At 34.6% G+C, this 72,089-nt stretch overlaps 1 long non-coding RNA gene across 2 annotated transcripts; it reads right to left on the minus strand.

Moving 5' to 3' along the window:
• Positions 1 to 15,504: 15,504 nt before the first annotated feature.
• LOC104646841 (uncharacterized) lies at positions 15,505 to 45,741 on the minus strand. Of its 2 annotated transcripts, XR_002027577.3 has the most exons (4): positions 42,581 to 45,695; positions 35,527 to 35,591; positions 31,003 to 31,090; positions 15,505 to 15,702 (listed from the first exon to the last, which is right to left on the minus strand). It is a non-coding gene; the product is annotated as an uncharacterized lncRNA (long non-coding RNA). The 2 variants fall into 2 exon arrangements; XR_011220619.1 differs by lacking the exons at positions 15,505 to 15,702; positions 31,003 to 31,090; positions 35,527 to 35,591 and adding an exon at positions 41,514 to 41,863 and having other exon boundaries at positions 42,581 to 45,741.
• Between the last annotated feature and the right edge of the window lie 26,348 nt (positions 45,742 to 72,089).

The raw sequence follows: 72,089 nt of genomic DNA on the forward strand, positions 1-72,089 counted from the left end.
ATATGAAGTGTTGAACCTAACGGTAAGGTTATGAATATTTAAGTCGAAAGTCGTAATAGTATGCTTCAAGTAAAGGAATTATAGACTTAATGTTGGTTGGAAGGAACGACATCATATAAAACCATAAAAAAGTCATTATAAGCTTCTTGTCCCCATTGTAAGGTAGCCTTAGTGGACCTCCTTGGTAGGGTAAATTTGATTGGGTTATGAACCTGATATGGGACCCCTTTATATGAACCTTTAATGTAAATTACTCTATGAGAACAAAGGCTAGCACCGAGTGAGTATTGTAAGGGAAGTAGTTCTAGTTAATTAACTAGACCGGAGTACAAAGCACGCACTTCAGATTCCTTAACCATGTGCCTATATGGGATGTGTCCACGTGCTACCATTGGCAAGTAGAACAACCTCATCGGAGTAGGTTAGAACTCTGGATTCCATGTATCACTATCATGGTCTTGCCTATTCTCATCATATGGGATAACTACTAGCATTGGAGAAGTCATATGAAGTTTAGGTGTTGGTATGGGAAATTATCTAGAAATTGCACAATAGACTATGAAGGTATTCGTGAGAGTCCCTCGGTCTTGTCAAAGACCATTACTTGAATGTCCTTACGTTATCAATGAGTCTTAAATGATATAATCAATGATATGATTTAAGTTTATAAAGCATGTTAAATGAATAAGTACTTACCTAGAGTAGTTAAGGGTTGCTTAATTAACGTGTGAAGGGGGCATTTGTATGGTCACTTCGTATCTTACCTAGATAAGTCTTAAGAATGAATCTAGTTAGGGAAGATGTTCATTATGTGGACATGATCAAAGAAATGGGTTGTCATAAGGAATATTAGGTAGTCTTCAAGAGGTCGTCGTGGACATTATATTCTTGATTTATTTAAATAAGTATTTTGATAGCCTTCGTAAGGAAAATGTAATATTATACATGTTCATGTGTATGTGTCTTATTTGGGTGTATGTGTCTCATTATGAGTAGTCTTGAGGATCATTTAGGCTTACTTCGAGAGGGTGTATAGGTGGTCTCTCATGTGTTTGTTAAGTGAGTCTTATGATAGATTTACAGTGATAATTACATGCTAGAAGACAACTTAGGTGAAGGTAACTTACTTCACTGAAAAGTTGTTCTTATGATTATGTTATGATATTTAATTCAAAAATATTCATATTTCTAATAAATATTCGTTTTCATGATATTTATGGATAATATAGACTTAACACAATTGTTTGTACTAACTCCATACATTTTTTTTATCTCTAAAGGTGTAGTTTAAAGTGATAAGGATCGTGAAAGAAAGATTTGATTCTAGAGTCGTTCAACCAAAGTGAAGTATGTCTGCAATTGACACGAGGGCCTACATATATGTCTTTTATTTCAATGTATTGTAATAGGCTGAGTATTTCTATATGTTAAAGTATGGGTCGTACCCCAATGTATTCTCTTGTCTAATATTGAGGAGATTGAGACATAGTCTTTTCGATTATAACTAATGAAATATGTTATTAAACATATGTTAATGTTTTGCGAAAAGTTTTAATTCTGCACTACTTTTCACTATGTATATGCGATGAATGATACAGAAAGGGCTTGTAAAATACATCCAAAAGGTCAAGTACGTGTGTTGCAATCTGAGATTGACCCTAACTTCTAGGGTGTGGTATCGGGTCGTGAGAGGAATATAAGGCACCATGAGCCTCTCCAAAAATATTCTCCCTTAAATCATCTATATCCGACACACACAATCTATCTTAGTACCTAAGTACCCCATACTCCCCTTGGGAGAAAGACCCGTAAGATTTACTAAGAACTAATTCCTTCAACTCCATCAATGGAGGGCCAATATATTGCTTAGATTTCACCTCAACCACTAATGATAACTCAAAGTTATGATGAACCATGAAACCAACCTTTGATGTTTCTTCTAGTCAAACACCCAACCCGGCTAACCCATGTACCACATTTAAATTCGTTCGTATCATCAACAACATGAGTCAAACTACTCATAAACATTCAACTTAATGCACCCCCAACTTTATTACCTTACTTGGGGTAGTAAAGGACGCTCATATCATAATCCTTCAAAATCTCTAATTACCTTCTTTGACGTAGATTAAGGTTTTTATGAGTGAGCACATATCGGAGACTCTTGGGATCTGTTAACACATCTACATGAAATCATAGGTAATATTTGTAATTTTTCAAAGAAAACACTATGGTCGTTATTTCAAGGTAATAAGTTGGACAGTTCTTCTCATTAACCTCGAGTTTCCTAGAGGCATATGGTATCATCTTACCATGTTGTACAAGGACACAACCAAAAACTACTCAAGAAGAGTCACAATAAACCACAAACCCTTCGGTACCCTCCAACAAGGTCAAAACCGGGGCAGTGTTGAGTTTATCCTTCAATAACTGAAAACTATTTTCATATGATTAAGAGAATTCAAACTTGAACTTCTTTTGGGTCAAGACAATATGATATTTGATGGATGAAAATCCCTCAACAAATCTCCAATAAAACACGAGCAAACAGAAAAAAGCATCGGATGTCAATACAACTCAAAGGTCTAGGACAACTTTTGAATGCATCCATCTTTCTCATATCGACCTCTACACTTTCACTAGAGACAATATGACCAAGAAACACAACCGATCTCAACAAAAATTCACATTTTCTAAATTTAGAAAAGAGTTGGTTGTCGATGAGGACTTTGAAAAATATCCTCAAATGGTCCATACAATCATTCTCATTCTTTGAGCATATGCAGATGTAAATAAAGACAATTACAAACAAATCAAGATAACTTCTAAACTCGATCCATAAGTTCCATGAATGTTGTCGAGGAATTTTTTTAGACCAAAGGAAATGATTAAGAATTTAAAATGACGATATTTTGTAGGGAATGTTGTTTTCGGAATATCCAAACCTCTCACCCTATGTTGGTGATAACCCAACCTCAAGTCAATTTTTAAAAGTAACTGGCTTCTTGGAGTTGGTCAAACAAATCTTCAATCTTAAGGAGTGGATATTCATTATTCATAGTTACTTTTTCCAGTTGACGGTAGTCAATACACACATTATTTGTGACCCATCATTCTTTTTTGTAAATAATATTGCAACACCGCATGAAGATATACTTCGTTGAATAATACCCTTATCTATCAATTCCTTGAGTTGAGACTTTAATTCATTCAAATCAGTCATGGCCATCCGGTAAGGATGGATCGAAATAGGTTTGTATCCTGCATTACATTGATGCCAAAATCTATTTCTCGTTTGGTAGAAATTCAAGGTATGTTATTGGCAAAGACTTTTGTAAAGTTCTTCACAACGGGAACCGATTCTAATGGAGGAGTCTCGGACACAACATCCCTGACTCTCACAATATAGTAGAGAGATTCCTTCGAAATAAACACACAACATTAAATACATGAAATAATTATACCTTTTGGGTTTATTGGTTCCCCCTTCCATTTTACACCGAGTTCATTAGGAAATCGAGACATTGCTAATCGAGTTCTACAATCAATTGATGTAAAACAAGCATGTTGCCCATCCATCTCAAATATAACATAAATTCCAACATATGAAGTTATTAAATAAACCAATGTGACTCTGTTGGGAAATGATATGGGAAATCCCTTATATATTCTTTTAGCAACCACGGAATCACCTACCGGGTAGAAATCGAAAAGGGTTCATCTAAAACATCAGGAAGTATATAAAATTTCATAGCCACCAAAGGAGTTAATGAAGGTAAAGTGGCACTGGGATCGATAAATGCTTAAATATTTTATATAAAATACTTCAAACATACCGGTAATAAAATCTGGGAGAAGTCTCTTGATCACCTCAGGATTATAGAACATTGAAGCGGTTCTTCTTAAAAGCATCGAAATTTAGACAACTTTTTTGTGTTTTAAAATTTTCCATTCCTTGAGACTTTAACATAAAGTAGTCCCTCTTCATGTTAACAGTCCTACCATTACTTTAGAAATTACCCATGCCAACTAGACACTTGCCTTCATGTTTTCTACCACATTTAGTACAAATAGGATTCTCAACATAAGAACAACCACCTCTTACTTCTTGAGGCTTAGGTGTTGACACTTTACCTTTACTGACCCTTGGAGTCTTAGGTGGAACTTGGTTGGGGAACCTCTTCTTGAACTTTGGCTTATATTAAAGCATAAAAATAACATTTGAAGAATTTCCATCTTCGGCCCTTGTCCGCTTCAGCTCCCTACCAACTTGCTCAATCTTTTGCTCTTCAATTTGTTAGGCATGAACCATGAGATGGGTGATGTCCATGCAACAAATCAACATAGCCGACCTATATTCATTAACCACAAGGTGAGATATCCCCATAACATTGTTCATCTTAGTTGTAGAATCCACCACTATAGTGGGAGCATGATTGTATAGTTTAGTGAAATTGATGCTATAATCCTTCACGCTCATACCCACTTTAGGAAGATTGATAAATTCTTGCATTTTCCTCTACCTTAAAACCAAGGGGAAGAACATATCAAGGGAAGTCGTCCTGAATAATGCCCAACTAACTGAAAATTCTCTAATAGGCATGTCTTCCTTCTTTTATTTGTACAAAACTTGAGGCACATCCCTGAGTTTATAGACAAATAGTTACGTCTTGTATTAATAATAAAAACCAACATAATCTAGCCCCTTGACACTTCATCAATTAAACCTTGTGGGTTCTCTTAAACCTTTGAGCCAAATAAAGTAGGGGGATTCATCCTTGTGATATCCCTAATCCTTGAGGTGGTGGTGCTAGCACATGAGTTCACTTGCGCCCTAGTGTTCCTAGACACTTCGGTTGCCAACATTTGAGTCAAACTATGAATAGGCACCCTTATCTTAAAAATAGACATAGCCTCTTCCTCAATAGTAACTTGAGGGTTTTGATGAGCTTGAAGGGGTAACGCCTCATTCAAATTATCCTCATTGGGCCTCTTAGTATTGATCCTTCTTGTACTCATTTCCTATACGCACTAGAAAAGGATTAGAAGAAAGGACTAAATATAGTTAAGAATCTTACGCACGACTAATGATAGCAAAAGAGTTAAAGTTCCTAAGCATCTCATAGCCTGTCCTTCATAATTGTGGTGCTCTTTGTACTAATGAACAAGAGTATTCTCAACCTTATGCTCTAACATAATGTTTGTAATGACCCGAGAGCACCCCTAGTCGTTACCGGCATGTTTGACCTTCACTACTAGAAATTTAACCTATGGAAACATTTTTTCTTGCAACGGTTATAGAAGCATTTCCATAGATAGTCAGTGGACACGGTTCCACCCCTTGCTTATGATTATTGGGTCTATAAGAACACTTACCTAATGGAATTGTTGTGGTTGGACAAGAACTGTTGCGGTAGATGTATTTATTACAACAGTTACAACATTCATTGCTATAGTGGTCTCTATAACAACAATTTATTGGTAAAAGTATACGGCAACACTTTTCATTTATCCCCTTATTTTCCCACATTATTAGTAGGGTTTTTATATCTTTTGTATTCCATTTATTTTTCTATTTATCTTCATTTACCCAACGAGCAGCAAAGATCTTGTATCTAAGTTTTGATCTTATTCAAGCCATTTTTGGAGATAGCATAGATAAGTGTCTACTTAATCTTTAAGTACTATGTAGATATAATGTTATTTAAACTACACTTGCAAGTGTATATAATGGTGTAAATCTCGTTCTTTAGTTTTCCTGTTTTTTTGCTGTTCGTTTTTGTATAGGTTTTGTCTCTATTGAGTCCTTATTTTCTTTAAAATGCAACTGATGGAACCCAGTTTGCAACTCGTTCAATTTTGTGTTCAGGGGCGTCCCTAATTGCTCCCCTAAATTAGTTTGTAAATTCAAATTACTGATGTAGGAGAAGATCCAATCTGGTTCCTCATTTGAGCACACTAGCACTCGTCTTGAGGTCATGGTGCTCGGACTAATTATCAAAATAGGAGAAATATTGCAAAAGCTACCGTTTATGAAGTAAATTTGAGATATAGAGAGTGGAGAGATTTTTAGTTGACCACTCTTCGTATCGGGTATGACCTATTTTTCTAAGGTTAATTTGTTTCACTAAAGCTTGGTTTGGATGTTATTAACACATGAAATTGTTTTTATTGTTTATTATCGAGTTTGTTTATTCCAAATTATGTGACAGTATTTTTTTAAACATATACACATTTAAGAGTCATGATAGATATAGTTGGTACATGCATTAATGAAGAATTATAAGTAGCATCATTAAATATCTTCCAACAACTCATAGGAGTTCTAATAAAAAAAAGTTTCATGCACTCTCGTGCATGGTCAATAAGCCTATATCTTATATAAAAAAGAGTTCATCCGTTCTTGTAAAAGAGGGAAAAATGTTTCAAGTAAACCACACATGTTTGTTGAACTTACTACTTTGATATTTCAGATATGATGTGAGCCATTGAAGTATTATAATACCTTTAGAATAAATAATTAACTCTTTCAATACATATCCAACAAAAGTTAGAGCTTTCTGCGTGGTTTAGTTTGTCATTTACAATTTTTGAAGAAAAAACGAGTACTTTTGTTTTTGTCGAGAAATGAACTCAAGAGTGCATATCTTTATAATCCATATTTTTCTGTTCTCTATGTATTATAAGTTCACTTTGGTCGGGGCAGAGCTAGTACTGATTACTGATAGTTGTTGCGATCCCTACAAATCCTTGCTTTGAAAAATTAAATTGTTTTAAACCATACACTATTGTGATGATAAGTATAATAAGTTTCGAATAGAAATTTTGCAGAAAATCTCTTTTTTTTATGTGATTTTGTTACAGAAGAAAGGGTTTGAATGAATTACAGAGAAATTTAAGAATAGGGAGTCAAAGGTCATTGGAGCAAGCTAATGACCATGTTACTATGTTGTTAAATCAGTACATTCTTTTACCCTTAAGGTTACTTTAGCTTCTCTTGTTTTTATTTGTTAGTATGTATATGGTTCATATTTAGTAGTATAGTATTTACATATAAGTCAGTGTTCAGTGGTGTATAATGTAATCACTATCGTACTATAAAGATTTCTACCTTGTTTTCAATAACTTAGTTAGGTGTTGAAAATAGGACTTCAATAAATATGTAGTATTCGATGAATAACACTACTTATTTTTGAGAGTTTTAATTGTTCATTTAATAAAAGATAACCCTTTTAGAAAATCTGATTTTTCTTGTAGTTTTCAAGATACTATTTTAGTTGGATAGGAATTTGGTGGTAATTACCTTCATTGGTCACAAATAGTATTGTTTTGTATTAACATACATATTATTCAAAAATTTGTTATATTTTGGAGGTTGAATCCTCAAAGCCTGATCTTATATCCAACAACATTGGTGCAGAATGGCAGATAATAACTAAAATTTCTATTGATAGCACAACATGCACGTTTGTTATCAATTACTAGTAAGATTTGAGAAAAATGCTTTTATTTATTAGTTGATAATTTCGGAAGAGCAGTGTGTCTTTAATGGAAATACTTGAAAATTGGTTGTCAATTGGATAATATAGGGATTTAATTACCAAACCAGATACTCTAATTGGGATAACTGGAAGAAAAAACACGAGATTGACCTTTGATAGGCGTATTTAAATAAGAGCCAAAAAATTAACATGTCTCAAGTCTTGATGTAACCCATTGTCTTTGTTTACATTCTGTATTGTCTTATAGCCATCCACTTCAAAAATTCATAAAAGCTATTTATTCTTCAAACACCTAAATTAAGAAAATCCAAAACGAGCTCTAGGGCATGACTCACATTAAAGAGATGCTTAAACTGTGAGAAGCATTTTTCTTCCTCTCTTCGGAACTATTAAAGTAAAAAAATCCTTGTCATCGTTAAACTATTTTACATTTGATTTATTCTTTTGTAAAATTTAATTACTAATCACCCATGCATTCATGTGATTTTCACATACATTAATATTTTTTTTTATTACTTTCACCAGCCCTGTTATCATCCTAACGACTTTGTTTTTATTGTAATTTTATCCTCCCTTCACAATAAATAATATTCATGAGTTTTTCGTATCTCATTAGATATTTATAATAGGTCTAGGAATCAGGATGCGAAATTAATAAAACATTCACTTGAGTTTATATCAATGTACTTACAGATTGTGTTGTCTACAAATTGTTGCAAAGATAAACTGAGCATAACTTGTTGGCATAATTTTCATCTCAATTTGAAGGCTGCTGATGCAGAGCAAATATAAATTATCTTCAGTCAATTCTTTTACTCCCATGTGAAATAAAAATGTTTCCAATGACAATATGTCAGTATTCAATATTCTCTGTATGCCAACTTCTTTTATGCTTCTTTGTTTTAATTTGAATATCTTGTTAATTCAATATAATGTTAGATGTTACAGATAATAAGGTGTATCTTCTTTACTACTTCATGTCCTTTACATTTTTATTTTCCAATATGAAGTGCTAAATACAATCCTAACAAAGCTAGTGGTTGTTTTGAAAGCAAATCACTAAGAAAACAACATAACATTTTTAAAGTCTCCGTATGAATACGTTTTAAAATAGCATATTGTTTTTTTACTGTTTACGTCGTAAACTTCTCAAAGCACGGTGGAGGCTACTTTGGATGAGGAAGTTATTTGAAGTCCCTCGGATGATTAATGTTTCGTAGTGATACTAGTTTCCACTGTTTTAAGCTAACGTCAGTGGCTAGGCTTAAGAAAACGCTAATGGATATGAATTTTGTCAAACTCTTTTTTGTAGATCACCTTTTTTTCACTCACTATATAATACTATATTACACAGGAGATCTAAATATTATGGTGGTTATGTAATCTGCATACCCTAAGCTATTTTAAAATCATTTTATATATTTATGTTTTCAGGTCATTATAAAAAATAAAATATGTGTATATTGAGACTATTGTTTTGTGAATTTTATGGCGTTAACTTATTTATGATCTTTTGTAGGTGAAACAAATGAATAAATTAAAGCCCAAAGTATTGGCACTTTATGAAAAGAGTGTTCGTTTGTTGTTGCTAGAGATTTTTAGCATTTCAAAAATACCATATTTCTTGATTTAATTTTTGTAAGTTTATGTATGCAAAAGCTTGAATTGTAAAAAAAAAATTATAAATAGAGTTAATAACACTAATTTGAAAATTTGTACTATGATTATGTTGGTGAATACTTCTTATCCTGATTTATTTAAATTTGTGAGTACTATTATTAATATATAAATAATTACTATATTGTTGTTTAATTGAAAAGGTTGAAATAGCCTAAAAAAAAGATACAGTTCATAAACAAATCATAGCCCATAAAATTTGTTGCAATAGTCTATATTCACTGTTACAATAGTATAAAAATGGTTGTTGGATAAAACATATTCCAATGGATTAAGTTGTTCCAAGTGATAAAATAGTCGTTGCAATAGAGTTTCTTATGGCAATAGAGGAAAACCCGTCAGAATAGATCTATTGTCACGCGATAAGATAAAACGGGTGTCGAACCATTGGAACCATTGAAAACAACGGTTTTATTATATATTGTGATGGTTTGTTTTAGTTGTCATAGGCTTATTTTCTAGTAGTGCTCGAAGAGGTCTTATACAATACCTTAGCATTCATTATAGCATGTATCATGGAATAAAAATGCAAAAAATTTAAAACTCTTACATTGGACGTTCAACTTCTCTTCATATATGAAAATAGAAATAATTTTGTCACAACATACAATATAGACATAGAATTGTTGAAATTCGGACTAAGACCTTACATCAATAAGAAGTCTATATGTAGGAAAGTATAAGATTGTCTTTCAAACATAACAAGAGAACTAAAAAGCTATAACATAGGTCTAAGTCACATATCGTCCCTTACACTTTGTAGAACCCCTAAAGAAATCCCTATAAGATTTTAAACATTACATTTATTCATTTACTTTTTCAAATGGGAAATAGGTTGCAATAACCGACATGATACGATGAGAGCTACATGCAGTTCGGTGTTTGAATCCAACACCAAAAAGAGAGGGTTAAAACTTTCCTAAGGTGTTACCTATCATAAATAGCTATCTACGTTTATCCACTAAGCTAGAGTCCTATATTCGCACATAGTTAATTGTCAAGGAGATTGTTATTAGAAACCCTAATTTTATACCGCGGATGTCCACTGACCTAGACTAGAGCCTCACCTATTAAATAATGTCTAAAATAGTTTTTCCAAGGCTAAACAAAGGTGACTAACAAGATTAGGATATATTAGAGTCTAGAATTCATTAAAAGACCATGACTTCCGGGGAATAGTGAAAATGATGTAGTGTGCCTTTAGTTCGAGGAAGGGGTTTAAAGACTCATATGAGGTTTAAATCTTGTAATAATACTTTCAATTATGTCACTATGTGTTTAGGGTCAAAATATTTGGGTACAACTCCCCAAGGACCACCACAAATTTCCTTGAGTAGGACCCATCTTTTGAATATACAATTTGTCAAGAAACAATTTGGAACAACGAGGGGGAAACGATGAGCCATCGATGGGCTCATGCCCCATCGATGCTGCTCAAGAGTCTATACTTAGTCTCTTCCCCCCTTGTCTCCCAAATAACGTACTCTTTGTCCCAAACTATGTTTGACAAGTATGGTCTGTGGTTTGGTTGATGGGCTTTTGACGAGGTCTTATCGATTGACCCCTATCTCACTGCCTCAACACGAATCAATTGGGTGTCGTTGAGTAATAAGTTAATTGATTAATTAATGCTTAGGGATGGTTATAATTACTTAGTTTAGGTTTATTCACGTATCGTAAGTCATTAACCTAGTCTAACGCCCCATAATGTCAAAACCCAAAAGCTCTCATCTCTCTTTAGTTTCTCTCACTACTCCACTCATCTCTCTCTAGTTTTTCTCACTACTCCAAAGACACCCATTGAAGAAGAAGATAAAATCTAGGGCTTCAAGAGAAAGACTTTTCTAGACAAAACTCAAAAAATTCTTATGGTATGGACGCTATTCACTGTTGGAACTTCTTTTCCCAAGAGGTTCTTGAAAAATTTATTTTAATGTTATTCAAAAGTCTAGTTTTATCCGATTTCGTGGGCCTTCTTTATGACTTAAATGTTTAGTCTTAATTAAATTATTTGTGATGAATTATACATGTTTATTGGGGGGGATTGATGTATTACTTTATGCTTTTATCTAATCTCTAAAAAGGACCATAAATACTCTTCTTCTCCTAACCCTAACTTGTGAATTGGATTGTATTTTGATTTAGGGAGATGTAATTGAATGTATTCTTGTATATTTTTTTATTATATTATGATGATTATTGGATTGTTGGGTAAATATCATTGAATTGGGGGTGAAGACTTGAATGACTTTTTTGGAGGCCAATGGTAAGTCAGTCAAGGTTATGAGTACTTTTTGGTAATAATGTTGGTCTATTCTTGATAATGTTGTTCAATTGAAGTGTCATATGTTAGTATGATAGGAATGTGATGAATCAATGAACATGTTAGCATTATATGAAACTGATGAACTGTTAGATGATGATAGGTGTATTACTATGAGGGATTTGAGGTGATTCCTCTGTGCATCTTATTTCAATGTTATGATTTAATAATTCTCACATAATATTGGGTTTTGATGAAAGGACATTATCATCCTAAAACCTAGTATATATGAACATGATATATGACATGATAGACTCCTAAGACCTACGATATAAACTAATTTAAAGAAAGACTATAAGATACTACAAATAAGGAAAGTTTAGCTTAGCACCGAGTGAAAATGAGAATGAGAGTTCTCTCTGACAATGACAAAGGTAGGTTCACCAAATTTTTTCTAACTAGGACTATTTAAGAGGTAATAATTTGTCTAGGTAAGGGAATAGGAATTTATCAATACAATGCTCACGTCGACCTTGAGGGGAGTTGTAGGAGGGATTCTTTGTATATATATGATATGTATGATGTTTATTTCATATGTTGTATATTATGTTGGTTTCACTTGATATACATGATGTTGGTCTAGATTGTTATGTACAGTTTCGACTATACTTATTCTTATGTCATATGATAGTAAGACAATATTTATGTTCTCTTTGTTTGTTTGCTTTATTAATGTGGGGTTATGGGGATTCACATACACATTTCTCTAGTTTGCTGGATTGAGATTGTGAGTAAGGTATTGTAGTATATTGATGAAATAGAATCTAAACATGTAATGTTGATTATGGATTTCGTAGGATGTTGCTATTGAACATGTATACGAATATGTCGTATTGTTGTTGTATTATGGACTTATATATGTTCTTGGAATGTGCATTAAGTTACTTAGTATCTGTTAAACACAATGTCCTTTTTAGCATAATTCTAAATTTTTTACTTGGATATGTTCCCAGACATAGTACATGTGGTTTGTACTAACCCATATTTTCTTCAATTTCTACAACAATGTAGGTTCGCCCATCGAGGTGCTAGAAGCTTTGATAGTTCCCAAGTTGCCGAGTCTTCAAGTCCAAGGACTAAACCGATAAATCTTCTTCTTCTTATTTCACTACATATAAAGACATTGATCCATTTATTATCGTTTGAGACTATATCGTATTCTCTATGAGACATATTGTAATGATGTAAGGTCTATGTCCCAAGTCTTGTACTCTTACGTTATATTGTTGTGTGAGACAATGTAGACTATTTTTATATATGAGAAGTAAACATGCACTTCAAATGTAAATTAATAATTTTTTGAGTGTTTATTCTACCTATGAGATGCAATGATGTATGGTAATGGCTTGCCTAAGGCCTCTTATAGGACAAAGACGCTAGTTACGTACAGGGGGTACTCTTTGTTCGTGACACCTAAGTTAGTAATCATGGGGGTTTCCATCTCATAAGGCAACACATATATTGAAATTTGGACTTGCTAAATGTGAGGAAGCCCATGTGGGGAGCCGAACTTACTAAGTGTGAAACCCCATCTCATTTTCATTCCATTTCGACTCTTTAAGAATCTATTCGCTTTAGTACTCATCTTTCGACATCGCATAAATTTACATTATTCTTTAATATACTACTATGTAAATATATTATCATGATAGCTCATTACTGTTCCTAAATAACAATAGTCCTTTCACTTTTTGAAACAGTAGCTTACGAGTAAACCTTTATATTTAAAATTTAATTATAATCATGAGGACTAACTTTAAATCATATAACAATCATACCATATCATATGTAACTACTTCATAGACAATTTAAGGGTATAGGATTAAGGATGACGGACCTTGTCATCAATACAACAATAACACATTAGATATAGTCTCGTTACTATCTAAGTAATTCATCTTTCATATTTGAGTTCAAGGAAGAGGCAACATTCATACCTGCTTTCCCTTCATGAGACTTTATGCTTTAATCACCCAACAATGCATAACAGACACATGATATAAGGTAATTCATGAAGTAATTCCAAAACTAACAACAATGTACACAATTTATATATTCATCATCTTCATCATAATTCCATGTAAAAACCAACAATTATACATCATTATACACCTTAACAATCTTAAGTAATTATAATTCATCATTATTGATTAGTAATTTCATTTTTCAAAGAGGGCCCATGCATACAGAAAAACAATAGATTTTGGGGAATTTTGATAACATCATTGGAGGGTCCTCTTGGTGAAAGGAATCCCAAGAGTTAAAGAAATAATACCTTAGTGAGGATTTAGCCATTAAATTGAGTTGAATCCTTTGAGAACTAATCCTCTTTTTGGAGCTCTAAAGTTCTTCAATGGAAGTTTGGGATAGAGACAAACTAGAGAGAAGGGAGAGTTCCCATATTTTTTTGACTTTTAATTATGTTTTTTGTGTTTTTGATTAGGGAATGGGTGTGAAAGGACCAAAAGCTATATATATTAACCCTCCAAAAATACCCAAAACACCCCTTCTCTAGTTGGACCTTAAATTAAAAGTCCAACTTGACTTTAAATTAAATCCAAAGATTATCAAGAATTGAAAGTTTGTATGTGACGCAAAGTAGAGTCCAATTAATTTTCAAAAATTATTTTTGAGTCAAAATACCTTGTGACAGCTACATGACGCGGAACCGTCATTTTTAAAAATTGGCACCTGGGGTGCGATATGCGGCTACCTTCAAATTCTGCCAATTGGAATTTCTTCTTTATTTTTCATCTCTAAACCCTCCAAACTTTCACGACTTTTTGTTCAAACACTTAGGACTGTAGTTACCCCTTTTTAGATCATAATTCACTAGGGTAGGCATTAACCTAGGTCATAGAATTTCCAGGGTATTTCATCTATGTGAATATGTGACATGGACACAACAAGAGTGACTATCCATGAGCATCAAGTTGAAGAGGGGCAGCTTAGGAATAGAGAATAGTCCAAGAATAAGTGGGCTAAGATATATGTCCGCGCAACAATGAAATAGTGTGAACTTGTATTTTTTTTAACATAAGCAAAAAGGATATGCTTCATCATTTGATAGTGAAACTGAACAGAGGAACAAATGTATGTACAATACTCATGATATTCAGAAAAGTCGATTTAGAATTGTGTAGTCACATGATGTTAAGGAACAAGGGGGTATTTAGACTACTGCATGTTCCATGTCTTGTAGGAGTAACTCACGGGTGTGTCCTGATGGCTCCAAGTGTGGTAAATTTGTCATTTTATAAGTGAATATCCTAAGAACATGCAAAGAAATGATGATGATGATGGAAATAAACCCTAGCATTTTTCAATTTCTTCACAAGATATAGTTACATTTGGAGAAGCTACTTAACGAAGACATAGAAGGAAACCATCGTTATTCTATCACTAGTAACCGAGAGTAAAAATATTCACCAGATATTGTCAGTTGTCTGATCCAAATCTTCAGTTTTGATATTTTTATCGAGAAACATAGTTGTCCCTTTAGTGTTTTTACACCTTTTGAGAATTATATTATAGCATAGGGAGTATCACGATTGTACTAGTTTTGGTCAATTACAAGAGTACCATGGATGACTTAAGTTAGTTAGACATGGTAGAGTTTGATGTCATTCTAGGTATGGACTCGCTTCATGCTTATTATGCATCAACCTATTTCAGCACTTGAGTAATCACGGTCTTGTTTTCTAGTAAATTCGTTATAGAGTTGAAAAGTATTTCAACAATGCCTATGGGTAATACCATTTCGAACATAAAGGTGAGAAAATTAGTTTCTAAGGGATGTGTCTATCTCTTAGTCCGAGTTAATGACTTAAGTGTTGAGATACATCATATTCTGTCAGTTTGATGTAAAGGTCTTAGGGTATACCCTACAAGTTACTTGGCGTATTCGACATCTCGAAGGTCTTATACAATTCCTTACACATCATTCATCGAATATATGATAAATACTGCGAAATTAAAACTTTTCACAACAATAGTCAAACTTTATATTTAATATAGGAAAGAAATGTGTCTTCATAAGCAATCTTAGACTCATTAAATATCATAGGGTCACAACCCTTTACATTTGAAAAAAGAAAGTAAAACAAAAACCATCTCCTTAAACATGTGAGGACATACCAACCTTCTTGATAGAATGTTATTTCCCAAGCTTCAACTTCTAAGAGAATCATCACATGCCACCTACACTTGTAGAGATAGAGAAACATATGTTATTAGCACATTGAATTTACTAAGTATGGTCAACACGCAAAACAAGATAAAATAGACATGTACTTTAGGATATGCTTTTTATGCTCTTTTGATACAAACCTCATAAAAAGTATGACAAACATATTCAAGATAATATTCATATTTAAGAAATATTCAAGTAATGCATAATATACGAGCATAATCATTATGGACAAATTTAAGCATTTAGACTCCCTACCCAACATGACTCTAACACTGACCTAAATAACACACGAAGAGACTCCCTATACACCCTCTTCGAGCCTACTGAAGTAATCCTCAAATCCATTTTACGTAAGAACCTAGGTATTCACCTACCTTTACTTAGTCAACATTATTTACTAAATCCATTTAATAGACAACTTACACATATAGAGGACTTCACATAATGGTCATGCAATAGCTAGGGAACTGATCCAACATTATCCAATGACTACTCCTACCGTGTGTATATAGCATCCCATTACACTCAGTGCTTTTCCTTGTTTCTCATAGAGTGATTCATTCCTAGGGTGTCTTAGAGAAGGTACCATCACTTAGTCCTACCAACTCATAATACTTTTTCAAAGGATAACTCTTATGACTTTCTTAGAGATATTTTATTCTTTTGCATCCAACCTATCCCTAAGTCCATCAATCCACTCAAGAAGGCACCATTATGGTCTTTCACTTCAACGCTTTTGTTAACCTTCCATTGTTCCACTCAAGAAAGCACCATTATGGTCTTTCACTTCAACGCTTCTATTAACCTTCCATCATTCCACTAAAGAAGGCACAATTATGGTCTTTCACATCAAGGCTTCTATTAACCTTCTTTTCATATTCATGGTTTGACATTCTTAATCTTATTTTCATATTCAAGGTTCTACATTAGTCTTTCTTAAAAGGCCACCTACTATAGGTCTACTGATCGTAGACTTTGATTCTTTCATTCACTCACATTTAAAGGGTGCATAAGCCTAACAAATTAGGTGATCGGATTCGAATAACATTCATACACAAAGGAGAAGACACATAATTTTAGAAAATCCAAGATTCCACAATAGATAAGCTTTCATGTATGAAGAAAAGGTATCTAAGTCCACCAATCAAGACACAACATAATCGTACTATTTTTTAGAGGTTGATACTTTCACCTCACACATGCACATACACACGCTAGGAATGATGATACTACAATTCATATAACAATGACGACAAGGCCATGTTAATAACATATATAAAAATTAAAATCTGCCACCATAAGAAACAATACTAATTAATGACAATAAAATCAAAATTCTTAGCTAAAAATCAATCCATATAAATTATCTAACAACATTAAATATATACATGAATACTATAAGGAAAGTTATGAACAATTCTACGATAATCAATACATATTTAAATACTCTAGAACAATCCACACATGAATTAAATAAGATTGAGCCATGATCATGTAACACCCTAAAACCAACTAAGGTGAACTAGAGCATTGTAAATGTTCGAAGTTTTGGGATTTTTGGATATCAAATTTCATCTAGTAAGTTATGGGATTCGTTTCACCTTCGGGATCTCTTTCTCAAAAGGGCTCCGTCAAATTGATTCTAAAATTAGGAAATTCAAGTAGTTTTCTTCCAATGCGAAATAAATCTTCTGAATTGCTTTATTTTTGATTTCTTTTTGTTATTATGAGTATATTTACATTTAATATGGTTACATTATACGAATTCTTAATGCTTTGGTCTAGTTAGTGGGAGATGACCTTTTTCCCTTAACCGTGGTTGTGATCTTAATTTGAATGGTATAGTATTGATACAATTTGTTTTGTTAGTGTTTGAATTTCTATCCAATGTGATTATTATGATAATTATGACTAGATTGTGATATATTGTAATCCAATTATAATAGTTCTTGAGTAATTGACCTTGGTTGTGATGTTGATTATGAACTTGATCAAAGTCTGTAATTGTAGGCTATGAACTAGTGATGAATTGTTGTGAAGTGGTTCAATTGACTTCATTATTATGTATGTTACTATTGTGTTATTATATAATGACATTGATGGTTAGAATTTAATGGTTATTTTATGACTTTGATGATTGCATTGTTAGGGACATTGAGTAAGCTTTATGATCTCTATTATTTACTTCATTATGATTACTTGTGATTAAGTGCTGATAATGTATTGAAGTATACCTTATATTAAGATTCATAGGGTTGGTATGATATTGAATTGAAATGTCTTCATATATGGATTGTGGGTTGTAGGTGTAACGACCCGTTTAGTCGTTTTGAGCAACAGACTTCAATTCTGGAAAAACTTGCAGAAGCGACGGACCCCACGACGGAATGTCATGGGCACGACGGACCATCGAGGGGGGTCTCGTCCCAAAATACTTAGAAAATCTGAAATTGGGTACTGAAAATCAACTCTCTGAACTTTGTGACGGAATGGCAGGACGGACCGTCACAGGTGTGACAGACCGTCACAGACCCTTGGTGGAAATTTGGGTCTCTGAACTCTGCGACGACCTGCAGGACGGACCGTCGCAGTCACGATGGCCCGTCACAGGTTGTGCAAATCCCAGGCAGAGTCGGATTTCTGGTGGAGTTTTAAGGGACGTTTTTGGACTATTCTTTCCTTAATTATAGACTTCGTGGGTTTATATTAATAACTCAAATTCTTGAGGGTTAAAGGAGGTAACCCTAAGTTAATTAGTGGGGTATTATTGCCACCTTTTATTCTTAATTATATACTAATTAGGGTAAAATAAAGAGGGTTGAATAAGAAAAATAGAAAGAACAAAGAGAGACAGAAAAAGAGAGAGAGAAACGATCGAGAAGAAGAGGAAAAACACCAAGCTTTGAGGATTAACTTGCTTGATTTCAATTCTTCAGTGGAGGTAGGTTATGGTTTTCATGCTTTCATAGTAAACTCTTAATAGAGAATGATATGTATTGGTAGTATTGTAAACATGATATGTATTGGTAGTATTGTAAACCCTACTATATGCTTAATTGTATGTTTGCATGAATATGATTATGTGATTGTGATAAGATAAGCATGATCAAAAATATTGAATCCCAAATCTTGAAAAGAAACCTTAATATACATTATTAATGGGGTTGAGGATGCCTTGGTATAGAGAAGACTCGATGATTTACAGAATGATATTAGTGGATCGGAGTGTCACGTTCCGACACATAGATTTAGTGGATCGGAGTGTCATGTACCGACACATAGTATTAGTGGATCGGAGTGTCACGTACCGACACATGTAGGGGATCGGAGTGTCACGTTCCGACACATGTAGGGGATCGGAGTGTCACGTTCCGACACATGTAGGGGATCGGAGTGTCACGTACCGACACATATAGGGGATCGGAGTGTCACGTTCCGACACATAGATTTAGTGGATCAAAGTGTCATGTACCGACACATAGTATTAGTGGATCGGAGTGTCACGTACCGACACATATAGGGGATCGGAGTGTCACGTTCCGACACATGTAGGGGATCGGAGTGTCACGTTCCGACACATAGAATTAGGGGATCGGAGTGTCACGTACCGACACATAGTGGTAGGGGATCGGAGTGTCACATACCGACACAAGAGGAGGAAAGATAATGAATCTTGAAAGATGTTAATATACTCAATCTAACGAACATGATTCCCAAATGAGTATGGTATTGGGGCTTGAGTCCTCATGTGTGAATTTGATGGTACTTATTGATGATTATAGTACTTGTTGTTGTTACATGTTGAGTTTTATAGTTGATTTATGATAATACTTGATATATACTGTTCCCTATTTTGAGTTGGCCGATGATATCTACTCAGTACCCGTGTTTTGTACTGACCCCTATGGTTGGTAGTTTAAAGGATCACTTAGGTGTGGTTGAAAGGGGTGTATGGGGGTTTCTTCATGTCTTATCTTAGTGATTCATAAGATAACATGGTTAGGGAAACCACAAAGGAAATGAGTTTATAGTTTTCTATGCATGAATGAGTTCACTGCAACATTTTAAAGGGATTCACTATAATGTTTTAGGGACATACTGTTCATTGATTTTTTGTGCTAAAATTATGGAAATGTTTCAGTATGTGATAAATGATGATCTATATACTATTTCAATTGTATATACATGAAGGATTTATTTATATGGCATGAAATATCTATTTATACTAAATTGTCCCTTTTCACATGTTTTTGCATATGCCATTCTTAGAACATTCTTTGTACTAACCCCATACTTTTCTTTACTAAATAAGTATAGGTTGAAGGAATGTTGAAGGCTAGAAGGCAACCTTGAAGGAAAGTTGAAGGCTAGAAGGAAATATTTGGGATCGACTTTCTCAATGCTAAGTATGTCCTCATACATTCGAGGTCATAGTTCCATTTCTAAGTTTCTATTATTAAGACTCATTTTGTATTTTCTTTCAATGTAAACGGTCGTATCCCTATGATATTTAATTTGTGTCTTTAAGATGATTTGTGAAGACGAAACTACTCTTTATTATTTATGAAAGATATTTTATTATTATTATAGATGTCATGAAAAATTTATAATTCCGCATTACTTTTCATGTCTTATGCGGTGAATGATAGCAAGTAGGCTAGTATAATATACCCTAAGGGTCAGGTATGCAACTGTACGACCTAAGAGTTACAATATATTCTGGGGGTACTTTTTGGTCGTGACAAACTTGGCATCACAGAATAAGTTTATGGGAAATAGTTTAGGGTCTAAAGTCTCATAAGCCATGTCTAGTCGAGTCTTGATCATCGGCGTGACTTGCGACACAACCTTGAATAAGAGGCTATATGATGATAGATGTTGCATTTTCTTCACTATTTTAGCGTTGTGCCTTAGAGTTGAATTCTATAAGATGTCTTTTCTAAACCTCTTCTCTTTCTGTTTATCGGACATGAATACAAGGAGATCAACCATTAGAAGGAAGGAAGGAGGAGTAGATAACGAGAGGACTCCTCCTCGTGTTAACCAAGTCCCTATAGTTGGCCTAGAGGATGTGAATCAGACGGTTCCTCCTCCAAAAACCTAAAGGACCCCAAGGACCTCAAATGCCATATATTATCAAGCTCGTCAAGTTCCATTTGTTGAAGGGTATATAACTAATGAAGTGTTAAGGGATTCCCTTATTAATTTGACCCAACTCATAACGACTCAAGATCAACTCGTCACTAATTATTTGGTTGCCAGACATAACCAAGGAGGTGGACCCCAACCTAATTTTAGTACTCCCTCTTCTAGAATTCGGGATTTCATTAGTATGAACCCTCCTACTTTTCATGGCACTAAGGTTAATGAATATCCACAAAGCTTTATAGATGAGATATAAAGGTGGTGGATACTATGGTTATTAGGTATCAGGTTCTTTTGGGTAATTTTAGGGGTGATTATATAAGGTATTAGGGTCAGTTTTAGGTAATTTTTAATACCCAAATCAAGTGATAAATGTTTAAATAAAAAACAACTCTCATCTCTCTCAAATTCTCTCTTCCTCCAAACCTCCATTGACGACTATTAAAGCTCCAAGAAGAAGATCACGCCTTCAAGTTTCCAATCCAATTTTGTGGATTTATATATATCTAAGGTATAGTTTCTCTAACTCATGAAATCCTTTTCCACGAGAGGTACCTCCAAAAGGTTATTTCTAAATAATCTAGAAATCTAGGCTTTCTTCTACATGTGCGTCTTCTTTGAAAAATGAAATTATGAATCATTGTTGTGAATTACAATGAATTAATGTTGTTTTAGCATATATTGATGGTTAATTGATGATTTACTATGTTATTTCCCCATACCCATTTCTTTCTCCCAATTCCATAAAAACATTGAATTGATATGGTGAATTGTGAAGATTATGAATGTGTAGATTGATGACATTAATATATCCTTTCCAAGTATTGATTGGGTAACTTAAAAGTTGATATAATTATTATGTTCTTTATATGTGTATATTGAATAGTTGGACACTATCCATGTTTTTGACTAAATTGTGTCTTTTCTCATGGATTAAAATTATTTTTATAAATAGGGACCATACTTATTACATGTGTTTTATTCTAACCCACATTTCTTCTCTTTTCCCCAAACATTGTAGGTTCATTCTATTTAGGTATCTCGAGGCTAAACCAAGAAGGCCTGGACAAGATTATCCAAGCTTTGGTAGGTCCTCTAGTTCGAGGATGATACCACCTACTCTATTTTAGTCGTATTTGTATTGTCTAAAGACTTACTTTTCTCTCTTATTGTTGAATATTTTGATGTAAGCCCTATGTGAAAACTATGAATAGGCATAAGGGCTATGCATGATGTTTTACTTCTTTAGATAGTTTAATGTTAGACAAAAATTTAGATTAAATTCTTATGAATAATTATGTTGGTTTAGCGAGAAGCCTATGTAAGCATCCTACGTGAGATGTCTATATAAACCTCACGAACTATATATGAAGTTTTAAATTTTTACGCACTTTTGACCTATGATATCTGATGAAGAATACTAAGAGATTTTTCTTAGTCCTCTTCGAGAAAGAGACCCCGGTAAAGAGACCTCGGTAACGACTAGGGCGTATTTGAGTCGTTACATAACCCTTTATGGTAGCTGTGTTTAGGTAGTAAGATGAGTTTATATTATCTTTTCTTCTTATGTTCATGCTTTCTTGATGAATTTCTTAAAGGGAAAATTGTTGAAATTTCATTCATGTTAAAGTGCGTGTGAATTTTACTACACACTATAAAAATTTCAAAGTTGGAAAAAATTGCATTTTCATGAACGATGGTTTCAATGTGTTTAAAAATAATTTATATAACCATGTTTAATTTTGGAGAAGGTAGTTCCTCCATAATAAACAATTACATGTTTGGTTAAATATGAAAATTTTCCTTTCAAAAGTTGCCTGTGAGGCAAAAATATTTCTAAATATATAGTTGGTGTTCCTTGTAAGTTTTGTGCATTGATTATGAATGTATTGATCATGATGTGATATGTTATATGCTGTTATTAATTCCTTGATGTTCTTACAAGTGTTTAGTGTCATTCGAGGACGAATGTTGTTCTAAGTGGGGAAGAATTTAACACCCTTAAATTAACTAAGATGAACTAGATCTTTGCAAAATGTTCCATGAGTTAATATTTTGTTCAAATGATTGATAAAGATGTTTTGAGGCAGTGTATAAAGATTGGTGATATTTGAAGATCAAACGTCCAAGAACATCCATGATGTTCGGAAAGGATGCCATAGAAAGTAATTGTGTGTCGTCATGTGTTTTAGATAGTTTTACATGTTCGTTTTAGTTGAAATTGACGTGGGATGATCCTAAGAAATGTATGACTATGTTAAGGGGTTCAACGTCCCGATACGACTCCACCTAGGACCCACAAGGGGTCTTAGCAGAGGACATAAAACTTGGTAACTAGGCTAAAAAACTGGGCAACCAACGCCTATCAACCTACTGTGCGTATTCAACAAGACACCCCTTCATCTAAGGGATTAGGTTGAGAATCAACCTTGGATATCAACCCTCCACATACCCACCTTAAGACCCAAACGACTCCTAGCAGCACCGGCCGTCGTTTCGTCGATGACCCATTTCTTGGGTCTACCGATGGTGGTCCTGCAAAAGCTGCTGGATGCACTGCCTTGGCTTGCGGTATTTTGTAAATTAAAACCAATTCTTTTATGAACTTATGATGATTATTTTAGGGTTATTAAAGTGTACTAAATTGATTTTATGTCCTAGATCTAGAAAAGACCCCTCCTTTAAAATATTCAAACCCTCTCTTTAAAGAAAGACTCTTCCAAAACCCCATAGAAGATTAGACTCAAGGAAGGTCTTGGAATACTGTTGGAAGATGTTTTATTCATAAACAAATAGTGGTTATGTTCTCATTGAGTTATGGTAGTCATCCTTTCTGCTCCAATAAAGGAGTAATCTTTAAAACATTTTAAAAAGGGTTTTTTTTAAACTCTATCTTCTTCTATCTTTGACTGTAGGCATGGGTAATCATATAAAAATGCTTTAATGATTAAAATATGTTGTTTATAGTATTGGTTGATGATTTTATTGTTGAAACCCTGCTGAACTCATGCTTATGCATATTTTCATCTTTTAGTTAAAAAATAGGTTTAATAAACATGATCGTGTAGTGTTTGAGCTTTAGTTTCTTCATTATGATATTATGGTTTAGCTACCACCCAAAGGTCTATATAATGATGAAATATTGAGGAATTGATTATTGGTGGAGAAATCATGGGTAAGTGATAACTTGATTATATTGTTTAGGTCATATTGTGAATAGTTCTTGAGTGGTATGATCCACCTTTGGTGGCGGTATTTAATTAAGGTTCCTGAGATTATTATATTTGTATGGGTTTTGTGAGTATGGACTTGAAGGATTTATGTATGAAGAAAAGTTGAAATGATAATGTTTTTTTGATATGTCTTGTGAAACATGAATTGTACGCCTTTTTTAGGTTATGTCTAAATAAAGTGTGTACATGATAGCATGATAGTGTGTGAAGTATGATGAATGAATGTTTAAGCATGTCTAGAATTCAATGTTAATGAATTTGTTATTATGTGAAAAGTGTCTCTACATACACTCACACTAGGATGAATGAATGAAATTAGAAAGTTAGAATAAGTGAACACTCTTTATGAGTCTAGATTAAGTGTTTAGTAGAAACTTCACTATCTCCAAAATCTTTATAAGATAGGTCAGAGGATGGATACCCTTCGTGAGTTGAGATATGGTTGTAATACTCCGAAAGCATAAGGCCTAATCTAGATCAAAATGAGAGTCTAAGTGTTGTGACAATCTTTTTATGTTAATTATAATGTATTTGAGTCAATTAGGAATCTTTGGAATCAAAACATCAAGGAGTGTCCATGAAGTTCGAAAACTAGTTCAAGAGGTGCTATTGTGCCTTAGCCTATTTGACTAAGCATTAGGAGTCGGAAAATTATGTATTTTTTTAAGGATGCTAACACGTATTATAGTTAGTTTATAGTCAAAACATTTGGGTACGACTCCCTAAGGACAAACTAAGGGCCCTAGAGGAGGAACCTTGCAATTTTGAAAAAAGCTGCCAAACGGTAGTGTCCATTTCCGTGTGCAGGCTAATCTGTTGGTGAATCGACGGGGCGTCGATGCATTCGTCGATGAAGACTTGTCAAAAAATTTTATGGGGTCTTTTTGGCAACTCTTTGACCAAAATGACGGACGAACATGATAATTGGTCCATTGGCTGTCGATTGACAAACGGGGCGTGGAAGTGGTGTTGTCTGTCAAAGAGACTATTTTTGCTGCACGTTTCTATGTTATTCAAATAAATTAATTAGGTGGTTTATTAATTAGTTATGGGTTAATGGAGTTCAAATTAAGTTAGTTAATGATATATATAAATACCCTAACCTAATTAAACTAACCTAAACTACATAATTCCCAAAATCCAATTGCTCCTCCTTCTCTCTTCTTTCTCTCTCCCAATGAAGTCCAACAAAAATATGAATTCTATGGCTGATAAGGATCAACTTTATACATCAAATTTCATCTAGTAAGTTATGAGATTCCTTTCACCTTTGGTATCTCTCTCCTCAAAGGGCTCCGTTAAATTTATTTCAAAATTAAGAAATTCAAGTGAGTTTTCTTCCAATGCGAATTTAATCTTATAAATTGGTTTGTTTGTGATTTATTTTTGTTATTATGAGTATATTAACATTTATTATAATTACATCATAAGAATTCTTGATGCTTTGGCCTAGTTTGTGAGAGATGACCTTTTCCCCTTAACCCTGGTTGTGATCTTTATTTGAATTCTATAGAATTGACACAATTGGTTTTGTTAGTGTGTGAATTTCTATCCTATGTTATTATTTCGATAATTATGACTATATTGTGATATATTGCAATCAAATTATACTAGTTCTTGATTAATTGACCTAGATTGTGAAATAGATTATGAACTTGATCTAAATCTCCAATTCTAGGCTACGAACTAGTGATAAATTGTTGTGTAGTGTTTCAATTGACTTCAATATTATGTTGGTTACTATTGTGTTATGATATTATACCACTGATGGTTTGAATTTGATGGTTTATTTTATCATCTTGATGATAGAATTTTTAAAAATATAGAGTAAGTTTTATGATCTCTATTATTAACTTCAATTATGATTACATGTGATTAAGTGATGATGTTGTAGTGAAGTATACATTATATTAAGATTGATAGGGTTGGTATGATATTGAATTGTAAGGTCTTAATCTGTGGATTATGAGTTGTTGGCTAAGATCTTAATGTTATAAGAATTGTGATAACTAACCAATATGCATTATTATGATGTGACTATGTAAATGTGCTAACCTCAATTGTATGAATTGTACTAAAAGGACAATACTCATGCAATTCTTATTGAACTATGATGATGATGATGATTATATAAGGTATAGACCCTATGACCTACATTAATTTATGATGATTAATAAATGCATTAATGTTATTTCAAAAGGGATTCTAGCTTAGAGACAAGTGAACTAGAGTAAGGAGTGTGCCTTCCCACATATGGAAGGTAGGATCAGTAATATACTCATTATATTGTATATTATAATGCATGTAGCATAAAGAGGGTCCCAACTAGGTCTCCTAGTTTTTGAACTATGATTCACCCATAGGAATACTAGTTAGTGGATCCACCTAGATGTTATGTTCATGTTTTAGTACTACCTTGTCAAGCATCCTCCTTCCTCTATTATAGGCTTCCATGACACCATATTCAACATTAAAAGAGAAAATAATTACCGTAACCTAGGAAAGTGGGGATCCCTCATCCGATAAGGGCAAATATCGAGATTTCATGTCGAACTCTGATAGTCTATGTGGGTTAAGCTAGCCGCCACAAAAGAATGAATGAAATAGGTCTCCTAAAAGAGTGCTATTTATCCATTGCACAGGTAGACATTCTGAAAGGGGAGTCTTCGTGTCTTTTATATGAAATGTATGAATGAGTTATCATGTGTTGTAAATGAAGTTATATGATTTAAGATTTAATATTACTAAAGCATGTTACAGTTAGGTTTTACATAATGAAATTATGAAGGATTAATGTAGTCTGGTTGATCCATGGGAATCCTCAAGGAGCATTAAGTGGGAGTAGTAGTATGATATGCTACTCTCCTATTGAACCTTGTGTGACTTACAAGTCCCATTGGAGTAGGGCACTGATGTGAACTCCTTTGTGTGTTAATGTTCTTCAAAATGTCTAGTTTAGAGTGTAACTTGTTTCCCGTGTAATATTTTCAATGTTACTTGATGGTTTTAAGGTTAAAAACTCTATGAACACATGCTCATGAAATTTGTCAACTCTTCACTTATGGAGTGGGTTTACTTATGTATGAAATTAGATAATACGAGGGATGTATTTCTTAGGTTGTATTATAGATTACCTACTGTCTTATTATGCTTATTCATGATGATTTTTTCTGAAATATTGAGATAGGGTGGTAAAGGCTTTAGTGAAACATAAGGTATTCTATCTTATTTAGTTTTTCTTTAATTGATCTTCAGTGGTATCGTCCATCTTTGTTGGTTGTGTTTACTTTAAGTACACAAATGTATATAAATATGTATATTGTGAGTATCGCCTTGAAGGCGTAGAATGTGAAGTGGAGTGGTGATTATGATGCATATGCATGATATGTCAGGCTCATATTCTTCAGGTCAAACAATCACCAATTTCAATAATAAAGTTAAAATACATATTAACATATCCATTATACCCTAAAGAAACCATAAACAACTCAGTTCACCACATCGTTTTCGTAATTGGATGAATCACACATGAAAACTCAACTTTTTTAAATACTTTGAAGCACCCCTTTGAGGAAAGAAGTCTCAAAGGTGAATTAGATCTCATAACTGAACATTTGATGGTTAAATCGTCCCTTTCCAGCCCCAAAAACCTCCCCCTAGCTTGTCTTCAATGGTGGCTTCCAAATAGAGAGAGAAAGAAGAGAGAAGGAAGAGAGTTTATTATGGTGAGTTATGTTTAGATTAATGAGGGTTGGGGTATTTATAGGGTAAGTTATTAACTTAGTTAGAATCACTTAAAAACCTAATTAACCTCCTAACAACTTAACTAATTATATGAGCCAACATTAAAACATGCAATAAAACTTTGACCCTCACAGACAGAACCCCGACGGCGGGCTATATGCGAGTCAACGATTGGTCCCCCCTGTCCTGCACAACCGTCATCTTGATCAGAGATTGGTGAAGGCTCAGGTTCGTCCATTTTTCTAAGTGTTGGCACCTCGATTTTGGCTCTTTGCACCTTGGGCTATATTATGTTCCAAGGTTTGGGAAAATTCCCCTGCTACTTTACAATATCTTGCTTCTTATATACAGTAGAAGCTCTCCCTGCACATTTTCTGTATCGTGAATGACACACTTAAATAATTTATGATCATCTCTCCAAAAAATGCAAGCTTATCGCCAAATTACTCCTCTATTATGGAGACCGCCTAGTTGTGAAGCTAATCAAGGATATATTATTTATTTGCATTCATGCCTTTGAAAGAGACACTAAATTAATGTTGAGTTCAGTTGAAGGAAGTATGATTGTCTTACCAATAGTGGAAACTCCATCCGAATATGTTTCCGCCTATTTACTAATGTAATTTCCACTACTGATTGAGATATCTTCTTATCCGCCGACCTATTATATTCTGGAATCAGACCTGATATTAATGTGAGTTATCTCTTTTTCCATAGTGGGGTCCGCAGCTCAAATAAAAGCCATGAAATAGGTAGCTGGTAAATTAAAAATAGAACTAGCGCAATTTGCAGAATTAGAAGCTTTTTAAAATTTTGCTTTTGATGTCGATAAAGTTACTCAAAAACAATTGGCAAGAGTTCAACAATTATGTGAATTGCTTAAACAATCCCAATTACTCCCTCTCACGGTAGAAGAGCAGATAATGACTATTTATACCGGAACGAACGGCTATCTTTATTAATTAGAAGTTGGATAGGTAAGGAAATTTCTTGTTGAACTACATACCCCCTTAAAAACTACTAAACCTCATTTCCATGAAATCATATCTTCTACCAAGACATTTACCCAGGACGCAGAAGCCTTGAAAAAATAAAGGATTTCTAAACATCTAATCATCCTATAACATTATACTACACACCAATTAAATTAAACGGAAAAAAAAGAGATGATAGAGAATGTGTTGAGAAGTCTACCTGTATTCAAGGTATCTATTCTTACTACAATAATTTGTTTTAATTGTATCGCACTATGTATAATTGTAATTAGATTGTAGTTTGATTTCAATGTATATCTATTACATCATGGCTTCATAGACAAAAAATCTCAATATGGTTGCATCCGACATTTTTGTTTTATTCCATCAGTGTGATGAAGAATAACACTGAGAAAGAGACTTTCATTTGCAGTCTCCTATTTACTTATTTATTGAATATTAGATTTTATAAAAGGAAAAATATTAGATTATGTCTTTTTCTAAAAGATAAAAGAATCTAAAAATCAATATTCGATCAAACTGTATTTTTACCTTCTATCCGTGGAAAGATATACTCTGGGGTTTTCAATTTATTTATATGAAGTATGAAAGAAAAGGGACCATTTAGTCCTTGAAGAGTTCGGATTGATTGCATTATCTTATCAAGACAATTCATGGTTCATATTGTTAGTCAGAAGGAATAATCTAATGGAGATATAATCCAATTCTTGTAGACACTTCATCTAAGAAACTCTATCCATCTATATTCTAGATGGGATATATCTCGCCAAACTGGATAAAGTTATTATAATCTATACTATAAAAAATATGAATGTGGATTCATATTAATGAATTAGAAATTCATTCTAGGGCAGGGAGAATCAAACAAATTAATCATGTGAAAAGAACTAGATTTGAACTGGTGACATGAGGATTTTCAATCCTCTTCTCTACCAACTAAGCTATTCCCAATCTCAATTGGAACTTGTGTCTCTAGGATTTAGAGTCCTCAACTTTACCAAACCAACCCAATCTCGATTGGAACTCGTAACATGAGAATTTAGAGTCCTTTCAGTTGTGTCCTTATTTTATCATATAACTGGGGTTTATGTGAATTAAGAGGACAAAAGTCGATTAAACTTTTTTATCAAAGACGGGGGATTTCTTCGATCTTCCAAAACATGAGTAATGATATTGTATTGATCAGGAATCAATCAACTAGGGATTTCTTGCTCAAAGATGTTCATTTCCATGTGTATCATAGATATCAAATTGTGATAAGAGAAAGCCATTTACACTTGGAAAAAAATCCAGTTCTAAAAGAATAGAGTGAATGAGAAAGAAAAGGAATCTGGAACCATCAAGGAAAGGGGTCGGATAATTAGTTGGGGAGTTAAGTAGTATTTTGAAGGATATAGGGACTTGAACCCTCATGCTCTTTAAAGTCGATGGATTTTCCTTTTACTATAAATTTCATTGTTGCTGGTATTGTCATGTAGAATGGGAATCTATCTATATTCTCATCCAATTAATCAATTCTTCAAAAAATCTATCAGAGAATGGAGTGAATGATTTTATCAATGAATATTCAATTCATTGTTAAATGTAGAATGGATTCACACCAATTCTTCAATTTTTCATAGAAAAACTACGGATTCGGTCGTCATTTAACATTTGATATAGTATTCAATATGTATGTATATACGTTTATTTTTAACTTTATTATTTTTCATTCTGAAGTTCCGATGTAAAAAGTCATCTACGAACGGATTTAACTCCATTTGTTGGAATATTTTCCATTGAGTCTCTGCACCTATCCTTTTTATTGAACCTTTGTTTCTTTTCAGAAAACAGGATTTGGCTCTATTGCCCTTTTTTTAATTCCAGGGTTTCTCAGAATTTGAAAGTGATCACTTAGTAAGCTTCCATACCAAGGCTCAATCCAATTAGGTCCGTAGCGTCTACCAGTTTCTCCATACCCCCCTTTCTTTTTGTTTTGAGATAAGGATCTCGTTGTGATTTAATTCCTTTTTTATTTTACTTTCAATTATACTTAAACCATTGAATTCATTCGATACCTATTTCTATCGCGAAAATGTGTTTTCTCCTCTTTGAATTTATTAACTATATTCTATAAGAGACCCCTTTTTTGTACAATCAAACATGATTTTATCATTTCGGAATCCACAATTCGTTACCGATGGATATATACCCGATCTATATGTCTCGCACCCTGTCATTTTGCCATTCAATTTGGAATACTTGAACGATCGATTCTTGTTTTTCATCTTCACTTTAACCTGAAAGCCGAGGAATGTCTCATTAGTTATAACTAGCCATTCCATTAAATAATTAGAACTTTAAATAAATATAGAATGACAGATATATAAAATATAGATTATAATATACAAACATAAAATATAATATAGATCTATAATAAAAAGTATTTCAAATGCTAAAAAAATAAATGAAAAAAGAATATTTACCATTCAATTAAACTGAAAATCAAAGAATATTAGCAATATTTACAATCACTATTTAACAATATTATTATTAGAATTGTCATAAATCGAAATTCTAGATCACTAAATAATCCTTATGCTCTTGAATATTCAATAGAATATTGACTAGTGAATAACAAAGATTCTGATTCCAGTAGTTTAGTTAATTACTATTCATATAAGATTTCAGCGATGTGGGACAACTTAGGTCAGAGGTTAGAGCATCACATTTGTAATGCGATGGTCATCGGTTCGATTCCGATAGCCAGCTTTTTGCTATTTTTTTAAATTTCTTAGACGATTGATAATGTTCCTTTGAAATCAAACAATATTGAAATTGTGTCTTCCTCCTTTTCCAAAGGATATTATTTTATCATGGGAACTACCAATTATGTCATCAAAGGATACTATATATATATATATATATATATATATATATATATATATATATATATATATATATATATATATATATATAATAGAAGGGGTTCTGCATATATATCTAATTTATCTCATTCTTGTTTTCTTTATAGTATTTATATTACAAGTACACTATTTTAGTAAACTTCAGCTCATTTAGTTCAGTTTAGTTTTATTTTTTGTTTATTCTGGAAAATAAAATTCAATAATAAATATTAGAACTAAGAATTCATTCAAAATACTAAATAAGAATAAGGAGTCTTTATGTCGCGGTACCGAGGACGTCATTCCAAAAAAATTCGACGCCTTTGGGCTTTACCATGACTAATAAAAAGCTAGGACCGAAAGTGATCTTAGAAACCAATCGTGTTCTAGTAAAAAATCTCCTTATCGTATTCATCTAGAAGAAAAAAAAATTTGTGTTTTCATTATGGTCTTAGAGAACGACAATTATTTAAATACGTTCGTATCGCCAGAAAAGCCAAGGGGTCAACACGAAAAGTTTTATACATTCCTCAAAAAATCTAATTCGGGTGGATTATTCCCCCAACTAACGAAGATATCTTGGCGGAATTGCAACATATGATATTGATGAGCACATTTTTGCAATGAAATAGCCCACTTGTTTCTCGAGAAAAGATGGGAAACATGCTCGATATGATTTGATTGAATAGTTGACGCAACCTCTTGTTGTTTGAAGAAACCCTCAAGTTCAGTTGATATTTTTTTCATGAAAAGCTGACATGAGATAAGAAATCCAGTGTTTCACTAAGATTTTGAATAGCGGTCCCCAATACAAGTTCATTCTATTTCAATTCTTCATCAGAGAAATACGATCAACCAATTCCCAATCATGGTCCTTGCGGATCGTATCATCAATATAAGATACAAAAAGAAACTCCAGTTATTTGAGATCTTTCTCTTTGAATAATATCTCAATTCAAACGATGGTTTCATTAGATATATTAAAACTACAATCCATGTTTTTTCTGATCCGGTTCCTCCACCAACGCGAACACTAATTAGATTTAGGCAAGCTACACTTTTTAGTTATTTGGAGATCCCAATGCACCGAAAACCTAAGGGTTCCTCCTCAAGGTTTTTCCACGGAGGGTTAATAAGGGCCTAAGATCATGTAGAAAGGCGTAGTCAATGGACAACAGGTGAATATTCATGTACTACCCCTTGTTAGGCCCGAGGCACGGAGGAGACTCATATTTCATCGACCGATCCTTCCTAATTCACATCATTGTTGAAAGAATTTCTTTTGTAATTCCTTACATAAGGATTCAGAAAATACCGGACCGCAACCTACACAAACAAATTGTTTATAAAACTCCAAATTGAAACTTTCTTTTGATCCAATTTTTTTCTCTCCTTATCATTCATAAAAGACAAAAATAATTCAGGATAGCAAACATTATCTAGAATTTCTCTTAATTTCAAGCCAATAGGTGATGATAGAACTAAAATATATATTTTTTGTTTCCTACTTACCCGAGCCCATATCATAGCTTTTCTATCAACTTCTAATTCTGATCTTCATCCCTAATTTTATATTATGGTGCCGGTATAGACCAAAATTCCGTTGTAATCCAATTCTTATCGGTAATAAATATCGGGACTTTGCAATATTTGATTTATCATAATTCTATATATTCCATTGACTATAGAAATTCCCACGGAATTCATTAGGGGAATGTTTTCGATAAAAATTGTTTGTTCATTAATATACGTACTATTTTTTCAAATTAATTCCGCGGATACATATAATTCAGAATAATATGTGGGTGATTAAAAAACAACATCTCTTTGCCTTATCAAGGGTTCTACCAATTGATTCATTCCACAAATAATTGAAATTCTATTTCTTGATCTGTATTTTAATTTTTTTTAAAGTTATAAAGTTCTTACGTCAAACCTTTATTAATGAACCTACAAAATCTTTCAAATTGTATCTTATTAAATCCTTGTATTTTAGATATTCCCTCATTTCCATCCCAGAGAATTTTATTTACCCATTTAGCAAAATATCCCACTATTGATTCATTTTGTATGTAATTAGATAGATTGGGTTTAAGTATCATGACGTGCATAAGGTATAATTAGTTTGATAAGTATGATCAAAAGACTGGCTTAAATAAATTCATTTCACTAAATGTCCCTTTCTAGCATATTTTTTTGGTACTTGTGCATATGGTCTCATACTTAGTACATGTGGCGCACTTACCCCATTTTCTCCCTTTTTCCAAAACATTTTAGGTTCTGGGCGTTGAAGTTGACTTGAGGTGATTTTAAGGAAGACTTGGGCATTCTATCATCCAAGTAGTAGGTCCTCATTTTCCTAGAGGACGATACCAATATTCTCTTTGCAAAGTTACTTAGTTACTACAACTTTTGTATTTACTCTATTTTTAATTTGAGAAAAAGTGTTACAAAGCCTATAAGCGGCATAATTTTATAGATGTAGGGCTATGCCCAATGCTATTATCCTTGTTTAGACAGCTTATGAGACAAGACGAATTTATGACTCTATTTCTTACTATACAAGTGTGTGAAATAAAAGTACAAGACTATGTAATCTTTTTATATGAACGATTCTATGTATACTCGATATTATTATGATTATGTATATATAGAGGTCTATGTAAAACTCTGATTAGAAGTAGTTAAAAAGTTTTAAATTCCTCTGTATTTTTAATCGATGAATTCAATGATGTAAGACTAAGAGGCCTGTCTTAGTACTAAAAGAGGACGATGACGCCATTTACGACTATGGGGTAAACCCGGATGTGAAAAACTTGGTATCAGAGCATGAGATTAAATATCCTTTATGTTGACGTCTCTCTCAACAACGTCTATGTATGTTTTTATTTATCATTGTGAAGGGCGCCACACTTATGAGTAGGAACATATATGATCCTTTGAAATCACTCTCTTTCATAGAAATCTTATATCGTTCCAATAGAGTATACTTATGGTGTGCTTTTCCATCTAATTATATTGTTGTTCTTATAGGAAGCATGAACACTCCAAGGAATGCAGCTCAAAGACTTGAGGAAGTTGCTAATGTGGCTCCTCCCCATGATGAGCAAGTCCCTCCACTAGAGGAAAATGCTAATTTTTATCAAGCCCCGGCTAACCCTCCATCAATGACGGAGGCGGAGATTAGAGCTATTCTTTGTCTAATGGCCCAAGCCATGAATACACAAGCACAAGCCGCAACGTTCAAGCTCAAGCTATGACTGCCCAAGCCAATGCAGTGAAGATACAGTGTAGACTAATGTTCATTTCCCACTTTAACAATCTATATTTAGTGAACATATTGCCTTGGATACAACATTGTAAAAATAACTTTAGCAGTTGCTTCATTTCTAGGCAGTTTTGGGTCCAGGTCTTTCGACCTTCTCTAAGTCCCTTCGTGGGTCCTAGGTGGGGTCGTACCTAGAAGTTAAACTTATTAACATAATCATAGGTTGTCACGACCCAAACTGGGTTGCGACTGGCACCCACACTTACCCTCCTATGTGAGCGAACCAACCAATCTAACCTTAACATTTCAATATAATATCAACAGAAAGTAATGCGGAAGACTTAAACTCATTAAATAAAGACCAATTCATTAACTTCTAAAATTCACCATCTATTATTGCCCAAAATCTGGAAGTCATCATCACAAGAACATCTACATTCAAATGACTAAACTAAGAGTATTCTAAAAGCTAAAAATACATAAGAAGCTAGTTCATGCCGGAAGTTCAAGGCATCAAGACTTGAAGAAGAAGATCCAGTCAAGGCTAGAAGCATTAACTCACCCTGAATTTCCGATGTAGTAAGACTGGCTTGAATTACTGTTGAGTTGAAGACGATGACACGTTTGCTGCACTCCACAAATAAACAAGAAGAGAACATAAAAGTAGGGGTCAGTACAAAACACGGGTACTGAGTAGATATCATCGGCCAACTCAAAATAGAAATCAATATATATACCAAGTAATATCATAAAATCAACTATGATACTCAACATGTAGCAACAACAAATACTATATCATTAACAATTACCGTCAAGTTCACACATGAAGACTCAAGCCTCGATACCATACTCATTTGGGAATCATGTTCATTAGATTGAGTATATTAACATCTTTCAAGATTCATTATCTTTATTTCTCTTGTGTCGGTACGTGACACTCCGCTCCCTCAATATTCATTAATCCTCTTGTGTGAACTTGACACTCCGATCCCCTAAATCTATGTGTCGCTTCGTGACACCCGATCCCCTAAATCTATGTGTCGGTTCGTGACACCCGATCCCCTAAATCTACGTGTCGGTTCGTGACACCCGATCCCCTAATACTACGTGTCGGTTCGTGACACCCGATCCCCTAATACTACGTGTCGGTTCGTGACACCCGATCCCCTAATACGACGTGTCGGTTCGTGACACCCGATCCCCTAATTCTACGTGTCGGTTCGTGACACCCGATCCCCTAATACTACGTGTCGGTTCGTGACACCCGATCTCCTAATTCTACGTGTCGGTTCGTGACACCCGATCCCCTAATCTCCTTCCATCAATTCATCAAGCCTTCTTTCTTACCAAGGCATCATCAATCTCGTTACTTTAGTTCATCAAGCTTTCTCCCTTACCAAGGCATCATCATTAAAAAGAGATTAGGTTTTTATCAAGATTTGGGATTCAATAACTTCATCATGCTTAATATAATCACAATTATATAATCACGTTCATGCATGCATACAATTAAGCACATAGAAGGGTTTACAATACTACCAATACATATCATTCTCTATTAAGAGTTTACTATGAAAGCATGAAAACCATAACCTACCTTCACCGAAGATTAGTGATCAAGCAAGCAAATTTTTCTCCAAGCTTTGTTTCTCTTCGTTTCTCCTCTTTCTCGTTCGACTCTCTCTCTCTCTTTCTCTTGTTCTTTCTATTTTCTTTATTCAAAACCTTCTTTCTTTTACCCTAATTAACATATAATTAAGAATAAAAGATGGCAATAATGCCCCACTAATTAACTTAAGGTTACCTCTTTTAACCCCCAAGTAATTAGACTTATTAACATTAACCCACTAACTTTATAATTAAGGCAAGAATAGTCAAAAACGTCCCTTAAAACGTATCAAGAAATCCGACCCAGACTGGAATTTCGCAGTCTGTGACGGCCCGTCGCACCTGCGACGGTCCGTCCTGCTGCCCGTCAGAGAGTTCAGAGACTCAATTTCTCTGAAGAATCTGTGACGGTCCGTCACACCTGTGACGGTCCGTCCTGCCATTCCGTTACGAAGTTCAGAGAGTCGATTTCAGTACCCAATTTTCAGTTTTTCTAAGTGTATTGAAACGAGACCCCGCGACGGTCTGTCGTGCCCATGACGGTCCGTCGTGGGGTCCGTTGTTTCTGCCAGTTTTTCCAGAATTGAAGTATGCTGCTCAAAACGACTAAACAGGTCGTTACAATAGATACCAATTTACCCATCGTTCGTCCCCGAACGATCACAAGAAGGAAAACAAGGACGAAAAGGAGTACCTGAATCTGTAAACAGGTGTGGGTATCTTTCTCGCATTTCAGCCTCTTTCTCCCAAGTGGCTTCTTCAACGGGTCGATTCTTCCATTGAACTTTGATGGATGCAATCTCCCTTGATCTCAACTTGTTAATGCTATGTTTATATGTGAAAGTAGTTGAAATTCCTCCTATGAGTTGTGACTCATTATGATGTGCAGGGTTGAATGTTCCTAAAGGAGGGATATTTTAGCAGCCCATAATTTCCATGACCTATGCTAGAGCCTCGTATATTTTATAGTTATGATTTAAGACCAAAATAAGTGTAAATAACTTGTTTGAGAAGTACTCGTGCCATATCATTAACTCCCATTGAGTTAATTGCCGTAGTAAGTGAATTTCCTAATGATCTTCCATGAATCCCTCCTGAACAAGAAATTGATTTTTGTATTCACTTACTACTATATACAAACCCCATTTCAATTCATCCTTATCATATGTCTCCGGCCAAATTGAAAGAGTTGAAGTCTTAACTTAAGGACTTAGTAGAAAAAGGCTTCATTGGACCTAATATTTCTCTATAGGATGCACCCGCATTTTTTGTGAAGAAGAAGGGTGTGTCCCTTAGGATATGCGTTGATTACCGTAGTGAGGAGTGTAACTTACCAAGTAGGGAAGGTAGGTTCACTATTTTACTAAATGAGATTGGAGACTATAATTCCGAAGGCATAAAGAGCGTCCCAAGTACATTTCCTTGTTCTTGAACTATGTAGACACCATAGGAATACTAGCAAGTGGATTTATTTAGATTTTATCTTCATGCTTTAATACATGGGTACCGTGGCTCACGTGGTTGATGATAAAAAGGTGATAGTGAAAGAGGTTCATAGGTTGGCTCTATTAGGGGTGCGACTAGAAGACTCTCCAAAGGGTGGTTTCGTTGTTCGCCAAAACTCCGAATCATCTTTAGTGGTTGGGGTAAAATCCAAGAAACACCTTGGTCCTATATTGATGGAGTTGAAGGAAACAATCCTTAATAAGTCTAATAAATCTTTCTCTCGAGGAGAATATGGGGTGCTTAGGAAGTAAGGAAAGTTATGCGTACCGAATGTGAATGGATTAAGGGAATAAATCATCGAATAGGCTCATGTCTCCCGGTATTCCATCCATCTGGTTTCCACAAAGATGTATTGCGACTTACGAGAAATTTATTGGTGGAATGGCGTGAAAAGGGACATAGCGGATTATGTTGCTAATTGCCCAAACTGCCAACAAGTCAAAGCGGAGCATCAAAGGCTGGGTGGCTAATTCAAAATATAGATATTCCTACATAGAAATGGGAGGATATTAACATGGACTTCGTAGTGGGGTTTCCTCGTACTAGAAGACAACATGACTCGATATGGGTCATTTTGGATAGGCTAACCAAGTGCGCACATTTCCTTCCCGTCAAAGTCCCATATTCAGCGGAAGATTATGACAAATTATCCATCAAAGACATAGTGAAGTTATATGGAGCCCATTTGTCCATCATTTCGGATAGAGATACTAAATTTACCTCCCATTTTTGGAATGCTTTCCAAAGTGGGATTCGTAAGAAGGTGAATCTTAGTGCCACTTTTTATCCCAAGACGGATGATCAAGCCGAACACACTATTCAAACTATTGAAGATATGTTGAGGGAATGTGTCATTGACTTCAAGGGTAATTGGAATGACCACCTCCCCTTGATAAAGTTCTCCTACAACAATAGCTACCATTCGACTATCTCTAGGCAGCCTTATAGGCACTTCATTTGAGAAGGTGTAGACCCCTGGTTGTGTGGTATGAGATACATGAATTTGCTCTGCTTTGCCCCACTGTGTTTATGTGGGCCTGTATTAAATTTTGAAGCGAGTTGGAACTGTTGCTTATGAGTTTAAGTTTCCGAATGAGTTGGCCATGATTCATCCGGTGTTCCATTTTTCTATGCTTAAAAAGTGTATAGGTGATTTAGTTTCCATTCTTCCCCTAGAAGGTTTAGGGTAAGGGAGAACCTTTCTCATGAAGAGGTCCCGTTGAGATCTTAGATCATCAAGTTAAGAAATTGAGGAATAAGGAGGGTGTCTCCGTCAAAGTTTTATGGAGGAACCACCTTGTTGAGGGGAGCAACCTGGGAGGCCGAGGCCGATATGAAGTCCCGCTATCCTCATCTTTTTCCCCTTACTCCTAGCAAAGATTGAGGTTAGTAGTTCCTTATCCGACTATTATAAATAAAGTTGAATTAATCATGTTTTTCTAAATATGTGCATATCATAGTAGAAATTCATACTTACGTTGAGTTTTTTCTTTCCATGAAATGTGTTTCTTATGGTTGGATTTCACTTGATGTGTGTGGTGTGCTATAAGTATTCATGGAAGTTGTATTGAGCATAATTTGTGTTGTTTGGATAAGAAATCAGCATGACAACTTTGATGTTCATATTGAGCTCATATTGAAATGGATAAGGTAGTTCCTCCTTATGTAATACGAAAAGTTGAGCTTGTGTTATGGTATGTCGTGGATTAGGTTTCTATGTGTTATTGCTATGATTATATGTTGAAAGGAGTGAATGATTCCTCCGATGAGTTGCGACTGATTTTTTATATATTGTTGCTGGTTGGATTGCTAGTCTTGAGTCTTTCTTCTCTTATAAAGGTCTAGAGTCTTATTCGGGGTCTAATGTTCAATACAACATTTTAGGCCTATGGCCACACCGGTAAAGTGTATCCTAGCCTTTTGAAAGGCTACACTTTTGAACTTTAAGCAACACTTTTTAGGGGGTGGCCAAAAGACGCGTAACCTTTGTCCTATGGCAACACTTTTCAAGAATCTACACTTCAAAAGCTTCGCCAACAGGACATAAAGGCCACATTTTTAGCTTCTCAGATGGCAACATGGCAACACTTTAAATGATCTAAAGTACGTCCTCGAATTGGCTCTTTAATAACGAAAAGGCCACTCTTTGACCGGTCCTTTAAAGCAAACATTTGTTAAGCGCATCTTTTTCTAATTTACATGCCCCACTTTACACTGAAAGCACACAATTGTCATCCCTATGACCACACTATATAATTGTAGTAATATGTCTAGGCTATAAAATATTATTTAAAATATTGATATTCCTCTATATTTTTATGCATATCCAGTAATCAAATTAGACAATATTATTCTATTTATGCTACCTGAGGCACTAAATTAGACCATAAATAACTCTAAATTATTGAAGTGTACAAAATTTGCAATAAACTTTGGGAAAGAAACATGTTCCCTAGAAAAAAAAACGAATTCCACAAAATCAAAATGATTCAAGTATTGCACACGCTAATGTAATGAACCAATATATCAAGATGTGCACTAAAAATTAATTCCCTCAAAATCATATTCAAATATCACAATTGTTTAACAAGTATTCATGGTTCACTTCAGTAAATAGACTTCACTTATGCGATCATTCTGAATTTATCACAGAGTTTCCTACACATTCAAGTAAAATTACCAATTACAAAGAATTCAATTTATGATAGTAAACATATAATATCATAAATAATAATGCATACGTTACATGCATAAATTGCTACAAACGCTCAATTACTAAAAAGAATTGCAATCCACTGACACACATTGATTTTCAGCCTCCAAAATTTTAATACTTAGTCTGAATAACATTTTAAATATCCATAGCAAAAATAAAATGTTATCCATCAAAAAATCAAATATTGAGGAATGCAAAATAGTAACAAAAGTGTATTGCAATCAATATCTGTCAGTGGATTGCAAGTCTCACCTTGAGTAAAATTCATATCTTGTGCAAATTTCTGGAGGATGCAATATGCTTATTCACTTGAAGTAGAATTTTATCTTGAGTAAAATTAAGATTTTATTAATGCAATATGTAAATGCTCTTTGAAATGCAAGTCTTTCTCCCAATATATTTTATAGATGGAATTATATTTTTTTTCCTGTTTATCGTCCATTCATATATATTCAAACCCAACATTAGGCCGAAGTCCTACAAGAGGTTGTGGTGGGAAGGAACCAATCGAGGCAATCATGTGGATCGTAGGGTTTTCATGTGGATGTGCACCTACTCTCTACTTCATGTTGGTCCATCTATTTCGTATTCTATCATATTTCTTGGGACCACAATTACATGTACCAACAAGTTATTTTAAATCCTATCTGTCAAAAATATTCGAAGTGCTTGTGTTATTCTAAATCCTACAGATGCCAAGCACAAGAACAATATAATACTGTACCAAATCCATTAGCTTTCGTATTCTTCTCTTAGTACTTTTCTATTAGAGAAATACACCGACAAATGACTAGTATTGAAATGTTCTTCTAACATTCACAAACCAATTACAAAGAAAAAAAAGGAGGGGGGGGGGGGGGGGGGATAGTGTTTATGCTTAACTAAAAAAAATGATATGACCAATAGTAGTTCACATAAACGTACGTACAATATGTACACAACTACAAGATGCTCTTCTGTTTGAGAAACCATGCTTGAATTTGCAGTGGATGTTCAAATATAGCCTTAATAACCTCACGCTTGTCATTGACTCATATATGTTACAACTCATAAACGATGGTAAACTCACCTACAAATTTTAGGATATGTTACAACTCATAAACGATGGTAAACTCACCTAGAAATTTTAGGATGAATTCAAGTCATTGGGTATATCATGCACCAGAAAAAAGTTGAAATGATGCTCTAACAGGAATACCAAAGATTAACTTGGAAAACAAATATGCCTCATAAAGTCCTCAACCGACATCAAGAAGTACTCTCATCTACCAAGACCTATATATCTAGATCTAGGAGTTAGTTACATGCAATCAGTTTGTAACAAAGAAATACTTTTCCGAAAAGTTCGCGTAGGATAGCTTGCAATATATTAGACACTCTTTCTTTTTCAATGTTATGTCCTCTTTTTCAAAAACTAGTTTCCTTCCTAACACATAGCAGTCCACGAACAATGACAAAATGCATAATTAATGTCTTATACAACTAAAATAGTTAAACATTTTATCCTGAGCATATTATACCTTATAGCTCACACCAAATTACTCCTTTAAGAAACAGAAGGCTACCGGATTACTCCTTTATGAAACAGAAGGCTACCGGAATTCTCCTTTCTCATAACTCTCAATAAGATAAAAAACAGAAGAGACTATGATATACACATGACATGAGAATTTTGACCAACAGTTTACGTATGATATTTTTAAATGAATTATAGAACCATACAACAATGCCCCAAATAAATAACTATACCTCCAAAAACTGCATAATTGTTGATAAGCTAACTTACAATGAAGTTATGTCACCAAGATTTTCCAGAAACTCGCTCATGATTCAGCCCTCCAATACTTATTTCCTGTCGTTGAATCTTCTCCTACCTCGACTGTATTGGATGGGGGATTGCCATTCTTAGAAAACTGAGTTGCAGCAGCTCGAGATCAGCTATGGCAGCAACAAAATTTTCAGATCGGTTGTTTAGCTTAGATGTTTTTGAGCTACATGGGGAGGAAACAAGGGATCTTGGCTTCAATGAAAAAGGATCCCACGGATCTGAAAGAGTAAATTCTAGTGGATGTGGGGGAACAACTGGAGAAATACCTCGGGTTGCAGCTTCATATATCCAGAACACGAATTAAAACGAAATAATTAAAGTAAATTAATAATGCGATAGGAAAATGAGTTGTATACAAGGATCAGCTACAATTGGAAATGTATTAAGTCAAGTATTTCTAAATTTTAATACGTTTCTTTCCATGTTATAAACACCATGGAACCCTCGAATTCTAAATGATACGATAAGTTTCTGCACGAGTTAGAAGGAAAATAATGATTCTTTTGCTAAAGATTATACAAAAGAAACAAATAATTGACTTCCAAATAAACTAAAATACATGTGGCTGCCAGCGAAATTTTGTTTGTCCCTCTAGTCTCACCTGTAAGAAAAATGTATCTTACAGAATAAGAATAGATATCCCACAACAAAAAGAAAATACTTGAGAAATAAACTACGGTAATGGATAGGAACAAAGATTCATTTGAAGCCCACCCCTTTGGGAATCTGATCCAAGTTGACTAGCTCATCAAATGTGACACATACAACTACTTCAACACAATCTGTACAAACTTAAAAGTTTCACAGATTTTGCGGATGACAATTCAGAAAAAGAAATCTCTATGTTGAAGAAAACATATAAGTGATCACAACTTAAGTCAAAATGCAGAAAGTTAGATATCTTTTAGATGAAACCGAAAATATAGACAAGAAAATGTTTATAAATTTCAGATATATCCGTCTATCGTTGAAGAACTTAGTATGACATAAGCAAGAAAGAGTCATGCAACTCCATTTGATGATGGTGACTAGATACTGTATAGACTAATAAATACCAACTGTGGAAAGGAAAAGGCAAAATCCCATATTTTCTCACACGGAAATTAGCACTGAATATCAAAGAGAAACTTCTAAGACAGAAATGAAGTACACATACAGACACCCCAATGATGAGTAAATCTAAAAAGGGGAATTAATTGATACAATCATGTCAAGCAACAAAATAAGCTTTCATTAAGTTTGTACCCCCACAAGCATGATTCTAATTAGGATATTGATCAATCATTTCAATGGTCTATTCAAGTAAATAAGATATATTTAAGTGTAGGAATCTTATCTAACTTTTTATTCCAATCAAAGTAATTTTAATTCAAAAATAGAGGAAAGGAATTAATTAGTACACAAAATTATGTTGCGAGGAGTCTGTCACATTGAAGTCTTGAAACTAGAGAATGCTCTGGAAACTTGAGATCAGTTATTGAATTTATAACATATACTTCACTGTAGAAGTCATCTATTGCTTTGATAGTGTCTAGATCTTACCACACATCTTTCAATGTACTACCCCTGCAGCTAAACAAAGCCTTGGGGCATATGAGAATCAAGATCTTTCAACGTACTATTCATACTTTTGCAATTTACTACCCTCATGTATGCAACCTCCATACATTTATTGGACAAAGCAACACTGGCAGTTCCATCATGCTTTTGATATTCAAGTTAAGAGCATATGCAACATTATGAATATATATTAAACAGTCAGAGACAAGAACAGCCATCAAACAAGAAGTAATTAGATAGTTGTAACTAATCAGACTTGCTTAACCATACATAGAATAATTTACACAGTATATTCAATTTTATTCTGAATAACCAGTTTATATGGAAAAAAGAGTCATGTCAATATCTAAACATTAGGATATTCAGCAGCAATCCACAGGAAAATAATTGATTAAATGAACATAAGTTTCTGCTAAGTAACAACTTGGTAAGGTGGAGGTTCTTCGTAAAATGGTATGGCCTTGAGCCAAACAGTTAACCAAAAGATAAACAATTAGTTACAGATTAAGGAGCAGCGAGTTTGGAAATTTTCCCATAAGAGAAGACGTTGAATAAATGTTTACGAGATGATATAATTAACAGATGTGTACTGTTGCAGCTATTAATAATTATTCAAGCTGTTAAAAATTATTGAAGCTAGTTAAAATTGTACATAAATTGTTAAAGCTATTTAATGGGTATGTACAATTCAAGCAATTAAAAATTGAACATATTATACGAATATTAACAGGTTGAAATTAAACTTACCTGCAAAGTTTGGGTGCCTTACTATAAATTTGTTTTAGATTACTCTCCCCAGATTTGCTACTTCCCCAATTTGAGGTTTCTAAATGTGAAGCACCCTCAAGAAACAGTAATGCCATATGGAAATAGCCATGAAATCCAGAGTTCTCCAAGTAGCTTCAAGAATTGGGCAACATATACATGCACTGGACACAAAGGTATACAAGGAGAATGACTTGGGGGAAATCGTGTTCCTTGTGTGAATTGAGGGGGAAAATTGAAGGGGTTAAGGTATTTGGGGATTGTTTGAGCTGCTGGGTTTGGGGTTGGATTCTCTGGAATCGTAGCTTCGCCGGAAAAGACAGTAGCAGGGAAATGGAAGTTGGGAAGTGGCATGTTTGTTGTGTGCTTTTTGGAAAAGGTGGGCAAAGCAGTGTTTAGATGGTTGTATGGCATAGTGGAGTTCGCCGGAAAATCAGAACAAGGAAAGTGGGAACGAGTTGGTTTCGCCGAAGAAAAGGGTGAAGCTCGCTTAAAACAGTTAAAGGATTTAAGGTCTAGTGGTCCTGGGTTGTTTGCAACGGGAAAAAGAGAAGTGTTGATTTATGTGGAGATTTGGTGGTCGAAGCTCACTGCTCTGGTGCTTGTTCATTGGAAAAAGGATGTGACAAAGCCAGAAAAGTTCCTCACTTCAGCTTTTGTGTGAAGAGATTTTCTTTTTGGGGGAAACAAAAATTTTAATCTTTTATGAAATACTTTTTGGCTCAATAGGAATGAGAGGGAGAATTAAAAATGTTGAGGTTATATAATATTTTAGTGAAAATACAAACGCAATATTTGTAATGTATTATTTTTATAATTATTAAAAAAGGACACTTTAAAAGTGTTGTCATATATGTAAATAGTTGTTGTCAATTATATAATACATCAACACTTATAAAATGTAGTTTATGACATTAAAGAGTACACCTACAAGTGTTGCCAATAGTATCACAACTAAAAGTTAAAAATTTTGGGCTACACTTTAAAAGTGTCCCCAAAAGTATTTTAGGAAACACTTTAAAAGTGTAGTCCACAATTAATGTGTCCCTAGGCCTAAAATGGTGTAGTGGTTCTGAAGGGAGAGAGTATTGACACACCCCAGAAATTTCATGACTTCTACTAGTGCCTTATATGTTGAGTAATAATGATTTTCGACGTAATTAAGTGTAAATAATTTGTTTGAAAAATTTAAGTTTGCCTTCAAGTACTATGATTGTGGAAATCGTTCTTAAATTTTCAAAAATAACTATCATGTACCCACCTTTCAAAGAGTTTCATCAATGGTACACTTTGAGTATCTAATCAGTTCGCATTCACTAATAGTAACATGTCATTTAGTTCTAGACTAGTCGCCTTTTGGTTGCAGGATGTGGTAATCTGGATGTTTTTTTTCATTTGCCACATGTTCCGATGGAATCCAATTAATTTATTACTTCCTCTATTGTTGGTGTAATTTCGACATTCTCAAATCAGAAAATCATACTTTTGCCATCCCACAACCAAGTAATTGCCTTTATAAACTCGGGTCAAACCTTGAAGAGTATTATCGAAGGTAGGTTACCCAAGTGAATCGAGATTTCTATCTTTTGATAGTCATTGAGGTTGTTCCACCACACACGAAGAAGATCAGATGTATCGATGACCATTTTGAAGATTAGGAATTGACTTGACATCTACAAAAATATACAAAGAGTTAATTGTCACCCTCCCGAGACACAACAATTCGTCAAACACACAAACGTCCTTCAAATAGCATATGACTATGATAGTCCGATTGAGTTGTGGGCTCTTTGGACTTAGGGGCGGTCGTTCTAATAGGCCCAACACTCCTTGGGTGTTGGGTCATCTTAGGCCAATGCACTACTTTTGGGATTTGGTTTCGCTCGACCTTAGTTTGACTAGGAGCGGGTTTTATTTATAGTGGAAAGGGTGACCCAAGCGGGCTACTTAGGCTGAGATAGTTAACGACCACTGACTATCAAGTAGACAACTACATTCGTCAGCGTACCCCGAGAAAAAATTTGGTTAACAAATGATTGCAAAACCACATAATCGTCCTTTAAGTGATAAACAAAAACAAATGTCGTTTGACAGAGTTATGATGTGCCAGAAAATGTAATAGTTTAAAGTGCGATAAATAAAACAAGTAAACAATTAATTTACACACAACCAAACATTTTAGTTTTAAAGTTAGAATCTTTCTATATCCCCAACAGAGTTGTCATTCTGTTTTATTTCGAAAAGAGTATTTTATAAGTTTTGAAACTTTTTAGAGTCGCCACTTATTTTTTTAATGAAAAATTAGTTTTCAAAAGAATTAAACAGAAAAACCGATGAAAACCTAAAGGAGTTTGGGGATTCTTATTTATATTTTAGAAAGGTGTTTAAAGGATCTAAAATATCCGTTAATACATTTTCTGACAACTAAAAATGTTTGGCCTTTAACTTGAGATAAAAATTTATTTAGAGTTTGTTTTTAAAAGGAATTATTAATTTTATCATCTAACTGAGATTCACAAACTTTATTTTAAGTTCATTTATATTTTGAATTATTTAAATAAGCGATTAAAACGAGGTGGCATCTTTGGGGGATTAGAGATTTTAGCCCTAAGACTAGTGACAATACTCAACAAACAAATACGATAAAGTAAGAGTGAGTGAGAGAAAGAGAGAGAGAGAGAGAGAGGGAGAGAGAGAGAGAAAGATTTTCTATCTGCATGGGCCAGTATTTGGACCCCTTTCGTGTTGGGATTTAGACCCATTCTATTTATACCTGTCTCCCTTTTCCCGTAATATTTTAGGTTGCGATTGTTGAAGGGTTCATGAACATTTTCAAGCAAGGCTTGGATCATTCCTCCAACAGTGGGTACGTCCTCAAGTTCCAAGAATGATGCCTTTTCTCATTGTACCAATGTTACATTGTTATAATATAAAGACACTCATTTCATTCATGTTGTTTCAAGACATTGTGGTAAGCCCTAAGTAGCACTTTTACATTTGTGTAAGGGCTATGCCCATATTGTTCTATTCCGTTAGATGGTTCCATATGAGACATACCTATTAAGACTATAATGTTTATTTTGTATATATATATATGCCATAAAAGTAAAATATTATGTATTCTTCCTATACGAAGGATCAAAGTAAACTCGGTATGAATATACTATTTGTAAGAGAGATGTCTATGTAAACCTCATGATATAAATGGAGATGAATAGTTCTACATTTTCCGTGTTTTTACCTATAAATGTAATGATGAATACTAAGAGGCTAGTCTTGGTCCTCTACGAGGATGACGACGCTGTTTACGTCTAAGGGGTGCTCCTCGAATGTAACACTAAGTACATGTGGTTTGTTCTAACCCATATTTCTTCCCTTTTCCATACAATTGTAGGTTCGGGCCGTTGAAGTATCTTGAGGATAAATAATGAAGGCTTTGAAGAATTTGTCCAAGTTAGGTCCTCAATCTTTTGGGATGTTACCTTTTCACATTCAAGCTTTGTAATAGTTTTGTCTAAAGACATTGTTCATCCCTTTATCGTTTGAGGCATTAATGTAATCCTATATTGACATATTGACCTTGTACTGGCTATGTCCAAAATTTTACTCCTTTTGATCGTTAATGTTAGACAAAGTATTAGACTAAGTTATTATGTATTGGTTATGTTGTCTAAAAGTGAAGCCTAAGTAATCTTCCTATGTGAGGAGTCTTTGTAAACTCTCTATATGTAAGATGGAGAGTTCTATGTAAACCTCACTATGTATATGCAAAAAGTTTTCATTTTAACCTATGATACATTATGATGAATGTTAAGATACTATTCTTAGCCCTCTACGAGGACAATGATGTTGGTTACGTCTAGGGGGTGCTCCTTGGTCGTGAAAGTTATGTACTAGTTCGTGTTCATTAGGAACACACTCATGCCGTCACAAAATGAGTCCATCTTCCCATATGCAATTTTGTTAGGATTTATTATTGACTGGTATAGACTGAATCTCTACTTGATTATGGAGGAGGATATGGCAATGAGAGCCAAGAAGGATAATAACTTGCTTCCATTATCGGTATTCATTACAGATTTATGCGGGTGAAATAGAGTGACCCTTGTGGAAAATAAGGATGTTGAAGTGACACTCAGTACCTCTAGTAATATCCAGAGTATCGAGGACGAGTACAATAGGGATGAGGCTAAGCGAAGTAGTCTATCACTAGTGAAAATATACCTTGATGTTGATATAGATACTTTTGAGGAAGATAATACTCTTTCCACTGAGGTAGGTGAGAGTTCACATAAACCTGGCACATCTGCTCCTACTATATCTAATCCTACTTCCTCTATTGTTGCTGGTTCCTTCCTCCCTTTATTGAGACAGGACATACTACATAAAATGGGCCACCTAACCCATTTGACCAATATTTGTGCCTCATGAGTTGTGGGAGTTGTACTAAAATGATTGACCAAACCATTATTATATCCCTTTTCGCTATCTCAGATGAGTTGCGAGAGAAAGAGAGAGATGATTACAATACACCAAGTTTCATTGCATGCACTCACAGTGCGAGTCGGGGCATGTGATAAGGGTGTTCATCAATCTCATGATGTGACAACCTTGAAGGCTGATCTTGATGGGTTGATACGAGATGTATATGAGCTAAAATCCACTTACATTGTGCTGCTGTATGGTACTTTTGACTTTCTTGAGGGTCCTAGTACAGAGGTTCCAGTAATTTCTAAGATCCCTCCAACCACTGCGCTTGGTGATGATGTTTTACCTAATAATGAGATGAGTCGGACACCCTTGAGATGGATAAGGAGGAGCTTGGGGTCTATAAGTCTGCATCCTATTATGATCTTAAGGATTTAAACAGTGTGTTGATGCAAACAGTGATGTAGGCTTCACTTTGCGACACCTCAATAATTTGTTATAGTAGGGCATCATGGAATGGTGGATATGAGTCGGGTAGTGATGACCAGACTTAAAGAGCCTATGATGTGAAATATCCACCTCAAGCTTAGCTTGACAAGGTATCTTTACTCGCATTCTATTTTATTCTTGAGACATTTATTTCTTCTCACATTGAAGACATTGTTTTGTATGTTTTGCTGGGATGTGGGCATCTTTATATGTAAACACTTTGGTCGTATCTATTTTGTTTTTGATGCATTTTTGTTTGTGTCCAAATCTTCTCGTTTATATGGTTAATTGTAAATGTTTGTTTTAGATCCACCTCCTTATTTCTGAATTTGTTGATGTTGTGCCTATTTTATTGCATATTTTAGAATCGATTCCAATCAATATCGATAACTTAAATTGTTCTCTTTACTAAATTATATGTTTTTACAGGTCCAATGAGGCAAATTTGAGTTTCATAAGTCATGTCTGAACTCTTAGCATCTTGTTGTAACTAGTTGATTGTCTAAATAATTGATGTGATGATCGTTGCACACAAGATTACTTGTAGAGGTATGATCAATGATTGTGTCGAATGCCTTGTATGGTGATGTTTTCTTTAAAATGTGCTTGGTAATACCTAAGACTTGCCCCGTTGGGCCAATTACTAGAATTGGTTATGGAAAGACATGATATTCGACAAAAGTTTGTGAGAGTGAACCAAATTGCTACTATACCTTTTTGTAACTACATTATGAGAGTGTGAAGTTAACTTTGCCCCATTTGAGCCTAACCTTTTTTGTGAATGAAACCTGAAAACATGTAGCCTCTTTCCTCTCTGCCTAAAACCTTCATAAAGCCTTGGTAAGTTTGAATAGGAAACTTTATTCGGACAAAAGCCTTAGTTGGGTTGTGGTGAAAAATGAGGAGAGAAATTGATCAAGAAGTTTGTGATTTTCACACTTGAAGAATTTTGCTAGAAAATATGGAACCTATCTATATATATAAAAAAACAATAGAAAATCAAAAGAAAAAGATTGAAAAATATGTTTGCAATTTGTACATTGGTGGAAATATAAGTGGTATTTAATAAATTTAACAGTAAGTTTTGTTCCTAAAATACAGAGGGTGGATTCTCAAAATGAAGTGAAAAAAAGGAGAAAAAGTGAAATGCAAGTCATGCATCATTAACATAAAAGTCATTAAGCCAAAGTGATCATGCCTTTACACTCAACCCCGTGACAATCCTTGAAATACCTTGGTGATCTTGATTGAACCGAATGATGTGTTGATAGAAAAATATGGGCAAGCCTATGGATAAAATCACACTTGTGTATATCTTTGAGAGTGGGAGAGTTTTATTTTGATTTCTTTATGACATTATCTTTCATGGACATTGCGAGATCGTGGAATCATTGTTGATGTGAGTTCATTCGAATATTATTGTTGAGCTTTAATTTGTATTTGAGGCAAACATTATGAGCTTGACTTCTCATTTAAGATGGCTAATCACTGTTTCAAACTTTTAGTGCACCATTGAACATTTATTGTAAAGATTGAATCTCGTGTTCATTCATGTCGAGTCTCAAGTAGCACTATTTGTAGTCAGCCCTATTGACTTGATTGATATCGTGTTTACTTAACTACAAGAAAAATTTTCAGTTAGGGGTGTTGATAAGTCATGGATTTCGACTCATTTAGGTATTATTATTCATAGTTTTAGTTCCCTCAATGCCTACTTTATGCTCTAAAGTGATGCTAAATTCCTTATTTGAAGCAATGAAGTTAAGAGAGCAAGGTAAGGAAATTGCCTGGAAAATGAAGGGGAAAAGAGGAAAAAGTCAAGAAAATTCAAGGATAATGATCGCCAAGATGACTCGGCTAACCAAAAAGTCTCTTTCCAGATGGCCGAAGGTTCCAGAATGTCAACTCGGGGAAAATACATCTTGGCGATGGGAAGGGAAAATTGGTGTTTCTCTAACTTCATCAACGATGGGGACTTAACTCGCCTATATTACAGAATGAGTTATAAAAATTCAAACAAAAAAAAGTGAGGTAAAATATTTGGTGCATTGCCAAACAGGTTGGCTAGCCAGACCTAGATCACCTAAAGTTATAGCAAGGAAGTGCTGAAATACCTAGCCAAGCATGATATGGAAGGAATATTAGAGGCATCACCAACCTGGTCAGCGACACGCGACTTACTCTGTCGATTTTTCCTACAGATGAAAATATGGAAGCATAGAAATGCAATTTTTAAAATATGAAAAATTCGATAGTACTCGCTTAAATCATGGTAGTTGATCGAGATATGGCTATTACATCTAAGCTTAGCCTACCAGCTAAGATTCAACGTGTTTATTATAATCACCCATATTGTGAAATTAGCATTTAATCGACCACATCCCCGAGAATCCTTCTCTACTTGATTACAACACTATTTTCGTAGTTGTTAATTGTCACTCTAATCCCCACATTTGACACTAGTTATAAACCCTTGAAATTTATATAAGCTAGTTTCGATGATGTTTACTTCTACAAATAACAAGAACACGACTTTTAATTAGTAATTGAATTATATTCTGTATTGCTCTCTACGGGATCGACCCCAACTCTTTGTTGGGTTTATACCTTATTGTGACCCCGTTCACTTTAGAATTGTATGAAGTGTAGTTGATCGTTATCTAGATTTCAACCTATTTAGGGCCTAATACTCGGGAAATTAGAATCCTCAATGCCTAATTTATGCACATAACTATTGTTAAAATGTTAATATGCAGCAATAAATTCAATAGAGCAAGGTAACGACACTAAAAGACAAATATGAGTGGAAAATTTCAAAATGGTAATGGAAAGAAAAGTTGGTACTTGCCAAAGACACTCGGCAAGTCGCCGAGTCGATCTTCAGCTCACTTAAAGTTGCAGTAGGTTAGCCCATGGACAAGACCAACTTGGCGAGTAGAATAGTAGTTCAGCGACATGCTGAAGAAATCGGCATCTCAATCGCCAAAAGTTATAGAAAAGAGACCGTGAAAGGCCATACCAAAAAAGTGAGAGAACGAGCACTCTACTCATCGCTGATCGTGTTCGCTGAAACATGACTTACTTCACCAAGTGAATCTGATGTTGAAATTTTGGGAAAGTATTAATGTTATTTTTCAAAAGAAGAGAAGGACTTCTTAATAGTTCTGAATTTTTACACAAATTATTCAAATTCTAGTTTTCTATATTTTACATTCTAGAACATTATTTTTGTAATTTTGAGCAAGGATTTAGAGATTGTGAGATTTTTAGTGTCAGACCCGAGGCTATCCCATGGGCATAAATACAGGACCTACGATCACAAGTGACCCCAAGTTAACCATGAGCTGGTATATCATAAGAAAACTAAACAAAACTATAAAAGATAAGCTAATGTGGAAGATAATTCATTGGATAACTAATTGAGGGGAATACCCAAATATGGTCTGAATATATAAGTAAATAAAATTTTAGTGATATTAAAGAATCACTAAAATGTTAAGCTTAATATAAGTATTTCTAAAAAAGCCTTTACTAACTGTAGGTGTTGAGACATGTCCCTAGATAACCCTAGCAAAAGTGAAAATGAAAATGAAAGACTAAATCATAAAATATATCTATTGTCCTCGGAGTGTGAATGTCATATCCGAGAAGTACCCCCTAGACGCAACCGACATCGTCGTCCTTGGAGAGAACTAAGACTAGCCTTTTAGCATTCATCATTACATTCATAGGTTAAAAATGCAGAAAAATAAAAACTATTCATCTAGACTACTTCACGAGGTTTACTTAGACCTCTTGCTTACACATAATATATTCATATCGAGTACACATTGACCCTTGGTATAAGAAGAACACATAGTCTTGTACTTTTATGGCACATATATATGTATACATAAGATACATAACATAGTGTTAAAACGGACGTCTCACATCAAAAACAGTTAGAAAAGAGTATAACTATTGGGCATAGCCCATACATCAATACTAAAGCCGCATATAAGTTATAGATTCATAGTACTCAATTGAAAGCGAAAGAACAAAGTGTCTTTAATACTAATCAACATCCAATGCTAGAAATTGCCATTGTCCTCGAAGTGGAGAGGACCTACCCAACTTGGAGAATGAGGATCTAAGTGTTTTTCAAAATTCGTCGCAAACCCTTCAACGACTGGAACCTAAAATGTTGGGGAAAAGGAGAGAAACGGGGTTAGCACATCACTTGTACTAAGCAGAGGACCATATGCACATCCAACATAGAAATCATGCTAAAAAGGGACATTTTATTAAAGCATGCTAATTTACTTTGAAAACACCTTATGCACATTCAAGAACCAATACAAGTTAATAAGCACATATACATTAAGTCAAGACCATGTACATCACAAGACCCACAATATTAAGTCTAGTCAAGTCAACATGCGTATCAACATAATTGAGCATAATTGGATTAATTAAGAACTAGCATAATTGAATTACAATACATCACAACCTAGGTTAATTAATCAAGAACTAGCATGATTGAATTACACTACATAATAATCCACCCATAATTAACTAAAGAAATCATAAACAAAACCTATTAGAAGATTCAAATTCTTAATAGAAGAAAACACACTTGAAACTCTTCTTTTTGAAATCAATTTGGAGAAACCCTTTAGGGAAAGGAATCCCAAAGGTGAAAGGAATTACATAGCTTGTCAATTGATGGAGATTGATGAAGAAAATACCCTTTCTTTCAGCGCTTAGATCTTGACCTAGCCTTTAATGGAGTTTTCTGATTGGGAGAGAGAAAGAAGAGATAAGAAAGAGTAATTAGGTTTTGACAATTATGAGAGGTAAGTGAGGTTTTAGACTTAAGTTAGATTTTATAGTTAATAAACTAACCTAATTAACCAACCCCTAATCACTAATTAAAACCCTAACTAATAAACTTAATTAATTGAACCAACTAAAACTTAACATTAAAAAAATGAAAGGACCTACGAGACCTTGATCGACGGTCCGTAGGTCGACCAACGACTTTGCGCCCCACCGTCATGCTCATCCATAGATGGTGTGAGAAATTGGTACAAATAGATCCTAAGTCAAAATGGATAAGTTTCCAAGGACAGTGGCCATCGATGCCCTGTCGATTGGCCTACGTCTCGTGAATTGGCAACCGTCGATGGCACTGTCTTTTGAAAACTTTTAGCCAAACAAGAAGCGTCCTTCTCAAGGACCCTTTGGTTGATCTGTGGGGAGTCGTAACGAGACGTTTTGACTATAAACAATATAAGGCAGGCTAGCATCTTTTTCACTAGTCTCCGGACGTCATGGACATTTCTTGATGCTTGGATGGTAAAACTTCCTAAATGACTTAAATACCTAATAATTGACTTTAAAAAATGTTACAAGTATTGGAATCTCGTGTAAGGATCTACACTAGGCTTTATACTTTTGAAGTATTACAATGAGGACTCAGCACTGATGCTGCTGAATGTGGATTGAGAATTGATCTACATGTGATTGTATGCTAAGGAACTGAACCTAAATCACGAAAATATTTATCCCAGACTATGTGTCATTACTTGGAAGTATCTGAGCATGCATGATAGAATAAAAGTTGAACAAACATATAAACTGGTAAAGCATAACTGAGAAATGACATAGTATAAACATGATTGAAATATTGATATATACTTAAAATAACTGAACTGAGTGCAAGAAATAACTACTAAACATGTTGATACTGAATGTTGAAGTATAAGTTTAAACCTGGTCAATTGCACTAGAGTCTGACTTTGGGATCTACTTTTAATAGACAAAACCACGTAAGCTAATGGTAGAGTCCGATGTTTGTGCCTCATCTAGATGACTCAATATAATTTGCTTGGGGTACAAATACATGAATATATGATGTATACACGTCATAGAGAGGACCCAATATACCTTGCCAGGGGGTATAAATTCATGAATGACATGATCACTAAATTTGAGGACCAACAGAGGGGACTTATAAACCTATGTGGGCACGTAGTTATGGGATTATGAGGGTACGCTGAACCGTGGTAAAAGTTAGTGCTAAGCCTACTCCAAACTGAATAAGTGTGTAACACATTATTACTGAAATAGTGAAACACTAAATAGCTCAGAATACGTATATACAAATATGAGAATATAATATTATATATAATAGTATTACATTGAGAAACTAAAAAGGTATATTTGCTTAACAAACCTAGATTGTGTAATTCATGATCAAAGAAAATCTACACAACTATACTTTTAAGTTTTATGAAAAGATCTAAGTAATAATCTCACAAAAACATGATAATCTGATTTGTAATACTCTAACAGCTAAATGGAAAACAATATCTAAGGTTTTATAATCACTTGGTTTATGCAAGATATAAGAATCAAGATTCTGACTAAATTCCATGGACCTAGTGGACGAAAGGAATCTTTCAATTTTGAGGCTCGAACTGAAGAAAACTTGTTGTTTTCTTTAAAGGATTTGGATCTCCTTGTTTCTACTCTTTTGTTCTAAGCTTGGTGAGTTCTAGAGAATAATTGTGTAAGGTAAGTTCTAACTAAGTTATTATTCTTAAATTGAGTAAAAGAATGAAGATTAGTGTTACCACCCTCAAAATGAAATAGGTCAAACTAGAGCTTCACAAGTGTTTCATGAGTTAATAATGTCTTAAAATAACGAATTTTCGTGTTTGAGGTCAGTTTGGTAAATTTGCAAGTGAAACATCAAGGTTCGCTCAAGACGTTCGAAAACTAGCCGTGTGTGTGCTAGTGTGTACTTGATTTTGGTGCATGTTTTTAGGTAGTGGTTGGTGTATGAAACCAGTGGGGATGATCCTAGTACCTAGAGAGACATTACAAGGGTCATGCGATTTGTACGAGGTTCACTACCTCAAATATGTTAAGAGTCAAAATCAAGAGCTGCCTCCGCAATGCATAGCCACTTTCCACATTTGGTTGCATCGTTTTTAAGTCAAATTATAGTTTAGAAAAGGGGACAATTGGTGTAGGGTTATTTTGGAAACTTTGGGGATCATTTGTGGACTGTATTAGGAACATTTGAACCCCATTTCACCCATCAATTCAAAGCCTCAAGTTCAAAACAAAAATCTCTCCAAAACTCTTCCTCCAAAAACCTTTACTTTCAAGAAGCTTCAAGCTCCAAGGAAGAAGGTTGAATTCTTCACGTTTCTTCACCAAATTTTGTGGGTTTCTTAATATTTAGGTGGGTAGTTCATACTTGACACTTCTTTCATTTAAGGATCCACTTCAATGACTTTTCAAAAAGGGTTTCAAACTCCAACTTCTTCTATTTTTTATTGTAAACATGGGTCTTTGCATGAAAATATTTTAATGGATGAAATATGTTATATTGTGTGTGTGTGTGTGTGTGTGTGTGTGTATTTTGAGTATGGCCTTGAAGGCATAATATGTGAAGTAAAGTGATGATGAGGATGTTGATGTCAAGATGTTTTTGGAAGTTTGAATAGTATGCCTTGTAGAGATTATGTCTAAATGAAGTGTGTGTATATGAGAAGCATGCTAGTGTCTATATTATGATGAATGAAGGTATGAGTATGTTTAGAAGTCAAGTTATAAATGTGGTGATTATGTGAAAGGTGTTATCACATGTAATCTATCTCACATACACACTTTGAATGTATGAAAGAAGTTTATGAATGAAATGGGGAATTGTAGGGTAGACAGTCTTTGTGAGTTGAGATGAAGTATCTAAGACCAACCCTACTATTCCTAAAGAATTGTAGTAACGAAAAGGGGGATTTTTGGGTGAACACTCTTCGTGAGTTGAGATGAAGTGTTTAGTAGCAACCTCCCCATTTCCAAGAGCTTTCTAACATAGGTTGGAGGTTGAATACCTTTTATGATTTGATATTGGTGTTCAAAACTAACCTCTAGAGATAAGTATCCTTCATGAGTTGAGATGGGATACTAAATAACTATCCCTTGACCTATAATGAATGAATGTTTAAGACTGTATGAGGGAGTTATTCTTAACACACCGAGAGGATTTGAAGAAGGGATGGATACACTTCATGAGTAGAGATGTTGTATCAAATATACTTCTTGAGATGAGTACTCTTCATTAGTAGAGAATGAGTAACTTAGAAGCAATCCCCTTATCCCTTAACTATGTGCTTTCATAGGACTAGCTATTGGAAAATCCATGTAAATGCTCATGAATGACCCTACCTTAGGCAAGTGGGTATCCCTTATCTGTAGGGGTTAACATTGGGATTTCATGTATATCTCTCATGGTCTATGTCGGTTAAAGATATCCCCCACAAATGAATGTGAATGAACTAAGTATTCTTAAGAGTGTACTACATAGAATAGTTGGTGATATGGGACACTATCAATCTTTTGCAGAAGTAGGCATTTGGAGGGAGTGTTTGTGTGTTCTTTTATGAAGATGGATGAATGGATCATTATATGATGTAAATGAAGTAATGTGAATTTATGTCTAATGAAAGTGAAGTATGTTGATTCTATGTCTAAGATTCATGAAGTATGATGATTTATGTATCAGATTTATGAAGATTATGTAAATGATGAATGTGATGTGCCTAGTCTAAGGGAATTATCTAGGAGAACTAAGGTGAAAGTAGTAGTATGCGATGCTACTTTTACATTGCACTAAGTGTAACTTGGGGGTTGTCCTGGATGATGGTTCTTACGTGAAGTCCTTAAATGCACGGGGGTTGTCCTGGAGGATGGTTCTTACGTGAACTCCTTAAATGCAAGTATGTTCCTCTAGTGTCTTTGATATTGAATGTTGGCTTGTTAAGTGTGGGGAAGTATTCTTATATTTGTAATCTTAAGAATCACTTAGGTGTGTATTGAATAGATTGTATGGGCGTTTTCTCCATGTCTTACCCTAGTTAGTCTTAGGATAACTTTTGATAGGGAAACTTTTTGGGAAATTGGTTAACTGTAAAGTTCATTCTTATGTTAAAATCATGGAAGTTTTATTCTATGTGTAAAGTGATGATTTATTTTATGTTTTGTGACTATATTCATGAAGGTTTTACCTAAATAGCATGAAAGCCTTGTTTCAATTAAAATGTCCTCATTTGAATGATTTTTGCATAATCTCATACTTAGTACAATGTTTGTACTAACCCCATAATTTTCTATACTCTATAAGTTTAGGTTGGAGGCAAGTAGAATTTTAGGAGGAAAATCTTGGGAAGTTGACTCTCTCAAGACTCGATATGTCCCCATATATTCGAGGGCATCGCCTATGTTTATTTAGTTTCTTCTTTTAAGACTTGTAAAGACTTATTATGTATTTATTTCAATGTAAAGGTTCGTGTCCCAAAGATTATTTAAGATGTGTCTTTAAGTTTTCTTGTGATGTTGAGACTTATTCCTTAGCTTATATAAAAAATGTTTCTTATCATTATTATTGTGAAATATTTTAAATTACGCACTACTGTCCATATATTATTTAATGAATGATAGCTAAGAGACTTGGGCAAGACCTCCGTGAGGTAAAGTACTCTGTGTGACGACCGAAGAGTGCTCCTTTATCCCAGGGTGTATTTTTGGGTAGTAACATTTAGTCATCAAACGACGTAGTTTAAGTACTAACACATAGAGGAGATGACCAAGACGACCCTAAAGAAGCCCATCCAAAATGGGACCTACAATCCGTCATTTGACCTATTGGCTATCGTTTGGTTCGTCATTCATGATCTGTCAATAAGGCTTAACTAAAACAAGCATAACTTTTAAAATCTTCTTCTCAAGAATTTTTGAGTCCCTCTATATACTTTTGTCCCAGTTTCTATTGTGAAGAGGAATAGAAATAAGACATGAAATCTGATCAAACGTAGTTCCTCCTCAAGGTTAACAACAACAAAAAAATTACTAAGAAAATGACTGGGGCCGACATAGGCCTCCCACGTATATCATTTTTTAGAATTTAAGTCGAACATAGTTTAAATACAATGAAATAATAAAAGGGATAAATGGGGTGATCAAGGCCAAGATAGGCCACCTACATATCTCTTTTTTGGGAAGATGTAGTTCATTACAAGGGGGATAATATTGTAAAGAAAAAAATTACGAACAAACAGAACAGTTACAGGGAAATAACAAAAATACAAATTGAAGGTTCACACGTAATGTCTCTTGATAGCGTCTGAATTGATCGGTTTCTGTCATGCGGTGCCATCCATCTTTGAAAGTGTCACAACCGGGGAGCACCCCCTAGATGTAACATGGTGTACTTGACCTCTCGGAGGTCTAATACAAGCCCATAGTTATCATTCATCGCATCGACAGAGTAAATTTAGCGAAAAATTTATAACTTGTCATAGCACCTCATCTGCTAGAAACTTTACTTCATATACATATAAAATATAAGTCGTAACACACATATAGACTCTACGTCTCTTTGCAATCTTAGAATCAACAACATTAGAATACATTAGGGACACGGTCCATCAGACATATTACATAACTATACAATATTTGAAATTTTTACAATAAATACACATTAGGACATCCTTGGACTTAAGGATTCCTTTCTTTGAGCTTGGGAATCACCTATAGAGCTCTTAAACATTCAAGATATCCCTTAAGCATCCATAACCTATACTTTGTGTAAAAAGTAGAGAAGAATGGGATTAGTACAATAATGCACTATGTATGGCAACCATGCAAAAACATGAATTTTAAAAGGGACGTTTTTCTTGAAAATCATATTTCATGCATTTTTGAGTAAATCCTTATGAAACCTTTACAAAATAGCATTTACATCGTTTTCATACTTCATGGAAACACAACCAAACGCCAAACATCATAGAAAAGCACATATAGAATTTAAGTCCAATTTGAGGTCACTTTAAAGTGAGCTCATTTCTCTTTACAGTGAACTATTTATTTTAATTCATTAGTCTTCCAAGTAATCCTTTAGGGATACTTGGTTCAATTTATAACCTTAGGACCACAAGGAAAATCATACATATCATCTACACAAGACAACACATACCATCATAGAAGTATAATTTAACATAGACATACTTAAGTCAAGACCTTCATCATATAGTCAACAAGATCAACATCATGCATAAAGACTCTATCATGCACATCTTCATAACAAGTTGACAAATACTACAATGTCATGCATAAGGAACACATACATAAAGACATGCATTAGACTACCTTCCTAGAACTTCCTAAGGAGCTACTTGTGCAATGTCTAGATGGGTTCATTACTTCCGCCTATCCTAAGAGTAAGTATAAATAAAGCAGAAGACACAAGATATCCTTGTTTAACCTAGTTGAAAATGACTCAACATGACATTGCACAAGTAAGTATAGAATGAGATTACCAGTATGTTCTATGATGACTTTGTGAACTGAAATCCAAGTAACAATAGGAGGAGAATATAAGAAATCTGCAACCTTACTACTCAACTCATCATCCTTCACATAGGGTAAGCCCATCTAAGAGCATCTTAACTAAACCTTAAGAGGATCTTAGATTATAAACCTCCCTTGTCATCACTTCAAAGTGATTACTAATCAATATACTTCTCACACCAGAAGGTTTAACATCCTTGAGGGTTCTCACTCCTAATCTCTCATAAAAGAGTCCACCAAGTTAATCATCAATGGATAATACCACATACCTCATCATTTATCTAAGTCAACACCTAAAGTAAATCAATAATATTGAAGTTAGGTCATACTACCCAAAAACATAAGGTTTCAACTACAACATGAATATCAAGGGTTAGGACAAGCTTAGGAGAACAATACAGGAGAATTAACCATAGGGCCTACTTTTTTTTCAATACTAGAATAAGGTAAATTCTTGGTCATTTCAACTCACATCATCACCATACGAAGTAAGAACACTACCTTCACCTTAAAATCCTATACAAAGGACTCCGATCAAGACAAGGAAACTATGAGTAGTCACACATATAAAGCAATACATGAACGATTTACACATATATTGAGGGCCTTTAGCTATCTCCCTAGTTTTGTATTATTGGTAAATTATGAATATTGATCATGATGATCAAAGAAAGGAATATTAGTAAGTGATATATGTGTCTCCTCTCTTTATTGAGATGGTGAAGTGGTGTACATGATAGTATCATGATCTTGTGGTTGTTTATGCATGATTTCATCCATGTTAATATATATTTAGCTACTGCCATAGATATGGATTTTTTTTATGAAATAAGAGTATTAACCAAAGAGGATCAACGGTTGATGAATTCGTAAGCATGGCTCTTCCCCTCTACTTTTGTTAGAATTGTTAGTTGATGAAGTCTTGTAAGACGTATCCCCAACATACTTGAAACCATAATTTACGACAACCCTAACATCAAGGAATAATATCACATGAATGAATAGTGTTAATAATGTCATTATAAACAAGACAACTACTTAAGTCCTTATCAAGCCAACAAGTACAATGACCAAGCAAAGCCCCATAACTTTACTCAATAAAGTATTATCAATAAGAAAACATTACCAACATCCAACTTTACATATCATAACATTTAGGCTTGCATTTCATCATATATTATCATTATAGTCCAAGGCATTTTCATAAATGAACTAATGAACATATATTACCAACAATATGCCATGGTCATTATATATACATAATATATTATCATAACATAAACATATATAACAACCTCCTCCTTAGACTCTCCTCAAGGCTAACTAGTGCAATGTCTAGGTAGATTCACGTACCCCTGCCTAGACTAAGCTATACCTTTTAGGTTGTCCATGTTAGAGTTCAAGACCTTTAATACATCATTTAAATTAGTGTAACTAGTCCAACTAAAAAGCAGTAACATTCATATATCCTTGAAAATTGAGATAAAAGATAAAATTTCATCAAAACGTCTGATATATTCATTTCTATCTAAAAACACAAAAAAATGTAGCTACTGATCTTTTTTTAGATGTTCTTGATGACTTTGCTGATTCTGCAATAATTTCAGCTTTAAACTGATTCATATGTTAGTTCACTACACTATGAATAAAGTCCATCCCAATAAATATTAGGAGAGGTAATCATGTAAAAGAGGTTCATAGTTTTTTCGATAATCTTTTATATTATTTTGTAGTTGTGTAAGCATTTAGTTAAATACTAAAATTATATAATGTGTGAGAGAACTTCTTTTGGTACTGTGATTTTTCATTATCTTATCATCCCTTTTTGGTTTGCTTGGTTGAGTAATGTTATGGCTCTTTACTTAGTCATTGTACTTGTAGACTTGATGGTGGGTTTTGAGTAAGGTTCTAATATATGTTGTAATGTTATGAACTTTTATATATGGTTTGTTGTTATAACATGATGTTGGTCTTGTGTTAAATATGCAATTATCTTAATGAATATATGTTCATTTTCTTACATGTGTTCTTGATTGTGCATAAGGCTAACTTGGCATGGTTTTGAATAGACGTCCCTTTTTGCATGATTCCTATATTGTTTGTGCATATGTTTCCATACTTAGTACAACTGATGTACGAACCCTTATTTTCTCTTTTCCCAAATATTTAAGGTTCTGATCGTTAAAGGGTTCATGACCAATTTACAAGGACGGCTTTAATCATTTCTCCAAATATGGGTATGTCCTCAAGATCTGGGGATGATGGGGTCACCTTAATTGAAAAGGCCGAATTGACTGCTTATTAACTCAAAGATGTGGCCCAAACTTGGTGCATGCAATGGAGGGATAATAGGGAACTAAGGGTCTGTCCGATGACTCAGAATATCTTTGAGAGGGATTTCCTTGATAAGTTCTTTCTTTGTATGATTGATTTGATGTAATTTGGAAGCAAAACATTAAATACGTTCGAAAGTTGGACCTTGAGATGTTCATATGTTACTTGAGTGTGCCTAGCATGTTTTGATTTATTGCGAGTGTTGTTTGATTCTCAACTTGATATGGAAGGTCCTCCACATGTTAATATGTGTATTTATGCTAGAAACGTCCGTGTACAAATCCCCAAGGGCCTCGCAAAAGGCCCTTAAGGAGGACCCAAAGTCATCGTAGACAGTGCCTTAGAAATTGCTACCTACTATTGGATAATGACGTTCATTAGGTGCACCTACTTTTCATCGCTGGGGAGGTTTAATTAAAGACTTAGTGTGGAGAAGGTTTTAGCTAGTGCACAAGCCTCAGACCGAAAAGACGAAAAATAGTATGAGTCTTCGTTGGACTTACTGGGCATTGATGTTTGTTTATCGTTTGAACCTGCATTATGCAGACTACACAATGTTTTAATTTCAATCTTGCAAATCTAGCTTGAAAAAGTAGATTCCTTAAGGTAATGGGTTATTAGATTGTGTTTCACTTGTGAGGTTCAAAAGACTTACTTGAATCAGAATGGTTGATTGAGAAATGTCCATTTCCCTTAAAACTCCGCCTACCCACTTACATTCAATAACTTTGAGCAACTAATAACCATCCATTACACGAAATGGCATTCAACTTATCACACCCCCAAATAACCTTTTCTACTTGCTTCTTTCCAATTTTAGTAATAGTAAATTGATTATTCAAATTATTTTATTTGATATCAATCATTCAATCCTTGTATTTACTTTAGTGTTACGATACTTCTACTTCTGAAAATGATTTAAACACAATGTTACTTCTTGATCAAATTATTTATTGTATAACTCCATGTGATATCGACCCAAGACTTAGTTGGTTATGCATATTTTATAAAAATCCTACATTGAGAACCGGATGAAGTGTAGTTTCGCATTATCAATCAGAAGTATGTGAGAAGAGTTTCTAAGAATTGAAAGATAGAATCACTTCCTCTCCGATGTTGACTCTACCTGAAAGGTTCGTGGATTTGTTTTTGATTTGATTCTTCAAGGGTTGGATTAGGGTGTGTTCTTATGCAAAATGGGAAAGTTATTTTTATTCTTCACGGCAACTCAAAATTCATAAAAAGAACTATCCCACCATGATTTCAAACTAACAATAGTTGTGTTTGTCTTAAAAATATGGAGGCAATACTTTTATGGTGTCCATGTTGATGTCTTCATCGACCACAAGAGTTTGTAATATTTGTTCAAGAAAAAGGATCAAACTTTTTACCAAAAGAGGTGGCTTGAGTTACTAATAAATTATGAAATGATTGTTCTCTATCATTCCGGTAAGGTGAATGTGATGTCTGGTGCTCTTAGTAAACCATAAAATTTAGTGTTGATCCAGTTGAGAAAGATAAAAAAGGAGTTGATAAGTGATTTTCATATATTTCTCACTTTGGTATTTGGTTTGTTGTTTCTAATGAAGGAGGTGTTATCTTTCACAATGGTTCATAATCATCTGATTTTTGTTGAGGTGAAGGAAATGGTACTTACAAGTTCTATTAAGACTTTCACCCAAGGGGGTGATCGTGTGCTTGAATATCAACATATGTTGTGTTTTCCTAATGTCAATGACTTATGAGAAGAAATCATAATGAAATCTTATAGTTCTCGATACTCTATTCACCTTGGAGCCACAAAGGTGTATTGTTACTTGTGGTAGGTCTATTCGTTACAAATGTGATAGAAAAGGATATTACAAACTTTGTGGATAAGTGTCCTAATTTTAAATAAGTGACTTACATACAAGCTCCATAAGTCTTGTATGATAAAATCTAAGGATGATACGAATCACTTAATCGAACTATGATTGAAGCCTCCTGTCTTGTATGTATAGACCCATAAGTTGAGCATACGTTTAAAAGTAAGTGAATCTAATATGTATGTAATGAACGGATGTAACCCTAGAAGGGTTAAGTAAGAGTGTGAAACACACTAAAAGTTCAAGTGAATTGGCATATGATGAAATGAACATTCACGAAAAAAGGGGTGAGTAATTAGGAAAAGCAAATGGGCTAAACTTAATAAATGTGGTGACAACATGATAAGAACCTAATGTGAAAGATGAGAGCAATCTAAAATTAGCCTATGTAACTGTTACCAAAATGTACTCACCAATGAGAGTGTAAAGTTAATGAAGAGACCAGTCTTTATGAACACTCTAATAAAAGTATTGAGATTAATGTGTACTTAATACAAATGATGAGATGAGAAATCATCTAATGAGCTATGATGTCCTTAAATTAGAAGTCAGCTTCCATGACGTATGAGTTGAATGTAATGGAACTTTATACTAAGCACTGATAGGCTAGTTATGAGTGGTGATGCCTTCTTTCGGGAAGGGACGAGGTTCATGTAACTCTAATGAGATGAGACTGTATGGTATACCGGGTATGGGCCTCCTTATATCTCCTAGTCTTTGAACCTATACTGCCAATATAACGATTTAACAGGGTTCAATTCCCTATATATGCTAGCATATGTTTGTTCACCTTGGTCGGTGATTTTATCTTTTTTCAGTGTAGGGATGACACAGTGGATTTTATGATACTCACATGATATATGTTGGTTAAGGTTAAAGTTCCCAATTAAAAAATGAGCCAACCTCAAATGATGCACGTAGTGAAATGAACGATATCAATGGTGTTAGTATAGCATAATCTAGAGGTGAGCTAGTGATATACCGTGGTTTTGACGGTATTTTTAATGCTTTTCCTTTAAGTTTAATGTGTGTCCAAAGGCCTTTTTGTATTAATATTTATGTATGTTTCTATTTATTTACAGGAAATCTGTGTAAAGATGAACGCGGAAGTTTTTGAGCAAGAAATTCAGAAAAGTACCACTTACGGAGCTTGTGACGGTCCGTCGTGCCTGTGAAGGTCTGTAGGTGGCCTCGTACTGAAGATGCTGAAGGAAGATGGGGAAGTCTGATCAAGTGTGGGGTTACGTACTGCGTGAAAGACCGTTGTATCCATGATGGTACGTCCTGCTGGTTCTTCGTGATGATCAGAGAAGTAGTCTCAGTACCCAAATTCCAAGATTTGAAGTGTTATGGAACGAAGAACCTCGACGGTCCGTTGTGCCTCTGTTGATCCATCATACCTGCTGTCGAGGGTAATGAAAAGAGCAGCAGAAGAATTTGCAAAGTATGGGACGACGGATTCTATGACGGCCCATCGTGACCACGACGACCCGTCGCGAGGTCGGTTAATCCATCCACGTTTTGACAGATTTTTACCAAATAGAGTCTTTCTTTGTTTAGGTTTTTGTTTTTTATAAATAGTTCAAAAAGCCTCATTTTTGGGGTTAGACTCTTCGTTATTAGAAACTTTTATGATAGATTCTTTATGAGGAGATTATTTTGATTATTACACTTTGGTTTATTTCACTTTTCTCTGGAGTTGATTGTTGGTGATTCTGTCAATTAATCAAGTAAATTTCTGGATTTTATTTTTCTCATCGAAGTAAGTGCATAAATTATTATACCATATATATAAATATTGTGATTGTGACTATGGGTAACTAAACTCCTTAACTAGGGTTGTGTGAACCATGGGGAAATAATAAGATAAAATCTAACTAAAATAACAATTCTAGAATAGTGTCTTGCAAGTATTGATAATTCTTTCCCTTAGAAGTCTTTTAAATGGATGGACAACGTTAGAGCTCGCCTTAATTCTACTTGCCGGACTAAGGAGGTAGATAACATGAAAAGAATTATCAACATAGATTTAGTGTATACTATCTAATAGGCTAGTATTGATTGGTACGAGGTAACAACTTAGTCAAATATTGCATACAATGCTTAATATGAGGTAAAGGTAAGGGTTAGTATCGCAATACACGTAGCCGGACCAAGGTGCGGAGTAAAATTTTCTAGATGCCAGACCAATGATTTAGAAATACATAACTTTTCACTTTACATGCAAGATACTAGTAAAGAATTTTTGTAGTTAGAATTATCAAGTTAGAAACCTGTGGGGAACACGTTAAGCCTAGTTACTTTTATTAACTGATTAAACTCTTAACATTTGAATCTGTTAGTTGTCTACTTTGATTTAGATACTTATTTTCATTCATTTAAAAATAAAAACACCCCTTTTATTGTCTTTGATTTCCAAGGAAATAATTAACTAAATAGTAGTAATAATAGATTGAAGTTAAGTATAAACTATTTTCCTCGTGGGAACGATCTTAACCTCATTAGTTAGGTTCTTTACTTGATACGACCGCTTTACTTCTTATTTGAGAAGTAAGTTTGAACTTTATCAAATTTTGGCACCGTTGCCGGGGAAAGTAGCTCTTAGATTAACTTAAACTTATTACTAAAAGTTAAGTCAATATTTTCTTGATTTTACTTTGTTTATTGTTTTTTATTCTTGCAGAACTATCTTCCTTGTATGCCAAATACACACAGAGGAAGAGAACCCTTGTTTCCCTACGATCACGAATTAGAGCGTACACTATGCAATATGAATCAAAACTTGGGTATTAATAATGATGATCCAAACAAGAACATCCAAAATTCTGTTGATGTTCATGGTTAGTTGTACCCAATGCTCCGGGTGAAAACCAATAGAGGGGAAAATCTTACTCCACGTCCCCAATAATACTACAGAGGCTATGACAATATAGCAGACTCCGATGGGCCACTTGTCTTGTCCCCATTACCACCAGGACACACCTTCGTGGTAACTAGTAGCCTGATGCAAATGCTCACTGCCAGAGGTTTTGTTTCAGAGCTACCATCTAAGGATCCACATGGCCATATAGCTTAGGTAAGAGTAGTGTATAAAAGATGTGTAGGGAGGCCTGATTTGGACTTGGATGTAATAGGAATAAGAGTGCTTCCTCTCTCACTGACGGGAGAGGATGCTATTTGGTTCACTGAGCTCCCTTATGACTCAATTTTCACTTGGAACCAACTAAGGGACATTTTCTTAGCACGCTACTACCCGGTCTCCAAGAAACTAAACCAGAAAGATAGAGTGAAAAACTTTGTGGAACTACCAGGTGAGTCAATTAGTAGTTCTTGGGATAGATTCACCTCGTCTCTGAGAAGCGTACCTAATCACCGTATAGATGATGAGTCACTGAAGAAATACTTGTATCGGGGACGTGATGATAATAATAAAGTGGCGTGTGATATTATAGCAGGTGGTTCTTATGGGGAGTGTCCTTATGCAGAGATTGTCGAAAAGTTAGAGAAAATCTCCCAGAACAATAAAGCTTCGATTACTAGGAAGTCAGATACTAGAAGAAATACCTTCGCAGTACAATCCACTCACAACCCAACCACAGATAAGATTCGTGAAGAGATAGCTCAGATGAGAACTGAGCTTGGGTTGGTAATATAACATATCACTGGGGTGCAGAAAAGATAAATGCAGTTAACTAGTTATCTAAACCACCACCACCACATGATGAATGCTATTATGCAGAGGACTCCTATGCAGTAAATGAGCAGACGGTGGGTTTTCGACCGAGTGACCGATGCTCAAATCAGGAGAATTGGAACCAAGGTCAAGGAAACCAAGGTCGGATCTATGGTAACTATAACTGTGAGGTTCAATATGTCCAAGATGGAAACTACAACTGCAACAATAACTTCAACATGAGTAACTATAGTAACAGAAAAGATAAAAAATGAGGCCTATGTCCCTCCTCCAAATTATTAAGTTACTCCAAGGGATAGTTGAGATAGTATGGCGCGAGTTGAGGATATGTTGCACAAAATCATGAGGAGGTTCGATGCTAATGATGAGTACATTAAAGATATAAGTAGTGATTTAGCGGGTATTGGAAAGAAAGTCGATACACATGCAATATCAATTAAGAAGATTGAGTTGCAAATGACCCAATTATCTCCTACTGTGAACACACGACAACCAGGCACTCTTCCTAGCAACACTGTCCAAAATCCAAAAAATGACAGACACTGTATGGAAATCACTACTCGGGATGGTAAGCACACCATTGACCCACCTATGCCGTCTAAGTTAGAAAAGGTGATAAAAGCTAATGATAAGGAGGTTGAGGGTAGTGGTGAGGTATAAGATAACAATAGAAAAGATGTTGAAGTACCTATAAAGGTAATTTCCATGCCTAGACCACCACCACCCTTTCCTTAAAGATTAGTGAAAAAGATCGATGATGGTAAATATCTACGTTTTATAACAATGTTGAAGCAGCTTACTATCAATGTCCCTTTGGCAGAAGCTCTAGAACAAATGCTCGGTTATGCCAAGTTATTAATGATCTGGTTACAAAGAAAAGATTGGTCACTTTGGAGGATGAAGATAGAATGTAGCATTGTAGTGCTATTGCTAGAAGATCTCTTGTACAAAAGAAAGAAGATCAAGGTGTGTTCACTATTCCTTGTATAGTCGGGTCATTACATTTTGCGAAAGCATTATGTGATCTGGGAGCAAGGTTTAATCTCATGCCCCTTCCGTCTAGTCTGGTTTGCTTCTTTGGGTTCACTCGCGGAGTTCTAATTAGGTGAATTCTTTGCATCTATCAATCAAATGAATGCGATTACAAGAAGTTGGGTTTGGGTGACCCAAAGCCCACTGCGATGCGGCTACTGTTGGTCAATCAAAAAGTGAAAAGGCTTATACGTATACTCCACGATGTGCTAGTAAAAGTGGAGTCATTCATATTTTAAGTAGATTTTTCTATCCTTGATTGTGGAGTCAATTTTGAAGTGCCTATTATTCTTGGGAGGCCATTTCTTGCTACAGGTAGAGACTTAGTTTATATGAAAAAGGGGAAGATTAAATTTTGTTGAACATTGAAGAAGCGACCTTCAATATTTGTAGGTCCATTAGGCAGAGTGGTGATCTCCAATCGGTCTCTGCTATATCCTACAAAGAAAATATGAAAAAGTATTATGACCTAAAAAGTGAAAAATGAGAGTTTATGGTTGGGGATTTGGTTCTTTTAGACAGTTTTAGGTTGCGTTGTCTTCCATGCAAGCCCAAGTCCAAATGGACTTGCCCTAACTTGATTACCCAATTATTCCCTCATGGAGAAGTTGAGTTAGAAACAAAGGAGGGAGTGCAGTTTAAGGTGAATGGAGAACGAATAAAACTCTATTTTGGGCATACTGAATCGACAAATGAAGTGACCGAGGCATACCATCTTCATGAAGGCTGACTAATCAAGTATCATCAATCCTGCCACGATGTTAAATCAGGCGCTTGTTAATAGGCAACCCAATACTTATATTTTTTTCTTTTTAGTAATGGTAGCATTTTCTACTAATAGGTTTTAAATTTGCAGGCACATAACCAGGAAATTCTGCAGAAACTCACTCTGCAGTAGTCACTGACGGACCCATTGACGGACCCTCACGAATGCAACGTATTGTTACATGAATCTATCGAGCCATGTACGTCTTTCAATTATCTTCAAAACTAGGGAACGCGCGATAGAACCAATGATAGAACATTGCAGTTCCGACAGTCCATCATCGGGGACTCATCGCGTCATTAATGAGCGTACCCGACCTGACCTGGCTGGGAACTTATAAAAATTTCAACCTATAAAACCCCCCACCGCTTCATTTGAACGGTTTTTTCCCTCTTTCTCCCATTCCCTCCGTTTTAAACTTCCAATTTCCTACCTCAATTTCAACTGATCACTTCACCAAATTCCCGAATTCATAAAATCCACTCTTTACCAATCAAAGTCTGCTGTTGTGGTTCTCCTCTTGATCACCAAGTACCTTCCTCGCTTGTTTTACTCAAATTCTCAGGTATATGTCTCAAATATCTACCCATTCACATTGTTTTTTTTATCAATTAGTATTAGCCTATTTCTTATTGATGAGTTCATTCTTTGATGCAAATTATGTCTGACCTATGTAAAGAATCCTCCAAATTGCATTGTTAAAACTCTAGAAATAGGTGCTTTAGCATTACTAGTTTATTAGGTATTTGGGTTAGACAAATGTAGGTTAAACACTGAAAATTCCATTTGGGTCATAGGGGATGATTATGGCATCCCAAGTTCAGTCATTGAATGACAAACGAGAACCCGATGACGGACCGTCGTACCCACGACGGATCACCATAGGGTCCGTGCCAACATTCCCCAACACTCTACTGTCAAATTTTCTCTAAGAGTCCTCCAACGGACACATGCGACGGACCGTTGTTCCCCCGACGGTCTGTCCTGCACAACCGTTCTGGTTGTCAGAGACCCTATTCGTAAGGAACTCTCACTTTTTCTCAGTGTCCTCTTTCGAACATATACGATGGATCATCATACCAACAATGGTCCGTCCTGTACAACCGTTCTGGTTGTTAGAGACCCTGTTCTTAA

This window comes from Solanum lycopersicum, chromosome 4 (genome assembly GCF_036512215.1).
Source record: "Solanum lycopersicum chromosome 4, SLM_r2.1".
NCBI classification, from domain to species: Eukaryota; Viridiplantae; Streptophyta; class Magnoliopsida; order Solanales; family Solanaceae; genus Solanum; species Solanum lycopersicum.